This window comes from Myotis daubentonii, chromosome 5, assembly GCF_963259705.1.
Source record: "Myotis daubentonii chromosome 5, mMyoDau2.1, whole genome shotgun sequence".
NCBI classification, from domain to species: Eukaryota; Metazoa; Chordata; class Mammalia; order Chiroptera; family Vespertilionidae; genus Myotis; species Myotis daubentonii.
Window position 1 is genome coordinate 20,185,267 of NC_081844.1, and position 64,659 is coordinate 20,249,925.

General features: G+C 58.1%; 8 protein-coding genes across 22 annotated transcripts in view; 4 read left to right on the plus strand and 4 right to left on the minus strand.

Annotated features, from left to right (window-relative positions):
• The first annotated feature begins 279 nt into the window (after positions 1-279).
• ANO8 (anoctamin 8) lies at positions 280-10,226 on the plus strand. Of its 4 annotated transcripts, none has more exons than XM_059696295.1 (18): positions 280-930; positions 1,700-1,810; positions 1,936-2,068; positions 2,248-2,386; positions 2,472-2,568; positions 3,203-3,319; positions 3,414-3,541; positions 3,663-3,824; positions 4,141-4,293; positions 4,402-4,528; positions 4,635-4,690; positions 4,770-4,844; positions 5,623-6,429; positions 6,649-6,870; positions 6,961-7,092; positions 7,200-7,310; positions 8,051-8,774; positions 9,587-10,226. In XM_059696295.1, the coding sequence occupies exons 1-18, from the start codon at positions 825-827 to the stop codon at positions 9,943-9,945; spliced, it is 3,759 nt and encodes a 1,252-aa protein (XP_059552278.1). In that variant the 5' UTR covers positions 280-824; the 3' UTR covers positions 9,946-10,226. The 4 variants fall into 4 exon arrangements, with proteins under 4 accessions (XP_059552278.1, XP_059552281.1, XP_059552279.1 ...); XM_059696296.1 differs by having other exon boundaries at positions 283-930; positions 6,649-6,840; XM_059696297.1 differs by lacking the exon at positions 280-930 and adding an exon at positions 944-1,601.
• Positions 10,148-19,787, minus strand: DDA1 (DET1 and DDB1 associated 1). 2 transcript variants are annotated; one of them, XR_009452945.1, is made up of 6 exons: positions 19,568-19,787; positions 15,396-15,476; positions 15,125-15,176; positions 14,393-14,454; positions 12,550-12,719; positions 10,148-10,904 (listed from the first exon to the last, which is right to left on the minus strand). XR_009452945.1 is itself a non-coding variant. In XM_059696300.1 (5 exons), the coding sequence occupies exons 1-5, from the start codon at positions 19,568-19,570 to the stop codon at positions 12,609-12,611; spliced, it is 309 nt and encodes a 102-aa protein (XP_059552283.1). In that variant the 5' UTR covers positions 19,571-19,783; the 3' UTR covers positions 12,015-12,608. The 2 variants fall into 2 exon arrangements, 1 of the variants encoding a protein (XP_059552283.1); XM_059696300.1 differs by lacking the exon at positions 10,148-10,904 and having other exon boundaries at positions 12,015-12,719; positions 19,568-19,783.
• A 1,483-nt stretch (positions 19,788-21,270) lies between these two features.
• Positions 21,271-22,113, minus strand: MRPL34 (mitochondrial ribosomal protein L34). Its single transcript, XM_059696305.1, has 2 exons — positions 21,760-22,113; positions 21,271-21,541 (listed from the first exon to the last, which is right to left on the minus strand). Exons 1-2 carry the CDS (start codon positions 21,825-21,827, stop codon positions 21,328-21,330), a joined length of 282 nt encoding a protein of 93 aa, XP_059552288.1. The 5' UTR covers positions 21,828-22,113; the 3' UTR covers positions 21,271-21,327.
• A 1,934-nt stretch (positions 22,114-24,047) lies between these two features.
• Positions 24,048-29,969, plus strand: ABHD8 (abhydrolase domain containing 8). Its single transcript, XM_059696304.1, has 5 exons — positions 24,048-24,270; positions 25,893-26,640; positions 28,293-28,463; positions 28,608-28,824; positions 29,308-29,969. The coding sequence occupies exons 2-5, from the start codon at positions 25,901-25,903 to the stop codon at positions 29,461-29,463; spliced, it is 1,284 nt and encodes a 427-aa protein (XP_059552287.1). The 5' UTR covers positions 24,048-24,270; positions 25,893-25,900; the 3' UTR covers positions 29,464-29,969.
• ANKLE1 (ankyrin repeat and LEM domain containing 1) lies at positions 29,958-36,133 on the minus strand. 2 transcript variants are annotated; one of them, XM_059696302.1, is made up of 9 exons: positions 35,389-36,131; positions 35,161-35,313; positions 34,644-34,749; positions 34,402-34,546; positions 33,420-34,163; positions 33,132-33,309; positions 32,710-32,869; positions 32,474-32,603; positions 29,958-32,217 (listed from the first exon to the last, which is right to left on the minus strand). In XM_059696302.1, the coding sequence occupies exons 1-9, from the start codon at positions 35,448-35,450 to the stop codon at positions 32,045-32,047; spliced, it is 1,851 nt and encodes a 616-aa protein (XP_059552285.1). In that variant the 5' UTR covers positions 35,451-36,131; the 3' UTR covers positions 29,958-32,044. The 2 variants fall into 2 exon arrangements, with proteins under 2 accessions (XP_059552285.1, XP_059552286.1); XM_059696303.1 differs by lacking the exon at positions 32,474-32,603 and having other exon boundaries at positions 32,051-32,217; positions 35,389-36,133.
• A 1,093-nt stretch (positions 36,134-37,226) lies between these two features.
• Positions 37,227-45,055, minus strand: BABAM1 (BRISC and BRCA1 A complex member 1). 7 transcript variants are annotated; one of them, XM_059696310.1, is made up of 10 exons: positions 44,898-45,055; positions 44,396-44,501; positions 43,646-43,955; positions 42,817-42,875; positions 42,030-42,150; positions 41,844-41,922; positions 40,173-40,197; positions 38,633-38,762; positions 38,383-38,469; positions 37,227-37,693 (listed from the first exon to the last, which is right to left on the minus strand). In XM_059696310.1, exons 3-10 carry the CDS (start codon positions 43,940-43,942, stop codon positions 37,490-37,492), a joined length of 1,002 nt encoding a protein of 333 aa, XP_059552293.1. In that variant the 5' UTR covers positions 43,943-43,955; positions 44,396-44,501; positions 44,898-45,055; the 3' UTR covers positions 37,227-37,489. The 7 variants fall into 7 exon arrangements, with proteins under 7 accessions (XP_059552293.1, XP_059552290.1, XP_059552289.1 ...); XM_059696307.1 differs by having other exon boundaries at positions 43,646-43,988; XM_059696306.1 differs by having other exon boundaries at positions 43,646-43,993.
• A 5,254-nt stretch (positions 45,056-50,309) lies between these two features.
• Positions 50,310-57,865, plus strand: USHBP1 (USH1 protein network component harmonin binding protein 1). 4 transcript variants are annotated; one of them, XM_059696313.1, is made up of 12 exons: positions 50,310-50,854; positions 50,935-51,083; positions 51,265-51,740; positions 53,416-53,541; positions 53,711-53,847; positions 54,024-54,164; positions 54,450-54,617; positions 55,167-55,416; positions 55,971-56,189; positions 56,922-57,025; positions 57,250-57,372; positions 57,605-57,865. In XM_059696313.1, exons 1-12 carry the CDS (start codon positions 50,844-50,846, stop codon positions 57,792-57,794), a joined length of 2,094 nt encoding a protein of 697 aa, XP_059552296.1. In that variant the 5' UTR covers positions 50,310-50,843; the 3' UTR covers positions 57,795-57,865. The 4 variants fall into 4 exon arrangements, with proteins under 4 accessions (XP_059552296.1, XP_059552299.1, XP_059552298.1 ...); XM_059696316.1 differs by having other exon boundaries at positions 56,967-57,025; XM_059696315.1 differs by having other exon boundaries at positions 51,314-51,740.
• Positions 57,866-61,258: 3,393 nt separating this feature from the next.
• The window catches only part of NR2F6 (nuclear receptor subfamily 2 group F member 6), a 10,029-nt gene continuing 6,628 nt past the window's right edge, over positions 61,259-64,659 (plus strand). Inside the window, exon 1 of the mRNA XM_059696318.1 lies at positions 61,259-62,258. Within this exon, the coding sequence (XP_059552301.1) occupies positions 61,978-62,258 (281 nt within the window). The 5' untranslated portion in view covers positions 61,259-61,977. The remainder of the gene's footprint in view (positions 62,259-64,659) is intronic.

Below are 64,659 nucleotides of genomic sequence, written 5' to 3' on the forward strand. Positions count from 1 at the left end.
GAAAGGCCTTTTATTTTTTAGGAAAACATATCTAACTAACTGGGAGGACTGTGTTTTTATTTGCTAAGCTGGCAACTCGATCCAGTCCTTCCCGAGACGGTTACATCCTGATGGATGCACGCGTGGACTGAAGGAAGAGGGGGTGAAGGACGTCCTGGGCAGTGTTCTAGGGCAGGGCTGAGGGCTGAGACAGGACCTGCTATAATTATTCACATTCCTGCTGTGCTCGTTGTCAGTTATTGTTACCCGGAATCTCCCCAGACCAGGCCTCCCCCGCTTAATGTATTGTTCTAGTTCAATCACTCCCATCTCAGATTCCAAACGCGCCTCTTCGGATGGGGAAACTCAGGAGGAGAATCCGGAGCGGGCGGAGACGAGAACCAGAATCTGGAGCGGGCGGGGACGAGACCCAGAATCTGGAGCGGGCGGGGACGAGACCCAGAATCTGGAGCGGGCGGGGACGAGACCCAGAATCTGGAGCGGGCGGAGACAAGAAGGGAAATGCACCTTCGGTGCGGTGCGGGCGGGAACGAGCACCAGAGCGTGAGGTGGGCGGGCGAGAACGAAACCTAGAAAACAACTAGGGCGGAATTGAGGATCCGAGAGCGACGTGCGCGGGGCCGAGCAAGAGAGGCCAGGCTCGGCGCGGGCGGGGACGAGAAGCAGCGTTCGGGCACGCGGAGACGCAGCCGGCGCGGGCGGGCGCGGCCTTTGTCTCCTCCTCTGGGGCGCTCCGGGGCTGCACCGGCCCCATGTGCCCGCCGACCCCCGGCGTCCCGGCAGCCTGCGGCCGCTGACTTGCCCTGCCCCGCGCTGCCCTCGCTATGGCCGAAGCTACCCCTGGCACTGGGGGTACGTCCCTGGAGGGCGAGCGCGGCAAGAGGCCCCCGCCAGAGGGCGAGCCTGCAGCTCCGGCGGCCGGAGTTCTGGGTAGGTGTGCGGCGGCTGCATCGGTCAGGGTTGCAGGTGCCTGGTCTGCGCGCGGCGGCTGGACGCGGAGGGGAATTGGGGTCAGCCGTCTCCGGTCTGGAGTTCAGTCGAGGGGCCGGCCCCTCCTGGCACTGCGGCTGCGGCAGGGCGGGCGCGACCAGAACAGTGCAGCGGGCGGGGGTCCCAGCGCAGAGACCCGGACACGCCCCTCCTGGAGCCCAGACTGGAGGCTGCCGCCCGGCACCCCTGGGACTACCGATCGGGGCCAGGCAGGGCTGCGCTTGAGAGTTCCTCTCCGCAAAGGGTATATAGAATCATACCGTTCTGGGTTCGAGCCCCAGCTCCGCTGTGTGACCTTGGGCGCGTGATTTACATGCTTTGGACCTCAGTTTCCCCACCTGTGAAATGGGGGTAAGCATCACGCCCAGCTGTGAAGACTCGCTGACATAATCTGGTGAAGCGCTCAGGGCTGCGAGTAAGCGGCCCCATCAGTTGTGGTTTTGGAGGCGGATCTGGGCCTCAAGAATGAGTAAGATTTGTAAGAGAGGGTCTGGGGGGAAGGGCATTCCTGGAGGAGGGTTCCACTGGTGCAAGGACTTGAAGGCAAGGAAACAAGCCAAGTCCAGAGCTTGCAGGGCCTTGAAAGCCAGGCTGAGTGCCCAGGAGCCCTGGTGAGTGTGTGAGCAGGGGCAAGGGCTGGAGTCCAGGCTCCTGGTCCAGAAGTGGCCTGACCACGGCCTGGACGGCCTGCCCCCCCCCCCCCCCCCAGATAAGCTTTTTGGGAAGCGGCTCTTGCAAGCGGGTCGGTACCTGGTGTCCCACAAGGCGTGGATGAAGACTGTGCCCACGGAGAACTGCGACGTGCTGATGACCTTCCCAGGTACCTGTGCCCACCCGCACCGAGCTCAGACGGGGCTCCCTGAGTCGGGCTCCCCTGCGTGGGAGTCTGTAAGCGACCTCGGACCCATCCTGGCAAGACTCCTCAGTCCTTGCAACCCTTGGCAGATACGACGGATGACCACACGCTGCTCTGGCTGCTGAACCACATCCGCGTGGGCATCCCCGAGCTCATCGTGCAAGTCCGCCACCACCGCCGCACGCGTGCCTATGCCTTCTTCGTCACCGCCACGTATGAGAGGCGAGTCCCTGGCCCTGGCCTCTCGCTGACCCTGACACCCAGCTCCCTGCCCTTCCGAGCACCAACGACAAGGTCCGGCCGTTCTGTGTTTGGCTCGGGCGGCCGCCAGGGGCACCATCCCTCCCTCCAGGACCGGGAGCCAGGGTCTCCCCGTGACGCACTCCCCTGCCTTCCTGCAGCCTCCTCCGAGGGGCCGACGAGCTGGGTCTGCGGAAAGCAGTGAAGGCAGAGTTTGGCGGGGGGACCCGCGGCTTCTCCTGCGAGGAGGACTTTATCTACGAGAATGTGGAGAGTGAGCTACGCTTCTTCACCTCCCAGGTGCGCGGCTCAGCCCCCAGCGCACATCCCGCACATCCCTGGCCTGCAGGCGTTACTCGCTGTACTCACGCCCTGTCCCCTGCAGGAGCGACAGAGCATCATCCGTTTCTGGCTTCAGAACCTGCGAGCCAAGCAGGGTGAGGCTCTGCACAACGTGCGTTTCCTGGAGGACCAGCCAATCAGTGAGTGAGGCGGGGCCCACTCCCACGTGTGGGGAGCGGGGTGGGTCTCTTCGAGGACAGCCTATCGCGGCGGGAGGGCGGGGCCTAGGCACAACAATTGGGCGAGCGGAGAGCTGGGTGGGGCCTGATGAGCTCAGGGAACCAGGCCTCGGCCAAGGGTGCGGCTGATCCTCCAGGTGGCAGTTCCGCAGGAGCCTTTTCTGGGTCTGGGATAAGGCGGCGGCAGGACCATGGACAGCACTCCCTTGCACGTGGTGCTGTGTGGCCGGGGCCTCAGTTTCCACTCCAGGAAACCCGCCGCTGCAAGTTCACCTTCTGATGCCAACGTGGCACCCCATTCCTCAGACATGCAGAGTAATGAACCGAGGTGGCTTTATTGAAAAACATGGTTCCCCACTGGGACCCCCCACCTTTCTAGGTTTCCTGCACCCTTCCCCACCTGTGCCTGCACCTCCCAAATTCTGGAGGAGCACCAGATATTCCGTCCACCCAGAACTCCTCCCCCACCTCTCGGGAAGAGCCTCTGCAGGTTTAAGAGCAGGCAGAAAGCCGTGACTTGGGTTTCAGCCAAAGGGGTGTGGCCAGGCCAGGCACAGGCAGAGGGCCAAGGGTCACCATTCCTGTCTCCCAACAGTCCCCGAGCTGGCGGCCCGAGGGATCATCCAGCAAGTGTTCCCGGTCCATGAGCAACGCATCCTGAACCGCCTCATGAAGTCATGGGTGCAGGCTGTGTGTGAAAACCAGCCCCTAGGTGTGGCCGGGGCCAGGGGGTGTGCAGGAGTCCCAGGAGGAGGGCAGGGCTGACCGGGGACCCCTCCCCCCCCCCCCCCCGCCCACCCCTGCAGATGAGATCTGCGACTATTTTGGAGTGAAGATCGCCATGTACTTTGCCTGGCTGGGCTTCTACACGTCGGCGATGGTCTATCCAGCCGTCTTCGGCTCCGTCCTGTACACGTTCACAGAAGCCGATCAGGTGCTGGGCATGGGCCAGGCGTGGGCTGGGGCACCTGAGACAGCCCCCTTCCTGGGCCAGCCTGGGGAACAGCTGAATCCTCCTTGCCCCTCTTGCCCGTCCCCCTCCCCTCACCCCCCAGACAAGCCAGGATGTATCCTGCGTGGTCTTCGCCCTGTTCAACGTGGTCTGGTCAACACTCTTCTTGGAGGAGTGGAAACGGAGGGGGGCAGAGCTGGCCTACAAGTGGGGGACTCTGGACTCACCAGGGGAAGCCGTGGAGGAGCCACGACCCCAGTTCAGGGTCAGTCAGAAGCTGCTGGGTCCAAGGACCCCAAGAATGGGAGTGGGAGGCAGGAAGCACTGTAGGAGCAAAGACGGGGACTGTGAAATCCAGCCACAGCCTCAGAAAGGGTCTGCCAGAGGGGGCGGGGACCCTCTGCATACTCGGAGGAGAAAGGTGGGAACTTGGATTCAGGAGACAGGGAAGGAGGCACCAGGTGGGGGTACCGGGAAAGCGAGGGCCTGCTGGAGGGAAAATGACTTCAGAGGATGGGTAAGCGGGGGGGCCGGGGGCAGCCCCTCTGCTCCAAGCCGGGCTGGCCCCTGCCCTCCACCAGGGTGTGCGGCGCATCAGCCCGGTGACGCGGGCGGAGGAGTTCTACTACCCGCCCTGGAAGCGGCTGCTCTTCCAGCTGTGTGTGAGCGCGCCCTTGTGCCTCGCCTGCCTGGCCTGCGTGTTCCTGCTGATGCTTGGCTGTTTCCAGTTGCAGGTGATCTCGGGTCCCCAGCCCCAGCCCGGACCTGGTGACCGCCCACCCGGGTCCAGCCTGAGCCTAGCCCAGCTGCCAGGGTGAGCCATGAACGCCCTCCCCCTGCAGGAGCTGGTGCTGAGTGTGAAGGGGCTGCCCCGTCTGGCGCGGTTCCTGCCCAAGGTCATGCTGGCCCTGCTGGTCAGCATAAGTGCGGAGGGCTACAAGAAACTGGCCGTCTGGCTCAATGACATGGGTATGCTCTCTGAGGGGAGGCCCCTGCTGCTCAGCCCCCGGGAGGAAGGTCCCCAATCCCCACAGGCACCCCGGGCCGCCCCTTTACTCGCCCCTTTGACCCCCAGAGAACTACCGGCTGGAGAGCGCCTACGAGAAGCACCTCATTATCAAGGTTGTTCTGGTGAGTGGCAGCCAACGGGCGGGCACAGCAGGACTCCTGGGGACGGGGCAGCGGGGTGACCACTGCCTGCTTCCCACAGTTCCAGTTCATCAATTCCTACCTGAGCCTCTTCTACATTGGCTTCTACCTCAAGGACATGGAGCGCCTGAAAGAGGTGAGCCCCTGGCTGAAGGCAGTGCCCTGCCCGCATGGTGGCCAACGGGGGGCCGGGCCTGGCCCAAGGGGTCCATGGGCTCTCCAGCCCCTCCCCCATCCTCCATCCTTTTCTCCTCTCTGTCCATCTGTCCATCTGTTTGTCCTCTCTGCCTGTCACCCCCCCCCCCATCTGTCTGTCTGCTTGTCCGTCGGTCCCTTCACAGCTCCTGCTCGTCCTGTCCCTGTCCCAGAGCCTCGAGCGGCAGCTTCGGGCGGTGCTGGGCCCGCTCGTGGCCCTGCAGTTCCACCTGTTCCTCCTCTCCCTCCGGGGCCTCCTGCACCTGGCCCAGGCCAAAGTATGGGCAGGTGGCGAGCCTGAGGGCCTCGCTGGGGCAGGCAGCGTGGCTGTGCTGGGGGCCTCACAACAAGCTGAGGGTGCATGCTACGAGGGGATGGGCCCCCTTGGCGTGGTGCAGATGGCAGCCCCGCAGGGCCCTGGGCAGTGGCTGAGCTCCCAGGTGGTGCTGTAAGCAGGGTAGCCCTGAGCCCTCAGCAAGGTGGGCCAGGAGCACGGTGGCTGGTCGGGCTGTGATTGGCGGCAGGTGAACAGTGACAGAGGCTGGGGACTCTGGGTCTAGGCTCTTCCAAAAGGGTGGAGTTAGGAACTGGGTTTGGGGGTGGGAGGTGTCTGGAAATGTGCTCTGGGAGGGTGGGGGCCCCATCCCAGTAGCCTGTCCTGGTGCCCAGGGCCCTGCCTGCTCCCCACGCATGCTCTCTTCGCCCTTTCCTGCCTCCAGATGCTGGCCACTTTGCTGATCACCCGCCAGTTTCTTCAGAATGTGCGCGAGGTCCTGCAGCCACACCTGTACCGGCGGCTGGGCCGAGGCGAGCTCAGCCTACAGGCCGCTTGGGAGCTGGCCCAGGCCCTGCTCGGCCTGCTCAGCCTTCGGCGCCCTGCACCCTACCACCTTGAACCCCAGGCCGAAGAGGGTGGCGGCGGCGGTGGCAGGGGGCGCCGCAGGTGTCTCAGTGGGGGCTGCGGGGCACCAGAGGAGGAGGAGGAGGCCATAGTGGAACGGCGGCCCACGGGGGAAGGTGGGGAGGGAGGGAATGGATTGAGAGGGAGCAAGGAGGAGGAGGAAGAGGAGGAGGAGGAGGAGGAGGAAGATGAGGACGAGGAAGAAGGTGAGGAGGGCGACCTCCTGGACTGCGGGCTCCGTCTAAAGAAGGTCAGCTTTGCTGAGCGGGGGGTCAGGCGACATCGGCCAGGCCCAAGCCCGGAGGCCCTCCTGGAGGAGGGGAGCCCCACCATGGTAGAGAAGGGGCTGGAGCCGGGCGTGTTCACACTAGCCGAGGAGGATGATGAGGTAGAGGGGGCACCTGGCAGCCCTGAGCGGGAGCCCCCAGCTGTCCTGCTCCGCCGGGCTGGGGGTGAGGGCCGTGACCAGGGGCCAGAAGGGGGCCCAGAGCCGGAGACTGGCTCAGGCAACTTGGCCCAGAAGCAGCGGCGGCAGAATCGGTCCTCTTGGATCGACCCGCCCGAGGAGGAACACTCACCCCAGCTCACCCAGGCTGAGCTTGAGAGCTGTATGAAGAAGTACGAGGTAAGGCAGGTGTCTGAGGGTGGCGGCAGGGCCCTCAGCGGGGCGGGCACACAGTCTGATGGTGGTGGTTCGGGGAAATAACGGGGCCCTGGATGTAAGCAGGAGCCTTCCGGAGGGGAGGCTCTGGGGCCATATGGGATCATCTAAGGGAGGGGCCTTGACAGAGTAAGGTAGTCTGAGGGAGGAAGTGTCCTGGTCTGAGTAGGCGCCCGCCCGCAGGACACGTTCCAGGACTACCAGGAGATGTTCGTGCAGTTTGGCTACGTCGTGCTCTTCTCGTCTGCCTTCCCCCTGGCTGCGCTGTGCGCCCTGGTCAACAACCTCATTGAGATCCGCAGTGATGCCCTCAAGCTGTGCACGGGGCTGCAGCGGCCCTTTGGGCAGCGGGTCGAGAGCATCGGCCAGTGGCAGGTGTGGGAGGGCCAAGGGCTCCAAGCTGAGGTGCACAGGGAGATGGGGTGCACCGGGAAGGAGCACAAGGCCCAGAGAGGGGGGCTGACCCCACCTGAGCCCCACCGTGTCCCCCCGCAGAAGGTGATGGAGGCCATGGGTGTCCTGGCGATCATCGTCAACTGCTATCTCATCGGCCAGTGTGGGCAGCTGCAGCGCCTCTTCCCCTGGCTCAGTCCCGAGGCGGCCATCGTGTCCGTGGTGGTGCTTGAGGTAGGGCTGGGGGCCAGGCGAGGAAGCCGGCGGCCGGACAAGGAAGCTGGGCGGATGGCAGGCACCCCTGAGCCTGCCACCTCCAACCTCCTCCTCTGCTGTCTCAGCACTTCGCTCTGCTTCTCAAGTACCTCATCCACGTGGCCATCCCCGACATCCCCGGGTGGGTGGCCGAAGAGATGGCCAAGCTCGAATACCAGCGCCGGGAGGCCTTCAAGGTACTCGGGATGGGCGGGGCTGTTTACCTCCTCCGCTCACTGGGCCATCCCCTTGCCTGGCTGGTGGCCATGGCCTTCGCGGGAAGGCAAGTGTGCAGAGCCTGGGTAAGAATTAGCACTCCAAACGGACCCGATCCCTTCTGGAAGCCCGGAGGCACCCAGCACAGGGCTGGCACTCAGCATGCAGTCACCACCAGCGCGTTCAGGATCAGGGGCACGCCGACGCTGACGCTTCCTGGAAGCCCAGCCTCTGCCGCATTCCCCAGAAATGAGCTCATGGGTGTCGACCCGTGGAGCTGTCCAGGACCAATCCACAGAGCTCTCCATGGTGACAGAAGTGTCCTGTGTCCATGCTGCCCATGTGGCCCCTCAGAACAGGTGGCCAACACATACCTGGACTGACATTGCAAAAGCCACGTGTGGCGAGCGGACTGGCCAGTGAGGACTCTGGTCTGTGCCTGTCACAGCTCTGTCTCCTGCTGGTTTTCTAGAAGGCAGAGGCCCACGGAGGCCCAATATTTGTTGATACTCTCCCAGCTAATAAGACGGTGCCTGGCACATGGGTGGAGACAGTTGGTGGCCCGTAAATGTTCTCTCTCTTCTCAGATTTCAGAAAGCACTGGTGTGGGTCAGGAGATGCAGTGAGCACCCCCTCAGTGTTTAGATCTCTCCCCACTTCTACAGAGAGAGCTCACACACCCTCTCTTCCCAGTCCCCCTGATGGCCCACTCTGCCCACAGAGACATGAGCGCCAGGCCCAGCACCGCTACCAGCAGCAGCAGCGGAAGCGGAGGGAGGAGGAGGAGCGCCAGCGCCACACAGAGCACCACCCCCGGCGGGAGCGTGACACCAGCAGCCGGGAGGAGACCCGGGCGGAGGGCTCCGGGCTGGACCCCGCTGCCCCTGAGAAGGCCTCGGCCAAGGCCAAGGGCAGCGGGGTGGGTGGCCACGGTTCCGAGCGGCCCAAGCGCCCAGGGTCCTTGCTGGCACCCAACAATGTCATGAAGCTGAAGCAGATCATCCCGCTGCAGGGCAAGTTTTTGTCATCAGGGGCCACATCCTCAATAGCGGGCGCTGGGCCCGGCCCCGCCACGCGGCCCACCCCTGCTCAGTCACCCACAGGCAGCGACACCCGCCTGCCGGCTTTCCTCAAGTTCCTCAAGTCACCCGAGACCCGGCGGGACCCCGAGCGCAGCCACTCGCCACCCAAGGCCTTCCACGCCAGCAAGCTCTTCCCCTTCGGCAGTGGCGCCCGGGCTGAGGCTGGGGCCAATGGGGTGGGCGGGCAGGTCCGGTTGGAAGGGACCCCTGGCGGTGGCGGTGGCGGTGGCGGTGGCGGTGGCGGTGGCGGTGGCGGTGGCGGTGGCGGTGGCGGTGGCGGTGGCCGGGCCCAGCGCTGTGGGCCGGCAGACGAGGCTGCAGCTGAGGAGCCAGATGTCCTCCGGCCGGAAGAGGAAGGCTCAGGTCACAAGCTTTAACTCGGGGGTGGGACTCTGGGCTGGGACCTGGGGGTATGGAGGGGAAGCCAGGCCTGGGGAGTGGGGCTGAAGGGGACACAGGCCTCTGATACCGGTTGGGGACCTGGATCTGTGGTGCCTAAAGCCCCTCAGAAAGGACTGCTCAGTCTCCAGGACCCTCCAGTGCCTGGAGCCCTGTGCCTGACCCTCCTCACCCCAGGGAGGGATGCCAAAGCCCCCTGTCCCGGTGCCTTCCCAAGGCACCCGGCCTGCCAAGCTCCAGCAGAGATGAGGGAGGCCCCTTCACCACCTGGCCCAGCCTTTCCTGCCCCCCATAAGTCTCTACACCCAGCTAACTGGGGGGACTGGACCCCCAGGCCTCTATGCAAGTCCCCACCCTGAAGCCCAGTGTTGGAGGAGGCCTTCCTGGATGCAGGGCCTGAGGCTGCCCAACCAGGGAGCTCGGCCAGCTTGGCCACAGGCTGCAGCCACAGGCGGAGCAGGGACCCAGGCCTCACCCCTGGCCTCGCTCACCTCACCTGTCCCAACCCCAGCCAGGAGTCCAGCACCTAGGGAGCCCAAGAGGTGGAAGTTGCAGGACCGGGGACTTAGGTCTGAAGTCAAGGGGCTTCCTCTGACTGACTCTCCCCCAGAGGGGGGAAGGCGCAGTGCTGCAGGCAGGAGATACACCCCAAAGCTGATCAGAAGCAATAAGGCCCTGATGTGCCTAGGAGTGGGGGGGAGTGCAGGCAGGGCCCTGAGCGGGGTCCAGTGACCACGGGGCGGCATTCTCCGGAACGGCCCCTCTCACCTCCGCAGGGACAGCGCTGGCCCCAGTGGGCACCGCAGCCCTTCGCACCCGCAGCGGCCGAAGCCCCGTGCCATCAACGCCATCGCTTCTGCCCAGGCCCCCGACACCGCCCGCCAGCTGTTGGCAGTGGGATGGGCCTTGGGGCTGTGGGGGCGAAGGCACTGCCCCCCGCCAGGCCCCTGCCACCAATGCAGAGTGCCCGCCCTGTGCCCTGGCTGGGGCCCCACCCGCTCCCCAGCCCCTGCCGGGAGACACCAGCTTCTACAGCCTTGCACCCCTGCCTCTGCCACCATCCTCCGAGCCCCCCGAGTCCCCCTCGGCCTCCCCCAGCCCCCAGGCTGTGTGCTGGCCCAGTGGCTGGCACTAGCTCTGCCTGGCACCCTGCCTTCCTATTCTCATGCAATAGCAGTCACCAATGGGCGGCCACAGCCCAGAACATGCTTTGGCTCCCTTGGGCTCCTCCTCCTGGGGGCGAGGGCCTAGCCCCCCCTATCTGCCGTTTTCCTTTTGACTAGGATGGGGGAAATGAACCCCCCCCCCCAACAACAGAAAACACACAGAGCAGGCAATTATTTATTTGTTTTTAATTTATTTTGTCATATTTTTGTAAAACGGCAGAAATGCAATAAAAAGTATATTTCAACAGTGCCTGAGGACAGAGCAATGGAAGTGGGGTTCACAGGGCCCAGTGACTTGAGGCTGACACTGACTCTTGGGCCTGGTGAGCCTGAGGTGGATGCTCCTCCTATCTCGAAACCTTGGTGCCTCCTCCTAAGAACTGGGTCTGGAGGCCACATGAAAAACTCCAAACTGTGCCACCTCTGAGATGGCCCAGATTTGGAGCCGACTCCAGGCCACTGGGAGGAGCTACTGAGCCCCAAGCCTGCTGTGCCTTCAGCCTCCTAAACAAAGGAAGAAATCACAAAGAGCTGGAAGAACTCAGCTGTTTGGGTGCCAGGCCGGGTCCTGAGTTAGCTGCAGCCCTGTGGAGTGACAGGGGTGGTTCTGTCCCCTTTATCTGCTGCACTTCCTGGTACACCCACCTCCCAGGCTGCCATTCGAGGAGCCAGGGGCAGTGGGAAGAACTTGGGGCTGAAAATCGGGGGAACGTTCGGGGGATGGTGCCTTTCGGAGCTCCCTGGACAGACTGGAGTTGGGAGTGGCTAGGATGTCCCACTGCAGAATGGCTGTCAGACCCAAGTCACTGGGACTTTGCTGTGTGATCAGGGATGGATGTGGCCTCTCTTCAAGCCTCCTTACGTCCAAAGGCTTGGAGCCTGAATGGGCCCCACCCAGAGCTGGGGGAGCCAGTGTGAGGAAGGGGCTCTGTGGAGGGTCATGAAAGAGAAACGGGTTCACTGGAGGCAGGAGATCAGCCTGTGCGAAGGCACAGAGGTGTGGGAAGGCAGAGTCTGGTGTCTGAGGGAGCAGAGCAAGGAGGGACCTAAAGGCAGGAGTGGGCAGCTGAGGAGCCTACACCCAAAGATCTGGGTGGAGAATGACCGTGGGACCCCCACTATGGAGAGCATGATGCAAAGGGGAACCAGGCGAGGAGGCGAGGGTGCGGTGCTGCCTGCTCCTGCTCTGCCCCACCCCAGGGCTTTGAAGCTGATGTCCCGACAGCTTCTCAGTCACTAACAGTTAGCAATGCCCCCCGCCCGCCATGGTCAGCCCACCCCTGGGCCCGGGATTCCTAGCGGTCAGAGCGCTTCCAGGGACCCGGCACCTCTGCACAAACCATCACGTTGCATTTCCTGAGCACCTGCCTTACGACCACAGGCACCCAACCTGAGCCCATGGTATGAACACTGCCCAGCACGGGAAGCAAAACCCCTTGGCCCCATGACACAACGGGGTGGCCTACCCTGGAACCTGGTGCTGGGCAGCCCAAGCCCAAGCAATCTACCCTCCATGAGGATAATCTGGGGCACGCACCCCCTCCAGCTCCATGGCCCAGCCTCTCACCACCCTCTAATACCACAGCCCCCACTCAGGGCTGGTGGAGGGAGCAGCAGCCTTCCCCTGGGTCCTGGGCCCAGTGTTCAGGACCTCAAACCTGCCTGGAGCCTGAATGCCCCTATGTTCCTCTGCACTCCGTGTGCCTTCTCTTGGAGCCAGGGGCTCGTGAAACCAGGCCGCCTGGGCTGTCTCCACAGTGCCACCCTGCTTGTCAAATGTCCTGGGTGTGGGATCCACCACAGCTCTGTCCTTGGTGGTGTGGACTGTCTTTCAGGGGCGTCCTGATCCTCGGGGACACTTGGCAGGTCAAGCGGAAGGGTGGGTCCAGGCAGGTCTTGGCTCTGAGCAAGAAGCTGCAGCAAGCCCACAAGAGGGTCCAGCTGGTCCTGGGGCCTCTTGGCTCCTCTTGGTGACGATGGAACAACTCTCAGTGCCTCCATCCTCTGAGGCCGAGGCACGTGGAGCAAAGACTCAAGATCAAGTAGGAAAGATCCTTTTATTGGGGTGGACACTGAGCACGCACCAGTCCATGATAAAATGACTTAAGAGAATGATCCGAAAGGGTTGACTTCTTCCTGTGGCGTGCTCTCAGAGCAGGGTCCCGGCACGGCATAGATCCCGGCGGACCGGGCGTCAAGGCCAAGTCTTTAAGGCCGGACCAGGGGATGGAAGCGGGAAGAAGGGCCCCACCCCTGTCACCCAGCTGCAGCAGGGCTTATCGCTAGACACTCGAAGACACACTCTGGTTCTCCAGAGAAGGACTGGGGAGCAGGAGGAGGGGGTTTGGGGTGGGGTGGGGTGGAGTAATGAATAACAATGTTGTTTTTCAAGAAGCATCTACCAACATCACACTACTGGGTCTGACATCCCCTTTAACCATCGCTCGGTACATTTTACAGCATAAATAAAGACTCAAGGAAAATAAATACATCGGCTCCTATGAGGTTGAAAGTGGTGTGCACGGCGGGGTGTGGGTAGGCGAACCAGTGGGGAGGGTGGGCAGGATGCTTACACACGGCAGGCGGGTGAGGAGCAGACAAGACAGGAGGCACCTATGGGGGAGCATCAGTCTTAAGTGTCCTCGTGCATGTCTGGGCTGTCGGTCCGTGCGACCTTGCGGGGAGGCGCTGAGCTCTCGCCCTCGAGGTCCACTTGCTCCTGGTCTCTCTTCTTGGCAGCGTTCTGGGGGGTGGGGGAGGAGAAGGGCTGTTGAGACTGCACTTAGGTGACTTCTCCAAATCCTGCTGCAGGGGTCACAGACATGGGCTTGGAGCAGGGCAGTCAACCCAGGGCCCTGGCTGGGCAGCCCCTCCCACCACCGGACCTGCCCCACTGAGCCACAGTCCCTGGAGCTCTGGGCCCGTAATGGGCACTGCAAGTAGTCACCATGGTTCACAATGACCACTATGGCCCCAAACGCTCGGAGGAGCGATGCACTCTGCTGAAGCACAAAGGGCCCTTTGAGCCTTCGGAGGAGCCCAGGCCTTGCCACAGAAGAGGAAAGTGGTCCCCGTGTGGGAATCCCTGCTCTCCCCACTTTGGGGAGTTAAAGCCTGTGGGGCTGAGGAAGGGGCCAGTGTGGGCAAGGAGCTTGCGTTTTCTAAGCAGTTACGTCATCATGGGGTCCCCCTTCCGTCTTTCCCAGAGCAGGCTGCTATCAGATGTTCAATGTTAGGCGAGAAGACAAACTGAGCTCGTTATAAAACAACATGTAGAGCCCGGGACGGTGTGGCTCAGTTGGTTGAGCATCATCCCAAGCACCGAGAGACTGCCGGTTCAATTCCTGGTCAGGGCACACGCCCGGGTTGCAGGCTTGATCCCCAATAGGGGGCATGCAGGAGGCAGCCGATAGGTGTTCCTCTCTCTGTCAGGTCAATAAAAACATATTTAAAAACAACAACATGCCCTGACCGGTTTGGCTCAGTGGATAGAGCGGCCTGGGGACTGTAGGGTCCCAGGTTCGATTCCAGTCAAGGGCATGTACCTTGGTTGCAGGCACATTCCCAGTAGGGGGTGTGCAGGAAGCAGCTGAATCGATGTTTCTCTTTCTTTCTTTCTTTTTTTAAAATATATTTTATTGATTTTTTACAGAGAGGAAGGGAGAGGGATAGAGAGTTAGAAACATCGATGAGAGAGAGAAACATCGATCAGCTGCCTCCTGCACATCTCCTACTGGGGATGTGCCCACAACCCAGGTACATGCCCTTGACCGGAATCGAACCTGGGACCTTTCAGTCCGCAGGCCGACGCTCTATCCACTGAGCCAAACCGGTTTCGGCCGATGTTTCTCTTTCATCAATGTTTCTAACTCTCTATCCCTCTCCATCTCCCTTCCTCTCTGTAAAAAATCAATAAAATATAGTTTAAAAACAAAAACAAAAACAACAACAACATGTAGAGATTTTCAACAAAGAAGGAGAAAAACATCTTGCATGTTAAACAGGCAGCCTCTTGGGGGGAGGAGAGATGACTTTCCATGGCAGCCACAACCTCTAGAATGGCCTGGATTTTAGTCACGTGTATTTTTTACCACTAAACAAAGATTCCAAATAATCACACTAGAATCATTCTGCCACCAGGACTCTGCAGGCTGCAGGCTGTGGGAGCTGGGCCTGGGAGATGCCCGAACCTTGGAATGACTGGCCAAGCCCCTATCCATCCCTGAGCATGAGCTCTGTAACCTCTACACAGCCATTCCCTCCTCTGAAACGCTGCTCCCGCTCCTGGATCGCCTATCAAACTCCTATTCAGCCCTCAAGACCCATCTCCCAGACCGATGTCCTTGCCCCACTCAAAGCCCCTGTGCTGGGCACTGTGTCTCCCGAGTCCCAGCACCGGAACCCCACGTGCCTTACCTTTTTGTCCCATTGCTGATGTAGGTAGCGCAAAAGGATGTTTGTTTTTTCTGTCACGATGACTGAGGAGGAAAGACAAAGTTGCAGGGAGAGGTTGCAGAGAGAGACTGCAAACGGCCCAGCCTCCCTCCTGGCCAGCACTGCCCCTCCCAGGACACTGCTCCTCCCTCCTTGGCCTCCGGGGCCACCTCTGCCCTGAGTGGCCTTTCTGGCACTCAAGTCAGTACCCCAACCGAGGAGATTTCAGGAAGCCCAGGGTTTCCCCTCCTAAGCCCAGGGGCCCGAGCCAGCTGCTCTAGGTCCCTCCTTCTCAGAAATGCAGAGTCCATTACTGCATTCGGGTTTCCACCCTGCAGTGGGGAGGAGCTCTGGCTGCAGACTCACGCGTGTGTCTTCCCAGGCCAACCGGGAGCACAGATCTACATAGCTGAGCCCTAGTGACCACAGAAGCCAACCAGCTGGGTCCATGTGGGTTCTTCTTCATGGTTAAAATAAAACACCATGGCCATGGCAACCTCCCACTCGGCAGGCTCCGCACCCTTTCTGCAGGCCCTCCACCTGAACAACCCCTCCCCATGCTGCCCACCCCGGGTGGGGCTGGGTCCCTAACCCATAGTACTTGTTTTGGGGTGTCATGGAGCTGACCAGTGTCCCACAAGACACCTCCTGCACCACCCTCTATCCTCTCCTCTTAGTAGCCTGGATGAGCTAAGTCACACAGAGAACACTTACTCTGTTCAGATGGGTACTCGCGCGTGGGCAGGTAGACTGAGGGGCGTCGATTCTGAGGGAGGGTCCAGAAGAGGTGGGTTAGGAGTGCGGGTTGACTAGGGTCCCCTCACCCCTTGACTCGGATCCACCCTCCAACACAGACCAGAAGATGCACAAAGACCTTAGGTGAGGTCAGGCTTGAAGATCGGCCCTGTTCCTAGCACGACGCTGAGTGGGGTGGTGCACATTACCCCCAGCCCCTCTCCCCACAGCTCCCTGAACCTGCACTCACCGAGGCTTTACACACAGAGTCAGCATGAAATCGACTAAAATTGCTTTTGTTGTAGACTGGCAGTCCTTTCAAAAAATCTGCCTGAAAGACAGAAAAAACAGTGAGTGAGAAACCCTGCAGGGGCCAGCCCCGGAGCACTGCGGTGGTGGACGGGCTTCCAGGCGACTTCCAGGTTCCCCTTCTGATCTGTTGTGCGTTTCCCGGAAGACAGGCTTGAGGTGGCCACCTGATGTGCGCACTGCTGTAACCGGAGAAGAGCAACCACCCCGGGGAAGTGCACATTCTGCCTCAGAGTCCTTACAACAGAGCTGTACCCTGGCAAGGGGTGGGGAAACTGAGGCTCGGCGAGCACGGCCATCTGTGTAAAGTCATGCCCGAAGCAAGCAGCAGGTTGGGGGGTCAGACCAGGCCCATCCAACTGTAGGTCTGTCCTGTATGCTTGTTGAATGCTACACTCCCGGCCTTGTCTCCGTTTACTCACCTTTAATAGACACCCAGAGGGGAATGGCTTGTCCACCCTAAGAAACCCCATGGGCCAGCGTGACAATAAATGGGGTGGGGACCAGAAGCCTGGGTGAAGGGGACAGGAGGGCCAGGACAGAGAACTGAGAACCCAGGATTCTGAACTCAGAAATCCAGCTTCGATATGTCAGCGTCAGGTTTTAGAGTTGGCTGGACTTTCCCTAAAGCTCTGTGCAGCCTGGAGTCAGCTCAGGGGCTGCTCCTGGGGTACCCACACCTAACGGCTTCCCCACGAAGCAGGGAGGCCTCCCAGGGTGAGGGCCAGAGACAGAGAGCAGGCTGTTCCTCTCTGCCACCTGCTGCCGGGGGCAGAGACTCCGCGCCACAGGTCTCAGGCCCACAAGGGGCTGGGGAGCCAGCAACAGAATTCATTCACTGCCAAACTCCTGAAAAATCCTTTGTCCCTGACACTCTGGGGTCAGCTGAGCAAGCAAGGGCAATGGCTCTGGAGCAGGAGCACCCTGACCCTGGGGGCAGGAGGGACGAGACGCAACCACAACATGGACAAATAAAGGCCAGTGAGGCATGTCCACCTCAGGAAACTGAGGCACGAGAGCAGGGGTGTGCGAGGGGAGGAATAAGGCCGAGAGCCGTGGCGGGGAGTGACTGCCCAGGAGGAGAGCAACACTGTCATCGTGCCTGGGATGGGACGGCCTGGCCTGGGCCAGGAGCTTCCCCATCTGGAATCACTCTCACAGGATGAGGAAACTGAGGCAGCAAGGTCACATGGCACTCATCTGAGATCATGTGGCCCCAACGAGAAAATGAGGAAGGCGGTTTGAATCCAGGTTTGCCCAACCTCAGAAGCCAAGCTCCTGTCGTGCGACGTGCCAGTAGCTGTTTTCCTGTCTGAAATCCAAGGCCTCAGAGCCCCAGAGGCTATAATAACCATCCCCTTGGCGGGGGGGGGGGGCTGTCCATCCCCATGCCTGAGCCTAGATGCTGCACCCTTGGGGAAGCCGCTGTTCAGATCTGCCCCCACCATCTGGGGCCGGCAGGAGCAGGGGTCCTCACCTCTGGGGGAGCCCCAACGAGACCTTGCGGGGGACAAGCCTCCCTGGAGGTGGCTCTCTCATCTGGGTGACCTGCACCTCCAAAGCCAGCTCAAAGCCCCTCAACCCTGCCTTCCCTTACCCAGGACCCCTGTCCCACCTCGGCCTGAGACTAGGGGGCCAGCTTCATGCAGCCAGACCAGGCTTTCTTCAGCTCCGACTGTGTGGCAGGCCTGCACCAGGGCACTGAGAGGGCGCGGCAGCCTGCTCTTGGCCTAGGAGGACCCAGTGCAGGGACGCAGGTCTGGGCCAGAGCTGCACCGTGAAGTCAAACGGCCCTGAGGACAGGGGACGGTGTGACGTGTGAGGCCCGAGACGGTGGCGAGCAGGTCTGCTGGTCTTCGAGGGGGGGAGGGGGAGGGAGGGCGGCCGGGCAGCAATGACACAGCACCGAGACCTGACCTGTGAGGAGTGGTCCTGGTCCTGCCTCGGCCTCCCACAGCTCGGGCTGGGCGTGGCCTCACTGGCCTCCTGCCACACACCTTCAGCCCAGCCTGTGCCACCACCCGCACGCTGCTCCTTTCTGCACGTGGGAAACAGCTGCCTAGCTCCACAACCCCCTGCCTTCCCTCCGCACACGCCTCAGGGGCCTCTGCCAGAGCCACGTCCATGCCCCAAGGAGGCCGTCTGTCTACGCGGCCACCCCTTCCCTGGACTGGCATCCCCTAAGGGCAGGGGCAAGGCAGGGGTAACTCCGCCTGCGCCTAAGGGCTGACACGGGGCCAGCAAGAGCGGTGAGAGCCACGGAGCCTCGGCCGTGCATGCGCCCCGCCTGGCCTCCTCCCGGGCTGTGGGGCCTGGCAGCCTCTCCAGTGAACGGGGGTCACAGCAGGGCCCCCTCCCAGGCTTGTTCTGAGTCTCAGTGAGACAGCGAGGGAGAGAGCTGTGCACAGAGCTCCCTAGAAGCACCTGTTAGCATCAATGCACTTGTGCTGAATAAAGGTATGAAGACAGGATTCTGCCTGCACTTCCTGTCAGCTTAGCGGGAAAACAAGGCCTCAGACACAGGGAGCAGTCCTCACCTCAGCAGACACGTCCCCGCCACAGCTGGGCCCGCAGCCTGATCATCTGTGTCGACCCCCCTTTGAGGAGCCCCACAGTAGCCCACCCAAAGCAGCATGAGGAAGAGGGGTGGTGTGCAGGGAGACACTGAGGCCAGTCACGGGCCCTGGAGCAGGCGATGCTCACAGGGGGAGCTCCGAGCAGCAGAGCAGCACGTGCAAAGGCACAAAGAATGCGGAAACAGGGCCAGTGAGGCGGGGCAGGGGCCTGGCTGCGGGTCTCATCTGGTTACAAAAGGAAGACCCTGGAGTGTTTCTCAAGGTAGCAAGTGTTAGAATCTGATTTACATCTTCCAACCCTCCCTCTAGTGCCAGGTAAACTGCGATCTGCCTGGGGGCAGCATGGAGGCCAGGAGACCAGGGGGGAGGCTGGGCAGGCAACCAGGCAGGGGGGGCAGTCCCCAGACCGTGGGGGACCCAGGGGCAGGTTCAGGATGTGCGGGGGGGCTGAGCCGGCAGAGCCCTGTTCGGAAGGGGTGTGGGCAATGACCCAGGCTTGGGTACCCACACTCTAGGACCCCCCCATCTCCTGCCTGACCAGGAGTCTTCTCTCGCGCACCCCACCCCCAACACCGCATCCCAAGAACGGTGATGTGTGGGCTGGGCCCTGGGGCTTTGACTTACCCAGACAAAAGCTTCCATCACCCCGTCAGCCCTGGGGAGGCCAAACAGTGGCGGGGGGGGGGGGGGGGGGGCGACTCAACTCTGAGGCTGGTCACCATCCCACTTTACAGGCTGGGGACCCCAGCCCCAAAGAACCAGCATCCCCAAGTCCAGGACGAGCAGCTGGCCCAAAGGGGCTTTTAAACTCCCAGCGACCGGGCGGCAGCATCCCCGCTTCAAAAGGAGAAGCTGGGGAGGAGAGGCCACCCACCCCGAGTCGCACAGCTCATCTGCTGCCTGCTCATGGTCCTAAGCCCTTTATGATGTCAGTTCCCTAAAGTGTCCCAACCCGGTGAGGTCTGGGCTATTGCTATTCACATTCACCGGGAAAGGGGTCTGGGATGCGAGAGATGAAGCTGCTCCCCCTGAAGGGCAGGTCGGGGGGCCCTGAACGGTGGCGGTGGGGTCAGGGCTCTGGGGGCCAGAACAGCCTGCGATGTCGCACTTCCTTTGGCGACAAAGCCCCGCATGTCACGATGTCCAGCCCCCTCCCCCGCCCGGATGCCCAGACCGGCCCCCCACACCCCAAGGCCCGGCGCGCAGAGGACTAGGCCAGGGCTGGGGACCTCAGGGGACCCCAACCCCACCCCGGGCGATTTCAGAGAAACCGGGACCCGGAAATGAATGAGGTGCCCGGGCCTAGAATCCTAGGTGGGGTCGGGGTCGGGGTCCGAGAAGCCAGGGAGGGGTCAGCAGGAAGCGCTCAGCAGGACCCAGGGGTCGAAGGCCATAGGTCAGAGAGAGGGGCGGGGCGGGGCCGGGCCAGAAGGGCCTGGCAGGGAGGTGGGGGATTCGGGGATTATTGGAGGTGGGTGGGCCCGCGGCGCCATTTTGTCGAGCGAAGGGGTAGCACGGGCCTGGCGGCCGCCCTTACCATCTTCTGCTTCCTCTGTCGCCGCCTCAGCTACTGCCTCAGCCGCCACCGCCGCCACCACAGCCGCCTTCTTAGCCGCCGCCGCACAGTAACTTCCAGCCACGCTACAGCCTGCCCTGATGGCGGCGTCGCCCTCCCGTCATTGGTCCGTCCTCTAGCCCCGCCCCAGGATATACGGTCTCCGCGCGCTCACATTGGCCAGGTACGGAGAAGTCACGGACGCATTGGTCGCCACTCCTCTCTTCGTGGTCAAGTTCGGTTGAAGGAGCAAAACCCCGCCCGGCACTGGGAAGCGATAGGGCAATAAAATCCGGAAGTGGGCGGGGGCCGCGCCCCCGAAGCCTCTTGGGATTTGCAGTCCGCAACTCCAGGAGGTTCAGCCAGCGTTTCCTCTTTGTGGTTTACTACGCTTTTTCATACGGTTCTTATCGGGTTCCCACAGCAGCCCCGGAAGACGGGGGGACCACCATAACACCCCCAGCCTCCCCGGGGTCTCGGCACATCTAAACAGCTCCCGCACTAGTTCTTTGAAAGTCTTTGAACTCACAAATCAGACTCTCTGTTCAAACACTTCCCATGGCTCCCCAGCCCCACAAGGATCCAGTCCCACCTCCTGGGCTCCAAATTTTGAGCCCCGCCAGCCTCCGTTGTCCACTCTTTATCCTGACCCTGTCCACTCCCCTCTCCCTTTGGGTCCTTTCTAGACCCTGCCAGGTATCTGTCCGACTGCATTTTTTCTAATATAGTTTGATTTTTTTACAGAGAAGAAGGGAGAGGGATAGAGAGTCAGAAACATCGATCAGCTGCCTCCTGCACGCCCCCTACTGTGGATGTGCCCGAAACCAAGGTACATGCCCTTGTCCGGAATCGAACCTGGGACCCCTCAGTCCGCAGGCCCATGCTCCATCCACTGAGCCAAACCGGTTAGGACCCGACTGCATTTTTCCCAAAGCCAAGTCAGGCGCCTTCTCTGGGCTCCCATAGCCCTGACTTTGCTGTGTCCAGACTGGCTGGGTACAAATCAAGCCCCAACCACCCACCCCTCAAGTGACAGCCTGGTGAAGACAGGACCCAAAACATAGGAAAGACGGAGTAAGTTACTGAGTGGAAGCTACTAAGTGTTACTCTAAGAACACAGCAAAAAAAATACCTTCTTTTATAGGAGCCAAATGAGCCTCAGAGGGCTAAGGTCTTGCTGAGGATCATGTGGCACATTCCCAAGGGGAAGGTGGAGGATTCAAACCCTTCCCTCTTCCCCACAAGCGCTCTCAGACCTGTGAAAGTCATGACATATGTGAGACAAGTGACAATTTAGACATTTAATGACATTAAGGAATTACTTTTTCTAAGTGTGAGAAATTTTGTGATTATGTTTCAAAGGGTCCTTATCTTGGAGAAATGCATTCTTAAATATTTCCATGAGAAATAACACCATGCCTGAGATTTGCTTTAAACACACACACACACACACACACACACACATACAGGAGGGAGCAGGATGGACTGCAGGTGGTCAGAAATGGGTGGGCACACGACTGGGTTCACGTACTCTTCCGTGGACTGTTGCCATAGGTTGGATTCTGACTTCCTATTCCCCTTTCCGGTCCAACCCCAGACTTCTGCCCTGGGCCAACCCCACAATCGGAGGTGCACTCATGTCTGAGTCATCCAACCTCTGCACAAAAACAGCGGCAGGAGCGGTCTGAAGCGAGGGAGATGCTTTAATGGGGGAGGGGAGTGTCTCAGAGGCAGCGAGGCGCTCAATGGCTCAGCGATTTTCGGCCCTTGAGCATGCGGCGAAGAATGACCTGGACGCCGGCCGGTGTGCTCAAGCGCTTGATCCAGCCGTGCTTGTGCTTGCGTTTGATGTTGCTCGGCTGGTACTCGTTCCCGCGTGCCTTGCCCCGGCTGGGCTGCGTGGCGGGGAGCCCCCAGGCGTCGGGCAGCCGCAGCAAGGTCTGGGGCTGGAGCCACCTGCAAGGGCAGAGAGACAGCGAGAACGGTCAGAGGGGGCGCTGTGTGCCTTTGGCTTGGCGCTCAACCTCTCTAAGCGTGGGCTCCCGACCCGTACAGGGACTGAGCCTAAAAATGCAAAAGGCGCTCAGGAACTGCGCAAGGCACCGGCAAGTCGTGTGCTCGGTAACCAGCCGGCCCCAGCCCCCGATCCCGGCCTAATCCCCCGGAGGACTCACCTGACATCCAGGAGAGCCCTACTGACGGGACACAACGGGCGACTCAGGGATCTGCCCAAGAGCGCCATGTCTACCCTCGGATCACGCGGCCCGTCCGCATCAGCTATTCCGAAATCCACAGGCTCCGCAGCCGCGGAGCGGAGACTTCTGGGAAATGTAGTTTCTCTAACCTCGTTGCCGCGGGGGCCTCCGAAGTTGTAGTTCTACTTCCTGCGTGCCCAAGGCATGAGCGGCCGCACCCGCAGGTGTGTGTAGTAGGTGTGCGAACCAGTAGGAGCTGGCGAGCGGCACTTCCTGGGCTTGCGCGTTATGTCCCGCGATCTGCTGGGAGTTGTAGTTCCTCCCGTCCCCTGGCCGAGGGCGCCCGGGGTGGTGGTGGCACAGCTGGTGACAGCTGCAGGAAGTGGCTAGTTGAACCTCCCACGCCCATCGGGAGCCCGGCAGATGGTACACAGTTGGCTGGCAGCTTTCCTCTGGTCGCAGCCAAGTCTCCGCCCCTTGGCGGTAAGCCCAGGAGGCCTGAGTTCGAGTTGGCTGGAGTCCGAGGGGTGATCCCTGCTCCTCTCCGCGATCCAGTTTCCAGTCAAGTGGCAAGCTTGTCCTTGGCGGTGCCCCCATTGGAGCGCTAGAACTTTTAAAAAAATTGTTTTTAATCCTCACCTGAGGAGATAGATAGATGTATAGATAATGATGAGAGGGAGAGAGAGAGAGAGAGAGAGAGAGAGAGAGAGAGAGAGAGAGAGAGAGATGAGAGAAACATCAATGGGTTGTCTCCTGGAAGTGCCCTGACCAGGGATCGAACCCGAAACCTTTTGGTGCACCGGACAACACTCTAACCAACGGAGCCACCAGACCAGGGTTAGAAAGATTTTTCAAATACTCAGACCTGTGGCTCAGTGGTTGAGCGTGGACCTATGAACCAGGAGGTCAAGGTTTGATTCCTGGTCAGGGCACATGCTGGGGTTGCAGACTCCATCCCCAGTGTGGGGCATGCAGGAGGCAGCCGATCAATGATTCTCTCATCGTTGATGTTTCTATCTCTCCTTCCCTCTCCCTTCCTCTCTGAAATCAATATATATATATATTCCCCACTGTACCAGGGAAAATATTCAGCTCCTCTGGCAGGCATGTGAACACACCCTAACTTTCAGCCATGCCCTCCCCTGCCTGGTACTCCCCTATTCATCTTTATTTAAAAAAACAAACAAACAAACAAAAACCCTTTCTCTGATACTGTCTCCCTAAATGCTGCTCCTCTCTCTGGCCCAAATCTGCCCCCAGGTACCTCTCCCCACTTCCAGAAGCCTGGGTCCCCTCAAGAGCCAGGCTCGGGGCTGAGTCCCTGCGGCACACAAGCATCTCCCAGCTTGGGGAGGGAGTGTGTGTTTGCTGCAAGAATATTATCCCAGAAGCGCTCTAAGTGGGCGGGAGTGGGTGGCTGGACCTAATCCAGCTCGGGCAGCAAATTTTAGGAGTTGGGGACGGACAAGGAATGGTTAACCCCTTGTCCTCTGAAGCCCATCTTACCCCATTGTCATTGAGCAAACCACTACAATACTACACCAGTACAATAATGCCCATAAAGTATCGAGCGCTTGCCGTGCCGTTTTACCTGCACAGAGAACGCACGAGGAGATTAATTGCATAGATAAGTAAGTGGAGTCTCAGGGAAGCAACCAGCCCGGGGTCATATAACTGCAAAGGGCAGAGGGTGGCTTTGGACCCTGGGCTCTCTGACTCCAGCTGGGACCACAGAGTCCCTGGTTAAACTGGCCGATCTGGAGAACTCCGACTCCCCAGTTACCCAGAGCGCCAATACTTCTGTGTAAAGGTTTAAGGAATACATTTCCAGGACTTGGAATCATACAAGCGTGGATCCAAATCGCATCTCTGCCCACCCGCCTCCACTAGTCTTGTGACCTTGTGCCTCAGTTTCCCCACCTGAAATTGTAAAGATCTGGACGTCTCTACAGGGAAAGGTCAGCACAGAGAGAGGACCTGGGGCTTCGTTGGGAGGGGACCGGGCAGTTCGGAGGCAGGGGCTGGCCGAGGGGATCCTATTCGCAGCGAGGGGGCTCCGGGTCCCGCCTCCTTGAGCTCCTCAAGCACCAACTTGCGACCCCTCCTCGGCCCTGGGCCAGGCCCAATTCCTCCTCCCACCTCTGCAAGCCCCGCAAGCGGGCTGGGCAGTGGCAGCCCGCCCCCATGCCGAGATGCCGCTTCTGATTGGTAGTCTAACTAGGGCAGGTCAGTCCGCAGCTGCGATTGGCGGAGGTGCCCGTCGGTCGGCGCGCGGCTCCGCCCCCCGGGGAGAGACTTAAAGGGCCGGTTTGCTCAGCAGCAGCGGCGGTGGGATGCCCCCTCCTTGACCACCATTCCAGACCCGCGCCGTCCCGCGTAGACGCGCCCGGCCCGACCCCGCGCCAACATGTAAACGGCTCCTGCAGGCAGACGCTGGCTTCCCCGCCCGGGACCCCTCCGCCCCGCCCCGGGCCCGGAGCCCTCGATGAGGTGAGCGGGGAGGGGGCCCGGGGAGGGCTACATTGAGGCCTCCGGGGCTTCCACTTCTGAGGGGGTGTCCACAAAGTCCGCGCTCGGGTGCTTAAGAAGTCGTGGAGCCCCCGTGGCCTTGACCCCGCCACAGTGCTGATAGGCACTCGGGAGGTAGGGGCCTGGCATTAGGGAGGGGGGCTGCCGCGGCGCATCGGTATTCCCCTCTGCAATCTGGGGTTGGGACCCGCCAGAGGTGGGGGTGCAGCCAGCTCCCCTTCCATCAGCAAGTATGGGTCACCCAGGGCCTGCCGCGGCGTGCGTGATCCCCGCGGCGCCAAGGATGGGAATGGGGGAGGGGTTGGTCCCATCTCCAGGCCCTAGAGACAATGGGGGTGTGATGTGCCCATATCCCCCTTGAGTTATGTAACTGCCTGTGGTTGCCATGGACACGGGAGAGGTGGCCCAGGGAACAGGATGGAGACCTGGAAGCCCCCAGGCAGAACACTGCCTTCTCCATCTTCATCTCCACCATTAGGGGTTGTGTGTCAGCCCCCCAGAACCCAGTGCTGGAGCCTCAGCTTGTCCTTCTGTGAAACAGATCCAGCGCCCCATGGTCTTGGAGAGAGAGATGGACAAAGGCTCTGGAGCTCCGTCCCAAACCTTGTCCCCCGGGGCCTTACCTTTCAGGAGCCAGGTTTAGAGACTTGGGATTGGGGCATTTTTAGATGCCTTCAGAGACCCACAGAACATGCTAGCTCAGTGACAGAGAGTTAATGAAAGAGTGCGTGTGTGAATGGATTAATGATTGGATAAATGAATGAATGGGCTTAGGAAACCATAACTGCTATGAATCTGAGCTGGGGGAGATCCTCTGGACTGGGCCATAATGCCCCCCCCCCCCCCAGGAAGGTCCACCTGACTACACTACATTCCCTATAAATGCCTCTTGGGCCAGCCATAGCCAGGTCCTTCCTCTCTAGGATAGACCAGAATGGCCAACCACCAGCAGGCACTGACCAGACAGAACATCTTTCTTTTTAAAAAAAATATATTTGTATTGATTTCAGAGAGGAAGGGAGAGGGAGACAGAGATAGAAACATCAATGATGTGAGAGAACCATCAATTGGCTGCCTCCTGCACAACCCCCCACTGGGGATCAAGCCCGCAACCTGGGCCCGTGCCCTTGACCGGAATCGAACCCAGGACAGGACCCTTCAGTCCGCAGGCCGATGCTCTACCCACTGAGCCAAACCTAGCTGCTAGGGCTTTTTTCCCTTCTTTTCTTGTTTCTATTTTTTAAATATTTTTATTGATTTCAGAGAGGAAGGGAGGAGAGAGAGAAACATCAATGATGAGAGAGAATCACTGATTGGCTGCCTCCTGCCCACCCCCCACTGGGGATTGAACCTGCAACCCCGACATGTGCCCTGACCAGGAATGCAGCCCTGACCTCCTGGTTCATAGGTTGATGCTCAACCACTGAGCCATGCTGGCTGGGCCAGTCAGAACATCTTGGCCCTGATCCTCCATAAACTGGAGCCTAGATGGAGCCTCCAAGGGTGCCTTCTGCTCCAGGTGTGGGAAGTGGATGGTGTGGGGGCCGCTTCCAGGGCCCCTGAGCTGTCTTCCCCACTCACAGGACACACCATGCTCACCGGGGTGACCGATGGGATCTTCTGCTGCCTACTGGGTGCACCACCCAATGCAGTGGGGCCACTGGAGAGCGTTGAGTCCAGCGATGGCTACACCTTCGTGGAGGTCAAGCCTGGCCGCGTGCTGCGGGTGAAGCACGCTGGACCTGCTCCAGCTCCAACCCCACCTCCACCGCTACCTGATACAGCCCAGGGGGACCGGTCTGGCTTGGTCCGGTGCCAGCGCCGAATCACCGTGTACCGTAACGGGAGGTTACTGGTGGAGAACCTGGGCCGGGCACCAAGAGCTGACCTCCTGCTTGGGCAGAATGGCTCCGGGGAGCCTCCGGCCTCTCTAGAGGTGGAGCTGGCAGACCCGTTGGGCAGCGATGGCCGTTCGGGCCCAGCCAGTGCTGCGAGTGGCAGTGGCGGGCGACGGCGGCGAGCCCGGCGCCCCAAGAGGACCATCCACATTGACTGTGAGAAGCGGATCACCAGCTGCAAGGGCACACAGGCCGATGTGGTGCTCTTTTTCATCCATGGTGTTGGCGGCTCCCTGGCCATCTGGAAGGAGCAGCTGGACTTCTTTGTGCGCCTGGGCTATGAGGTGGTGGCTCCGGATCTGGCCGGTCATGGGGCCAGCTCCGCGCCCCAGGTGGCTGCAGCCTATACCTTCTACGCGCTGGCAGAGGACATGCGTGCCATCTTCAAGCGCTATGCCAAGAAGCGAAATGTGCTCATTGGGCATTCCTACGGGTGAGCCAACGCTGGGGGGGCGGGGAGTGGGGGTCGGGGTTGGGGGTGGGGGCTGACAGAGACTGGACACCCCCATCACAAAACACTGATTTTCCTCATTGAAAAATCCCATTAACATCTGCAACAAGGCAGGGATCCCTACCACCAGTGCTATTGTTTAACATTGTTTCAAAGCAGTGTTTCTCACTGTGGACATTTTCGGTCCAGTAATTCTTTTCTGTGAGGGGCTTTCATGTGTCCTGTAGGATGGTTAGCCGCATCTCTGACCTCTACCCGCTAGATACCCCTGGCACGTGGTCTAGTGATGATCGTGACAAAAAATGTCTTCAGATGCTGCCAAAGTTCCCCTGGTGGGCAGAATTATCCCTGGCTGAGAACCAATGTCTTCAACTAAGTTCAAAATTGCTTGCCCTGGAGATCCCAAGGGCCCCAAGGAAGGGCTCATTGGAATCCCATAAATTCTCTTTACAAGGCAGTTTGCTGTGTAAGTCACTCTCCCTTGAAGGAGTGATAGATAATACCATCTAGCATTTAGATGAGAGTTCACTCTATGGAAGGCTCTGGGCCTGGGTGCCTGGTCACTGTCAAATGGTACCACTCCCTCCTTTATCCAGAAGGAAAGGCAGAATCCCATCACAGCCAGCCAGGTTGAGAATAATTGTTTTAGTAGTTGTAGCCTATGCAATTAGACAAGAAAAAGAAATGTTACATAAACTTCTGAAAGAAAGGAAGCCAGGCTGGGAGGTAACAGCTCTTATTTGTTTATATGATCACAACCCCCAAAGTGGATGCTCATGCCAATGATTTCTCCAATTAAATGATCACTCGTCCGCGTGCTAGCTCCTGTGATCCCATAGCAATGCTATGAGGTCAGCATAGTTACTTTGTCACAGGTGTGGAGATGGAGGCTCAGGGGTTAAGCATCCTGCCCAAGGGCGTTCAGTGAGTCACTGGCACAGTCAGGTCCGCCCAACTTCTGCCCGTCCCATCATCCCTTTTTATAGTAGAGACGGCAAACTTTTTCTTAAAGGGCCAGATAGTAAATATTTTAGGTTTGTGAATCATTCATCCGTCTCTGCTGTAACTTCACAACTCTAATGCCATAGCAGGAAAGCAGCCATAATTGTACACAAGCGGGGCGGCTGTGTTCCAATAAAATTTTACAAAATATTTTATAAATTTACAAAATTGTGAATTTAGTTTACAAAAACAAAGTGGTCCTCCTTAGAAGGAATGAGGAGCTGACCTAGGAGGCTCCTCAGGCAGACCCTTCCACCTTGCCTAAGGCAGGCAGGTGTGGCACACCAGCGGGAAGGGATGTTTGTTTAATCAGGTTGCTTCCCAACAATTAGCAATAAGTAACTCTTACCCCTTTGGAGGTCATGGTACCTTGGGGATCTATGGAAAGTTCTAAGTTCGAATTCTTAAAAAATAAAAAATAAAAAAAATTCTACCCTCAACACACACACACCTCACAATTTCAGAACATTCAAATGCCCAACCCACCCCTCATCCCCACTCAATGTCCATGGGCCTTAGGGGGGAATCTTGGCCTTCAAGGACCTGCCCCTGGGTAAGGGTATACATGAACCCCCTCACTGCCTGCACCCCGCTGACCACCACCCTTCCACCCCCACCCACCCACTGGGCAGTGTCTCCTTCTGTACGTTCCTGGCGCACGAGTACCCAGACCTGGTGCACAAGGTCATCATGATCAACGGCGGGGGCCCCACGGCCCTGGAGCCCAGCTTCTGCTCCATCTTCAACATGCCCACGTGCGTCCTGCACTGCCTGTCGCCCTGCCTGGCTTGGAGCTTCCTCAAGTGAGTGACCCCCGTCCTGGCAGACCCCGGCCCCTCCCCCTGAGTTGTGTGGGAGGGGAAACCGGAATGGCTGGGGCTGGCGTGGGGGGACACCCTCGGTGGGCCAATGGCACAGGGACTCCAGCAGGGCGTGCCTACCACCAGGGCCGGCTTCGCCCGCCAAGGGGCCAAAGAGAAGCAGCTGCTGAAGGAGGGCAATGCATTCAACGTGTCGTCCTTCGTGCTGCGAGCCATGATGAGTGGCCAGTACTGGCCCGAGGGCGACGAGGTCTATCACGCGGAGCTCACTGTGCCGGTCCTGCTGGTCCATGGCATGCATGACAAGTTTGTCCCGGTGGAAGAAGACCAGCGCATGGCCGAGGTAGGGGCTCAGCGTCGGCCGCTGTACCCCAAGCCCCTTGTGCAGCCCAGGGAGACTCAGCCATGTTTTTCAGCCCCAGGGACACGGGAGCTTAGAGAGAGAAATCCAGAAAGTAGGGCTGCCCTGCCCAGCTATTAGGATTATGCGCTATCCCCCTGCGCATAAAAAGGCGCTCTTCACGGCTGGGGTTTGTATAACTGACCAGTGAGTGGGGTGGGCTACAAGATTCGGGCAGAGCAGGCCAGGAGGTCTTTAGATCAGAGGTTGCCAAAAAGGGGTCTTAGGATCCTTAGCACTTGGAATAGCTCTGGACCAGCAGTTCTTCGCCAGCGAGGATTCTGCTCCCTTCCCCCAGCCCCCTTGGATGAAAGTGCAGCAGCGAGGTAGACTCCAGGAGGGCCTCCCCATGCTGCAAGCCGCAGGTGGTGAGCAGGGAGCCACAGCGCCGCCAGCTGTGTGTGCCTGAGCCTTTGTCTCCCACAGATCCTGCTTCTGGCCTTCCTGAAGCTCATCGACGAAGGCAGCCACATGGTGATGCTGGAGTGTCCAGAGACGGTCAACACGTTGCTCCACGAATTTCTGCTCTGGGAGCCCGAGCCCCCGCCTGGTGCGCTGACTGTGCCTCCTGAGGAGAAGTAGCTGCTGGGCCAGCAGGGCCTTGAGGAAGAGAGCAGGAGCCTGCGCTGCTGGGTCTGCAGCCGGGATATCTGGGCAGGCCGTTAGCTCTGGTGGACGGGGTCAGCCTGGGGAGACGGCCCTGGGCTGGCTGGCTGGGCGTGGCATTCCAGGGAGCCAGGTGGACACTCAGGCTCCGCTTGCATCCTGTGGGGCCCAACCAAGGTGGGGCCCATCCTGCCCGTAGCAGGGACTCTCGCAGAGGATGACCTTGTACAGAAGCCCCCTGCCCATCGAAGCCAAGGCCATAGTCATGGTTGAGGCGACACCCACCCCATTGTCTTACATGTTAGCCATGCTTAATCCAGAGACCCTGAGGGGGGGGGGGGCGCCCCATTACCCAAGACCCTCCACTCCCATTTCCTGGCGTTGGTAGCTTTTGTTGTCTAAGGGGGCAGGGATGGGGGGACTGGCACCACAGAATCTGCACATCTCAACCTGTAACTCAATAAAAAGAAGTGACAATCCAAGCCTCCGGACCTGTGCTGGCTGACCATAGGGCAGGGGGGGTTCCCCTGAGCCTCAGTTTCCCCATCTGCAAATTGGGCTGATGCAGGTGCCTGCCCTTCCAGGATGGCTTCCCCAATTTCCCCTTCCTCCTCAGAACACTGGGGTGCTCGGGCAGTATTCCCAGAGCAGAAGGAAGAAAGTCAGGGGATGAACTCCTTGTCGCTGTAGGGGAGGAAGAGGTCCATATGGAGGCTGAGGTGGGGGTCCCCGGATGTCGCATGGGATTAGAGGAGCCATAATGGAGTGCCAGCTGTATACAAGGCCCCATGCTGAGTTCACTGAATCCCCTTCACCCCAAGTCACACAGCAAGTTAGTGCCTCTTGCTGTCCCATTTTGTCTTTCAACTTGGTTTAGGGTGGCTTTTGTCATGAAGGTATTCATTCTGAAGCCACCAAATCATTTTCTGTCCAGCAGAAGGGTTTCCCTGCCCCGTGGCCATGCTCCTGTTCCTCTGTGTTTTATCCTAGTGTTTGTATATCTAGGTACACTGGTGGTTCGTGAGGATGGCGGCAGGAGACAACTGCCCCCTTGGTCACTGCCGGTTGGGTCCTTTCCCCCCTGGTTTATGCGCCATTGTAGCCCAGTGACTCTCACCAGGGGCACAGCTGTCCCTTGGGAAATTCTGGAGACGGTTGGACCACATCTGGGAGGTGGAGGGCGATAGTGACCCCTGGTGGGTGGAGTCCAGGGATGCCTCCCGGCACCTTGCAATGCAGAGGACAGCCCGCACCCCGGAAGGAACTGGGCTCGAGCATCAGTGGAGCAGGGGCTGGGAAACTCCGTTAGACCACGCCCATCTCTTTGGGGACTTTGGAGGCCTCTGGATTCTTTCCTAGCGACCTGTTTGCGAATTCCTGGGTAGATGACTCAGTTTTAATTGCTGTCACTTTATCAGGAGTCTTGGTGTTTGGGCAGCTGCTCAGCTCAGAGAGAGGTTCCTTCAGTTCCATTAGAATGGGGGAGCCCAGGCCCCCTCTGGAGGCTGGGAGAAGCGGGGTGGGGTAGGGGGGGTCGCATCATGGGCTCTAAAGTGGAGGAACCTAAGTGGGGAAGCTCCGTCCAGGTTAGAGTCGGCCCTACAGAACTTGGTTAGCCGACGCTGCAATGAGGAGACAGTGAAGCCAATGAGGCAGCCGTTCCCCAAGTCCCTAAACGCACTAGACGGTCCGAAGAAACAACTTCTGGAAAACTTAAATGTCCCGCAGCACCGCACCAGCGCCACGGCCTGGCATCTCACTGAAACTCTTCGCAAATGTGACTAATCTGCAATCAGAGCGCCACCAGAACTTGGGGTTGCTGATCCCATTTTATGGTGGCAGAAACGGGCTCAGAGAAGCAATGCCAGGAAGCTGGCATTGCACCGTGACCCTCAGGGATGGTGTCTTATACCCACAACCCACCAGCTCCCTAGCCCTGGCCTATCACCAGACACAGTTGGCACCTTGAGAACTCAGGGCACTGCCCTTACCCAGGAGACGTTCCACCTGGGTCACCTCTGGCTCAGGGCAGGGCTCTGAGTCCCATCCAACCCCACAATCCCCCGAGGCAGGACCTCACTGTCCCTACTGAGGAAACTGAGGCTCAGACAGACAAGTGACTGGTCTGAGGTACCACATCTGGCAGCAGCCGGACCCAGCTCTTGAACTGGGTAGCTTCCCTTCATGTAGCCGAGGAAGCTCCCAGCCCACAGTGTGGGCCCCCTGTGCCTGGAAGATCCAAGTGGACTTTGTCTACACAGACAGGCCCACACTGCCAAAGCCCTGGCTCGTTCCAGAGTACCAAATGTTTCAAAGAACCTTCTGGTCCACTTGTTCTCCTCCCATCATGGGGAGTTCACTACCTCCCCAGCAGTTCCATCTGTAACAGAATCCTCCCTTAGCTTGAGGGGGAGGTCTTCCCTGCTTCTCATCCCCCCCCCCCCCCGCCCCCCTGGCCTTCTGGAACTGGAGGTAGAAGGCTGCTTTCAGCACAGGGCAGCTGGAACATTCAAACACCCTGGCCTCCACCCAGCCCGGCTGGGCAATTTCCCAGGGCTCAGCCACAGGCCTGGATGTCTTGGGGTCGCAACTCTCGCTCGCCCTCAGCCAGGAAGACAAGGAGGGCGCGATGCAACAGATGCACTCCCAAGCGGCGGCGGCGGCTGGGTGACCAGCTCGCCACCACTCCATAGCAGTGTCCTTGTTTCTGGTTGGTCAGTGTCCGGATCCCTGGAGAGATTGGGAGTGAGGTCACAGGGGTCGCCTCAGTGAATTCCAGGTAGAGAAATGTGACAGTGAACCCACTGTGTATTCCCCTTAAGCAGGTATAAACCCATGGAGCAAAATATGTGCATATGCAGGTACACCACTGGTGCTCAATAATTGCTCATTGAACAAATTAACAGCCCTGAGAGGGCAGGGGTGAGGGAATTGGTAGAGCAAGTGCCCTTCCTGTGACCCTTCCCCCCACAAGCCAGGCACCCACCTAGAGCCTCCACAAGACACGCCTCTCGAGTGTAAGCCTCCACAGCGACCACATGCTGGAAGCAATGCAGGGACACGACTCCACGACCACTAGCCCAAATGTCCAAGATCTGGCGCACTTTGGGGCAGGCCTAGGGGGCCGGGGCAAGGTCAGGGGTCTGCCTCCCAATTCCCTCCTTCCTCTACCTGCCCACGGCCCGGCTGTCCCTGCCCTGACCCTGGTACTTGTCCTCATACCTGCTTTCCTGACCTCCCACGGTAGCCAAGGGCCTCCCAGAGGTGAACATTGGGCCGGGCCCGGGTCCCCTTGCCCACATAGAAGATGGCGTGGACGAAAGTCCGAAGGCATTCAACTGGAGTTAGCGCGGAGGCTCGTGCTGGCAGGTTCCGAGTCTCCCTGGATGAAAAGGCTTGGCTCAAAGAGGAAAAGGTGACAAGAGTAGCCCTAGAGAAACTCTCTAAGGTCACAGGGTATATACAACCCACATCCAGGGACCCACAGTTTACAAGGCAGCGCCCAAAGTCGTCAGCGGCTTGAATTAGTTCCAACTGCCTTTTCTAGATGAAGCTTAGGACCAGAGAGAGGGGCCAGTTCCCCTCTGAGGACGTGCAGTATGTAGGAACCAACCCCAGAATGCCCAGCTCCCACTTCGGAGTACCTGGGGTCCAGCAGCAGATACGTGAAACTGGACTTCACCACCCCCTCCCGCCACCTTCTGCTGGGATCCGGCTGCTCAAATTGCTGGACAAGTGCATCCTCATCTGCCCGGGCGTCTGGGATTCGGCCTGTCCTCAGGGCCTCAGTCAGCTCTGGGCTGTGCCCTGAAAAGTCTGGGCCTGGGAGGGGAAACTGAGTCAAGAGAGCTGGAGGAAGAGGTGGTTCCCAGAGATGAAGAGAGAAGTGGCACGGAGAGCCGGGCGTCTCCGGGTGCCCGGAAGGGACTAACCAGGAGCAGCCTGGGCTTCTGCGAGTCGTCGGAGGTAACGTGGACGGGTGAAGGGCGTGACGGGGCCTGGGCTCTCGCCCAGAGCCCGGAGCCTCTGCAGCAGTTCCAGGTCAGACATGACTGGCAGACACCCGCCAGAGGGCACGGGGTCCCTGCCCCCTGTGGGATGCACCTCGTCCTCCGTCAGCCAGAGGGCGCCCCCCTCACTGTCCAGGGATGATAGGTCATCTGTGAGGAAGTGGAAGTCGAAGGGTCCAGGCAGTGGTTGCGGAGGGGGGCTGGGGGCTGGGCTCTTCTCTGGGAGGGACGTGTGGGAGGGGGAGGTCAGAGTCAGGGCCTGTAGGAGGGCTTTTAATTCGGCCTCCTTGTCCGTCATGATGGCTCCATGTTCCAGCTGTGGGATGTCCGGAGACTTTAGCCTCCTCTGGGATGGTCCGAGATGAGGCAGGAGTTGCTGCCTGGGCAATGGCCCAGCCCCGGGGTATGTATGCGGGGCTGGGTCCTGGGATCCAGAAGCCTCCACTGCTGTGACAAAGGAGGCCTCTGAGCTGCAGTCCCAGCACCCAGGGGAGGACTCCAAGCCACCATCCTTGTCAGCTACTTCAGGGCAGGCGAGGAGGCTGGAGGGTCCAGGGCTAGCCTCCAGGTCCCTGTCCCTGCTGTCCCTGCTGCCCAGGCCTGTGGAGTCCAGCATCACACTGGGAGGTCCAGAGGGGCTGGCATCCAGCCCCTTTCCCTTGAGGGCTGAGCCTGCAGCAGAGGATGAGAGTTGGGGTTGGGGGGGGGGGGGAGCCAGAGATGGGAGTTGGATCAGCAACAGGTGGCCGGAGTCAAAGGGAAAAGAGAATGAGTGAAGGCAGCGAGAGCTGACCAGAGACACTGGACGTGAGACAGTCAGGACCAGCGGGAGACGGAAATCAGAGAGAGACACGATCAGCTGGTCCCTAGGCCAAGCCGCTGTCTCCGCACAGGCCTCACTCACCGCTGGGCTCAGGCTCCGGCTCCGGCTCCTGGGTCTCTAACCGGGTCCGGGCAGGGGTCCTAGTCAGCTTTGGGAGCTCCCTGAGGACGCGCACACAGTCCTGGTGCCCCTGCTGTTCTGCCAGGTCCAGTGGCCGGAGTCCATCCTGCGGGCGGCGCGATCACCAGGGGGCACCCAAGCCCTCTTTCCCCGCTTCCTCCCGCTCTCCAGGTCGGCCCCTCCGCTCCGCCAGGGCCCCTTACCTGGTCGAGCAGCCGGGGGTCGGCTCCCTGGCTCAGCAGCAGCTCCAGGCTGCGGCTACAGCCCCAGGCGGCGGCCACGTGCAGCGGTGTCAGCGCCTCGGCCGATCTGGGGCAGGAGCCGAGGAGTGTCCTCGGACTCTGTCCCCCATCTCCACCCTCCGGCCCGAGACACCCTCGGAATCTAGATCCTACGCCCTCAGCCTGGGACTCCAATCTCTGCTCTCTGACCCTAGAGATTCCACCCCTGGACCCGAATCTTCGATCCCCATTTCGGCCCGAGCGCAACCCCATCCCTCACCCTCATTCTGGGGCCCTCGCCCTCGCCCTTGGGCTCTCAGGATCCCTCCCCTAGTTCCACAAGCTCCTCCCTGGGGTGCCGAATCCCCACCCTTGGAACATGGGATGCACTCTCCTGGACTCCAGGGCCACGCCTTCCGGCTGGGGAGACCCCGCCTTCCTACTGGGGAGCCCCTTTCCCTACGTGGAAGGCCCGGCTCAGAGCCCAGACCCGCCTCACCGCACGTTGGGGTTCCCGCCTCGACACAGCAGAGCCTTGAGGCAGCGCAGAGCGCGTGGGTGCCGGGCTCCCGCCGCCAGGTGGACAGCTGCCGCGCCGTCCGCTAGCACCAGGTTGGGGTCCGCACCGCGGCGCAGCAGCTCCTCCACAGCCCTGCGATCAGGGGGTCAGAGTGGACCGCCACCCTCGCCCCCTGGCCCGGTCCGCCCGCCCCGGTCCCGTCCTCACTGCGGCTCCTCCTCCTGCAGCGCTGCCCGCAGCCGCCAAGCCAGCTCCGCCGCGGCGCCCATGCCCGCGCTGTCCCCAGCCCGCGGCCCAGCCTGACAGTTTCAAACTTCCCGCGGTGACCTTGTGCGCACGCGCCGCGCCGCCCCGCCCCGGGCTCTGGTGTCAGCACCCGGGTGCCCCGGAGGGTACCCAGCCAGGCCGCCCGCGCCGCACCTGCCTGGCACACTTTGGGATTCGAGCTTCAGTGCCCACTCAGGCCCGCGACCTCGAGCGGTGCTCGGGTAGAGCCTGGGCGGGTGGAGGCCGCCGCGTGTGCCATTTTCTGGCCTCAAAACGCGGACACATCCTGCTGAAGAGGGCGGAGCTACGACCCGGTGACTTGGAGGTGCCCACGGAGGCCTGCCGTAGAGGCCTCCATTAGCGCGCAAATTTAATTATCAGCTCCCGCCTCTAGCTCTGCGTCATCGCCTGTTTGCAGTCTCGGGGAGCCAGGAGGTCGTGCCTTTGGGGCTCTGGGCCTTAGTGTTCCCATCTGCAAAATGGGAGAATCCCCCGCAGGCTGGTGTGATGTTGCGCCAGTGTTTCAGCACAGGGTCCGGGCACACGGGTGCCCAGTACATGCTATGGGAAGGAAAGCTGTTGCTCAATAAGGCCATTTCAATTTTATATGGAGCTGAGAATCTATCTGGTAAACTTCTCTCACTGTTGCTCATTATCCAGACAGATAGTTGGGTAGTGGCCCTGTTGTGCCTGTCTTGTCTCCCTTCTGGGAACATCCGCTATTTCCTGGGTCCTGTAGTCCTCCCCTTCTCAGGAGAGGCTTGATCCAGGCCTGAACAATCTGAACATCCCAGAGCTCTGGCCCATGACCCAGGCAAGGCCAGCAGTAGGGGGGTGGGCAGTGGTCACAACTGTCAACCAACCATCATGGTGCCAAGTCAATGCCAACAGAAATCCCCAATGTAGGGTGCAGTGAAAGAAGATTCTTTATTCAGAGCAAACACCTCAAAATAGAACACAGCCCTCTGGCAAATTGTTTCAGCTCCAGCCAAGGAATCAGTCTTTGGTGGAAAAGGAACAAGCATTGCCCAGCCATAATGGAACTTAGACAGGGAAGCCCCAGCCCCTGACCCTTAATTGGACTGTTCTCATGCAAATTAGTACCCCAAATCATCAGTTTGATTGGCCCAAAAAGCACTAAGGAGTGGAGCCATTCTGATTCATCAAAGATGCTAACAGAGCTAAGAACCAGGTCACAGTTCAATTCCCCATCAAGGCATATGCCCAGGTTGTGGGCTCGATCCCGTGTGGGGCATGCAGGAGGCAGCCAATTAGTGATTCTCATCATTGATGTTTCTATTTCTCCCTCTCTGAAATCAATAAAAATATATATATATATTTTTTAAGATGCTAACAGAGACTATAGTTCCTCAGCTCCGATTGGACAAAGGGGTTATCTCCATCCTGTTGGTTGAAATATGATTCCAGGAATTCCTTTATATGAGTTGGCTCACCCAGCAGAACACAATGCTGGCAGGCAGGCATTTCAGTGCAGAAGGCAGGTAGTTTTTCTCCCTGAAGCTGGGTTTGCGTGAGAGGCAAAGGTTCCTGGGCTTCTTTTGTTTTTTAACATGAGACCAATTAGCCCCCAGGAGCCCCTTTGGGTAGGTATTTTCCCGCCCCCCGCAATGCCTGAAGAGCTGGATGTAGGCAAGCCTGAAGCTGCACCTCCGCTTATCCGCCAGAACCAAGCGATTCCCCTTGCTGTTCATTGGGTGGGTTTTCTGTCACCTTCAACCAAGAAGATCCTAATTAACACAAGGCGACTGGTGTGGACCTCAGTTAGAGATTTCTCAGGTTTTATTCTGGTGACAAAAATCACACAGGGAAGAACACATTACAATTGGCAAACTGGGGACTGAAATATGGACTGGGAATCATGGGTGTCCACAGTCCTGGGTTGCTTCCTGGAATAACGGGTTTCCTTCCAGGGCTCCGAAGTAACTAAGTGCTTCCTTGAAGTCCCCCAGGGAGCGGAGTTTAAGAACCAGCACTCCAGGCAAAGGGTTTCGTGGTACCAGGCTGGACGCACAGGGAAGGTTCAGACAGTGGCCTCAACCTCAGTGGCTTCCTCCTCCTCCTCCAGCAGGCTGTAGGAGGCATGGCTCTGGCAGGGCCGTTGCAACGGGTGAGCCAGCAGCTTAGCCATACAGTTGTGCAGCTCCAGGGCTGGCCCGGCCAGTGCCACCTCATACTTGTAGCTGGTGCCCTTGGTGTCCAGGCTGCCCATGAAGGCAAACATGTCCTGTGGGGCCAGGGAGGGGCTCTTCAAGCAAGGGCTCCCTGCCAGGCCTTCCTTGCCCCGGCAGGGTTTCCCAGAGGAGGCACCAGGGGTAGGTTCTGAAGGGTGAAGTTTTCCAGGCAGAAAACATTCCTGCCTTCAGCAAACACTCCCTGCTCCCCGCCCCGTGTTAGGGACACCGACAGGTCTCAGCCTGGGAGCCTCCAGACTGGAGTCAGTTGGAGGCTCCAAGGGGGGCTAGTAAACTACCCCCCAGTTCCCTTGCTGATCTTCCTTGAGGGGCAGGGAAGGCTTCCCTCAGTAGACACTTTTGGTTTAAATATTGAGGTATGAGTAGGAGCTGGCCTCAACCCCCCCTGTTCAGCTGGGTAAACTGAGGCTCAGAGAGGTAAGTGGTCCACTTGAAGCCCCACAGCTAGTTCAGGGCTGGGAGGTGAATGACCAGCAGAGTCTGGGTAGGCAGGGAGGGAAGGGTGCTCCAAGAAGAGGGCACAGCCAAGGCAAAAGCAGGGAGAGAGAAGCTGGCCCCCGTCCCAACAGCCCCCCTGAGCTCCCAGCAGACCACGTGGAAACGGTCGTCAAATGACAGAATGACCAGGAGCCAGAAGTTGGGATCCCCGAGACCCAGGGTGGATGGGTTCTAAGACGTCCCATCTACACCCACCTGCCGCCCACACCTGCCACGGCCTCACCTTCCAGCTCATCTCCTCCTCCTTCTCGTCGGTGCCATTGTGGATGTAAACAACATCAAAGAAGAAATATGGGCACTGGAACATTTTCTGCAGGTGAACAACACCAGCCTTTGAGACTCAGTCACCCTGCGCCCCACGACAATTCCCCAGCGTCTGCCTCAGACTCTGGGAACCTGCCAGCAGGTGCCCCAGTCCTGTGTTCAGGAAATCCCTCCTAGTGTCTCACCACCCTCTCCCAGGCCTCAGTCACCTTCATGGGCTCAGTCAGGGAGAACTGGGGCTGGCAGGGTGGACGGCTGTAGACAAGGATGGTACGGACCACATATGGGGGTGGGATCGTCTGCACATTCTCCGTGACTGGCAGCTCCGTCTTCTGTTGACTGCACAGTAAGGGGACAGATGAGAACAACTCTGGGGGTCCCTCCCTTTATCACCTTTGGAGAGCCAGCTCCTTGCAGGGCATGCAGAGCCCCCCCTGTCCCCTCCCCAGTTTACTGCTGTCTTTAAGCCTTTGCACATGCTGTTCTCTCTGCCCAGAGCACCTCCCCAGCCTTACCCTCTGCCTGACCTCTTCTGTTTTGCTAAACCCAAAGCTGAGGCCTGCTCCGCCCACCCTGAGTGTCCCCTATCACATGGAGTTGGCCCTGCCCCACCAGGCCAGGAACTCTTAGGAAGGGACTTAATCTTTTATCTAAATCAAGACACATTTCCCTACTTGGCCACAACTGGATCTCACGGGCAGAGGGCACCAGGCAGAGGGCAAGGTCCTTCCTATGTAAAAAGCAAATCTGATCCTTCACAAGAAAAAAGCCAACTTCCTCATAGAAAAACCGGTAAAGGGGACAAATAGACAAATCACTACAGGAATGCCAAACGGCTTTAAAATGAATGAAAAAAAGGGCTCAAAGAAAAGCACTATCACACAAGCAGAGCTTTCAGCAGCATGATCAGTCCTGGTGCCAGGGGAAATAAACAGTTAATTTCTGAGGCAGTACTTTGGCAATGTCTAGCAAAATAATCCCCCCTTAATCAAGTATGTCCTCTACTGTGAATTTACCTCATGGGTTCACTTGCAAAATTTGCTGAGATGTTTGTACCAAGTTAATTAAAGGCAACACAAGCTCTGTGCCCAGCATCAGGGGCTGGTGAAAATAGAGATCAGAATAGTAGGGCCCACAAACTAAGAATGCGTTTATATTTTTAAATACCTGGAGGGGGGAAAATCAAATTAATATTTCATGACATGTGGAAATGACATGAAATTCAGTGCTTATCAATAAAATATTATTGACACACTAGAGGCCGTGCACCAGTGGGGTCCCTTGGCCTGGCCTGCGGGGATCAGGCCGAAACCAGCTCTCCGACATCCCCCAACAGGTCCCGGATTGCGAGGGCAGGTCTCGGATGACACATCCCAGAACTGGGCTGCTTCCTCTCTGGTTCAGGGTGCATCACCCGAGAACCACAGCTGCCAAGTCACGCAGCTCAGCAGCTCCTGCGTTAAGAGTCTGCCCCCTGGTGGTCAGTGCGCATTATAGCTACTGGCCAGTCCACCAGTTGCTTAGGCTTTTATATAGAGAGATGGCCACGCCCACTGTGTCCAGAGTTGGTGGTTGCCTTTGGATTCCTAAGGCAGAGTCAGTTGTTATGATCTGCAAAGCCAAACACATTTACTATCTGGCTTTTTATAGAAAGAGTATGCAGCCTCCTGGGCTAAAACAATGGTGTGGAGGGCCATGGGCCACTATAGGACTAATACGAGGGTGAGATACGGGGAAGGAAGGACTTACATGAGGCTGAAGAGACCTTCCATATCTGGTGGGGATGCTAAGAACACAGGCGGCAGAGCACGGGTGGGAAGGGTGCATGACTTCCCTCATCCTGATGTCAGGAGACCCCAGGTGCCTCAGAACCTGGGGCCAGGTACCTCTGTGCAGGAAACCTGTGTGTGACCCCAGCCCCGTGGCCTGAGCCTGTTTTCCTCAGCAGAGATCACAGACGAGGGGGCTGACATCAGGTGCCCTGAAGACCACTGGTGATTCAAAACTCCCCTTTCCCTCAGGCCAGGGCCACGCTCCTTACGAAGAGCTATGGGTGTTCCTGTTCCCCTCCTCCCAACTCTCACATGTTTTCTAACTCACAGGGATGATATTTTATCTAAGTTTTGAGCTGCATGTGAGCCTTTCATGTTCAAATTAGCATGAAATGTGATGTAGTGCCCTAGCTGGTTTGGCTTAGTAGACAGAGTGACGGCCTACAGACGGAAGGGTCCCGGGTTCGGTTCCAGTCAAGGGCACATGCCCAGGTTGCAGGCTCAATCCCCAGTAGGGGGCATGCAGGAGGCAGCCAATCAATGATTCTCTCTCATCATTGATGTTTCTATCTCTCTCCCTTTCCCTTCCTCTCTGAAATCAATAAAAACATGTATTTTTTAAAAAATGTGATATAGCCCTAGCCGGTTTGGCTCACTGGATAGAGTGTCAGCCTGGGGACTAAAGAGTTCCAGGTTCGATTCCGGTCAAGGGCATGTACCTTGGTTGCGGGCACATCCCCAGTGGGGGGTGTGCAGGAGGCAGCTGATTGATGCTTCCCTCTCATCGATGTTTCTGACTCTCTATCCCTCTCCCTTCCTCTCTGTGAAAAATCAATAAATATATTTTTTAAAAAAATGTGATATAGTGGTGACTGTGACTTTTCAGTCACATATTGGCATTTTTTGAGCAAATGGCACCAAATGTATAATTGGCCCTGCATGGAGTGCTCCCCCTGTGGGCACAGTTTTGACATCCAGAGTCCGAATCAGCTGGTTTTGCTTCTGTGCTACGACTTTACCTCGACAGGAACCCATGGGGTAAGAGGTAGCCTGCCTCCCATTTTACAGATGAAGAAACTGAGAGCCTGGGGAGCATTTGAGATTTTGCTTCCTGGCAATGTCATCAGTTTGGCTCAAATAAACTCTCTTTTCTTGTTAATCCTCACCCGAGGATATTTTTCCATTGATTTTAGAGAGAGTGGAAGAGAGAGGGAAAGACAGAGAGAAACATCAGTGTGAGAGAAACACATTGATTGGTTGCCTCCTGCACTTGCCCTGACCAGGGCCCCGGCCGGGGAGGAGCCTGCAACCAAGGTACTCGCCCTTGACTGGAATCAAACCCAGGACCCTTTGTTCTACAGGTTGATGCTCTATCCACTGAGCCAAACTGGCTAGGGCTCTCTTTCTTTTTAAAATCCTCACCCAAGAAGTGAGGATATTTTTGATTTTAGAGAGTGGAAGGGAGGGGGGATGAGGAGGGGAGTGGGTGGGGAGAAAAACATTGACGTGCCAGCAGAACTGAGATCTGGACCTGATCCAATGTAAGTTGGGTCCCTCCAAGCTCAGGCTTCCTGGGTTCTGGGTACAAGACAGGCCAGCCTCCCACGCCGCCCCCTGCCCCCTGAGGTGCCTCTGCCTGGAAGGATACTGAAGTTGGAGCAGGAGGCCGTCTCTAGGTCGTAGAGGCAGCTGCAGAGCTCACGGGGGTCGGAGGTCAGTCCAGACAGCTGTGGGGAAACACAGGCCTCAGCAAAGTGCTCTCTGCCCCCAGGGGGTCCCAGAGCACCCAGCCTCATCCCTACCCCCAGGGGACCCCAGGGTGCCCCAGCCTCACCCAGGCGGTGTCATCGTTCACCACCACCAGTGCAAACTCATGGCTTTTGTCAATCTTGTGTTTTGTCCGCACAAACATCTCAATCATCTTCTGGGAGACATTGAGAGCGTTGGTTTTGGAGCTGGAGAGGGACAGAGAATGAGGGGGGTGGTTAAGGAGAGCCAGGCCTGGGGTGAGGCATATCCCCTCACCTGTCCATGCTGGGGAACCTTCCACCAGCCCTACAAGGAGGCCCTGGCCCACGTCACACAGTGTGTGTGTGTGTGGGGGGGGGGGGGGAATGGGGGGGAGGGGGAGGGGCATGCTTGTCTTCAGTATCTCCCAGAGCGTCTCAGACCCTCTCCAGGTTCTGTTGCTCAAGCCCACAGAGCCCTGCCTGCTCCGGGCAAGGGCTTTGGGGTCAGCTAAGCATGAGCCTGAATTCTTGCTCCACCTACTTGCTATGGTCTTAGGGAAGTTACTCTGCTTCTCTGAGTTTCCAAGTCATTGCTATGACATTGATTTTAGAGAGTGGGAGGGAGGGGGGAGGAGGGGAGAGAGAGGAGGGAGAAAAACACTGATGTGCCACAGACACATTGACTGGTTGCTCGATACCTCTCACATGCTTGGAACAGAGCCTGAGGGGCCACCGCTGTACCATTACCAGTTACTGTCGCTATGCTCTGATACCGCCAGGCCCCGAGCCAGACCGCAATGGTGTGAGTCTGAGGGAGAGAGCCCTGTGTTTTTCAGGCTGGGCCCCTCCAAGTTGTAGCTACACATTCAAGCCCTCAAATGTCCCTCTCACCCGTTGAATGACTCCAATTTTGGCAGTGACATTTCCTCCGACAGGTCCAGGCAGATGATCTGCAATGAAGGTGGAGAGTGGTGAAGGCACTGTGACTGGCCGCCCCTGGTGCCTGGATGTGAACACCAGCCCCCACATGCCTGGCCCTCTTTAAGCAGACCCATCTGAAAGGTGGTAAGATGACCCCCAGTTCCCAGTCAAGCTATCCACTGTGGAAGCTGGTGGCTCAGGGGAAAGAGCGCTGGACTAGGAGTCCAGGTTAATAAGTGTGTAAGCAAACAAGAGAATACATGACACAGAAACAAGGAAATAAGGGTATAGTGGGTTGAACTGTGGCCCCCAGAAGATATGTTTGCCTAGAACCTCAGATGTGGCTTTACTTAGAATTAGAGGCCTTGATGATGTAATTAAAATAAAGAAATTGAAAGGAGATCATCTGATCCGGTGACAAGTATTCTTATGACAGACAGGAGAGGAGACACAAACACAGAGAGGGGAGGGCCATGTGAAAACAGACAGAGATGGGAGTGATCAGCCGCAGCCAAGGATGCCTGGAGCTCCCCAAAGCTGAACGAGTAAGAAAAGACCCTCCCCTAGAGCCTCCGGAGAAAATGGGGTCCCTGCCAACATCTTGATTTCAGACTTCCGGTTTCCAGGACTGACAAGAGAATAAATTTGTTTTTTTCAGCCCCCCAGCTCACTGTAATTTGTTGCGGCAGCCCCAGGAAACTAACACAAAAGGGCTGTTTGCAGAGTGAATCCCAGAAGGCGAGAATGTCAGCCCAAGGTTCCCCAAAGCCTCAGAGCTTACGGCCAAATTCCCACTTACCACCTTCTCTGGACAGTTGACCCTTGGTGTCCGCACCTGGACCTCAGGGGCTGGTGGGGGCACCTGCCAGGGCTTGGGGCCAGCTCCCAGAGCATTCGGGGTCCCATCATCCGCACTGGCCGCCTCGCCCTCACCCTCACTTCGGCTTCCCACACTGGTCTGGGCCCCCAGTGCCCGGTCCTCAGCCCCCTCAGGGTTGGAGCGTGTACGGGGCCTTGGCTCCACTGACTGCTCTTCCTCCTCCTCCTCCTCCTCCTCTTCTTCCTCGGTGGGGCTGCTGGGCTCTGCCACTTCCATGGCTCCTGAGTGGCTGGATGAAGCAGGTATGGGGGAAGCCAGAATTCTGCCCTTAGGAATTTCAGAAACATTTGGTTACCCAGAAGGATAGGGCACTTGCTGCTTACCGACGATGAGTCGCTTCTCTCAGGGCCTCAGTTTCCTCATCTGTAGAATGGGTGCCTTTACACTTATCAGCCAAGCATCCGCTCTACCTTAAGTTAGAGCCTCCATGCTCACTTCTGTAGTGAAAACAACTACAAAGCCAGTGAACACAACGGGCTACTGTGAATGGCTCAGGAATGGGGACATGGCCCAATACAGGCCAGCGAGGGGCAGCTCTGAGACTTACAACACTGCCATTAGGGGAGAGGGGCTCCTTGGAGTTGCAGAGCTTGGGAGCTACAAGGAGAGAGTTGCTAGGAGCCTCGTTAGCCTCCAAGAGAGGAAAGAGCCGACGGGAGTGATGCTCACCCAGAGAACAGCGGGCAGAGTTCTGAGCACCTGGAGCCAGTCTATACGCCACTAATTCCCCTTTCTTGCTTCAGATAGATTGAGTTGGGTTTTCTGTAACCTGGAACTGAAAATGTCTTGGTAAATAAAGGAATCGTAACCTCTAGGATTCTCCCCCGTGGACGCTGGGCTGCCGAGGGGGTGTCTGTACATGGGGGTGTCTGCACAAGCGAGGGGCGGGATCTGGGTGCCACAGGCCCCTTTGAGGAAAGACAGGACGCCAGTGGGACAGCCTGCCTGTCTGGGCAATGGGCGCGGGCTGCCGGGGGTGGTCTCTGAGCGCCCCGCAGCCCCGCAACCTCCAAGGAACTAGCTGTAGAAGAGGGGTGGAGGCTAGGCTGCGGGAGAAACCAGAGCTGGGAACGGAAGCTTCCAAGGAGGCAGGGGGCTAGGTCCCGAGGGCTACGGGAGCGACGCCTCGAGGGACGAGCCCCACACGCTTTCAACACCCGCTTCTGCTCACCGTAGCCTCAGCCTCCCTCCGACTGGGCTGCCGACTCGCTAGGAAGCCGCCATCTTCGCAGCCGGACGTGGTCCGACGCGGCCGCGGCGCCTCCTGGGAAATGTAGTCCGGCGGCCCGCGGGGCGCGTGGAACGGTGACCTGGCCCAGGTTGAAGAGTCTCGGAAGCTGATAGGCTGGTGCTTCGCTAGGGGTGAGGTTTGGTAGGTGGCGAAGGGATACGTAGGGCGGGATCTTGAATCTGATTGGGTAAAAGCTAAATGAGGCGGAGTTTTCATTTCGGCGGAATCAGTCTACGCTGTTCCGCGGTTCTAGGCATAGGCTGGGATGAGCCGAGGGCAGTGGGCTTTCGTGGACCAGGCTCAGCGGGATGGAGAGGGCCTAGCTGCAGTGTAAAAGGCTGCGTGGGACAGGATTGGGCGGAATTTATTTATTTGGGGGGGGCGGGATTTAGAAGAGGCGCGGCTGATTTGTGGGTGAGGGGCGGGGTTTTGCGGCCTGATGTGGGCGTGGCGCAGGCCCAAGGCCCCTCCCAATTACTTAATTCTTATTTTATATATATTTGCAAAAATAAAAAATACTGCCCTAACCGGTTTGGCTCAGTGAAAGGAGCGTCAGCCTGTGGACTGAAGGGTCCCAGGTTCGATTCCGGTCAAGGGCATGTACCTTGGTTGCAGGCACATCTCCAGTAGGGGGTGTGTAGGAGACAGCTGATTGATGTTTCTCTCTCATCAATGTTTCTGACTCTCTATCCCTCTCCCTTCCTCTCTGTAAAAAAATAAACAAAATATATTTAAAGAAAAAAAATACTAAAAAGGCTGACTTGTGGTGAACACACAATACAATAATAGAGATGATGTGTTATAGAATTGTACACCTGAAACCTATATAATTTTATTAACCAACGTGATTCCAATAAGTTTAATTTTAAAAAATTAAAAAATAAGCCGGAACTATTTCAAACCACCCTTCCTTTTTCATGCACACTTCTTCCCTTAGCCCCAAAACTATTTAAAAATCTACTCTGCGCCCTGGCTGGTTTGGCTCAGTGGATGGAGTGTCGGCCTGCGGACTCAAGGGTCCCGGGTTCGATTCCGGTCGTGGGCATGTACCTTGACTGCGGGCACATCCCCAGTGGGGAGGGTGCAGGAGGCAGCTGATCGATGTTTCTTGCTCATCGATGTTTCTAACTAACTATCCCTCTCCCTTCCTCTCTGTAAAAAATCAATAAAATATATTTTAAAAAAAAATCTACTCTGACTTTTCGGCAAAGGGTTTGCCACCAGAACACAGGTGTCAGGGAAGCCGCTGCTAAATGTAAGCCAACATGGGAAAGGAAAAGACTCATATCATCATTATCGTTGGACACGCAGATTCTGGCAAGGCTAGCACTACTGGTCATCTGATCTACAAATGTGGTGGGATGGGCAAAAGAAATACCAAACATGTGAGGAAGCTACTGAGATGGGAAAGGGCTCCTTCAAGTATGCCTGGGTCTTGGATAAATAAACTAAAAGCTGAACCTGAGTGTGGTATCACCATTGATACCTCCTTGTGAAAATTGAGACCAGTAAGTATTATGTGACCATCATTGATGCCCCAGGACACGGAGAATTTATAAAAAAACATGATTACATGCCCCAGCCGGTTTGGCTCAATGGATAGAGCATCAGCCTGTGGATTGAAAGGTCCCAGGTTTGATTCTGCTCAAGGGCCCATGCCCTGGTTGTTGCTCGATCCCCAGTAGGGGGCATGCAGGAGGCATCATTGACATTTCTTATCTTTCCCTCTCCCTTCCTCTCTGAAATAAATAAAAATATATATTTAAAAAAACATGGCCGTAACCGGTTTGGCTCAGTGGAGAGCGTCGGCCTGCAGACTGAAGGGTCCCAGGTTCGATTCTGGTCGAGGGCATGTGCCTTGGTTGCGGGCACATCCCCAGTAGGGGGTGTGCAGGAGGCAGCTGATCGATGTTTCTCTCTCATCGATGTTTCTGGCTCTCTATTCCTCTCCCTTCCTCTCTGTAAAAAATCAATAAAATATATTTTAAAAATAAATAAATAAACATGATTACAGGCACATCTCAGGCTGACTATGCTGTTCTGATTATTGCTGCTGGTGTTAGTGAATTTTAAGCTGATAACTCCACAAATGGGCAAACCTGTGAGCATGCCTTTCTGGCTTACACATTGGACGTGAAACAAGTAATTATTGGTGTTAACAAAATGGATTCCACTGAGCCATCCTACAGCCAGAAGAGATACCAAGGAAATAGCAACTGAAGTGAGCACCTACATTAAGAAAATTAGCTACAGCCCTGATACTGTAGCCGTGGTGCCAATTCCTGGTTGGAATGGTGGCAACATGCTGGAGCCAGGTACTGACATGCCTTGGTTCAAGGGCTGGAAAGTCACCGGTAAAGATGGCAACACCAGGGGAATCGTGCTTGAAGCTGCATTGCATCTTGCCACCAACTCATCTAACTGACAAGCCCTTGTGCCTGCCCCTCCAGGATGGCTCCAAAATCCGTAATGTCGGTGCTGTCCCTGTGGGCTGAGCAGAGACTAGCATTCTCCAGCCTGGCCTGGTGGTCACCTTTGCTCCAGTCAGTGTTACAACGGAAGAAAATTAAAGTGTTGAAATGAACCATGAAGTATTGAGTGAAACTCTTCCTGAGGACAACGTGGACTTCATTGTCAAGAATGTATTTGTGCCCTGGCTGGTTTGGCTCAGCGGATAGGGCGTCGGCCTGCAGACTGAAGGGTCCCAGGTTCGATTCCGGTCAAGGGCATGTACCAGGGTTGCAGGCACATCCCCAGTAGGGGGCATGCAGGAGGCAGCTGATCGATGTTTCTCATCGATGTTTCTAACTCGCTATCCCTTTCCCTTCCTCTCTGTAAAAAAAATCAATAATATATATATATATATATATATATATATATATATATATATATATATATATGAATGTATCTGTGCCCTAGTCAGCTTGGCTCAGTGGATAGAGTGTCCGCCTGCAAAAGGGCACATGCCTGGGTTGAGGGCTCGATCCCCAGTAGGGGGCATGCAGGAGGCAGCTGATCAATGATTCTCCCTCATCATTGATATTTCTCTCTCTCTCTCTCTCCCTTTCCCTTCGTCTCTGAAATCAATAAAGAAATATATTTAAAACATAAAAGAGAAACTAACTGTATTAAAGGTTACCAAAATTTAAAAAAAAAAAAGAAAGAGTGAGGATGTCAATTTCCCTGGGTACCCAAGTCAGAGAAGTACAATTTCTCTCTCTCCATAAGCAGGAAGGTCCAACCTCCTAGCATCTGTCAGTGGGACTGGGAGGATGCAGGCTACTCCAGTCTCTGCACATTTAATCCACTGCAGAAGGAAGGACAGGGTGTTTCAGGCTCAGGTTACGGCATGGCCAAAGGCCTGGGGGTGTGAGAGAGCGGAGAACCTTCCGCTGTTCGTGGAGGGGGTCATCATGGCTATAACATGGAGCCTACATGGGTGCAAGCAGCACGTACAATTTTTAAAAAATATTTTATTGATTTTTTACAGAGAGGAAGGGAGAGGAATAGAGAGCCAGAAACATCGATGAGAGAGAAACATCGATCAGCTGCCTCCTGCACACTCCCCACTGGGGATGTGCCCGCAACCAAGGCACATGCCCTCGACCAGAATCGAACCCGGGACCCTTGAGTCCACAGGCCGATACTCTATCCACTGAGCCAAACCGGTCAGGGCGCATGTACAATTTTGAAGGGCTTTGAATGCCAGGTTGAAGAGTTAAGGGCATTTAAGGAGCCGAGGAGGGAGTGTGAGCAAGGGAAGCAAATAATCAGATCTCTGTCTCTGGGGCCTGGGTGGGGAAGGGAGTGGACAGGGGTGGGGGGCTGGGCTGGCCTCAAGGTGGGACAAGAGAGGCGTGGGCTGTAATTATGGGTGAAGACAAGAAAGCCCATTAGAGGTGGGTGCAGGAAAGTGGGCAGGATGTAAAAACCATGTAGCTCTGAGGAATTCAGCATTTTGTAGGAGAAACAGCAGCTGGCAGAGGAAGCAGATGTGGACTGGTGATAGAGCACAAGGAGTGCATGTTGCGCCCGGCCGGTGTGGCTCAGTGGTTGAGCATCGACCTATGAGCTAGGAGGCCATGGTTCCATTCCCAGTCAGGGCACATGCCCGGGTTGCAGGCTCCATCCCCAGTAGGGAGTGCGAAGGAGGCAGCTGATCAGATTCTTTTTCATCATTGACGCTTCTCTCTCTCTCTCCCTCTCCCTTCCTCTCTGAAATAAAAAAAAAAGAGTGCGTGTTGTGATTCATTTCCCTGATGGTGCCTGGCCACATGCAAATTGCTTGTTAAAACTCCATGACACAAGAAAAGAGAGAGCAAGATACTGAAAACTTATTTGAAGAAATAATGACAGAAAACTTCCCCCACCTGGTGAAAGAAATAGACTTACAAGTCCAGGAAGCCCAGAGAACCCCAAACAAAAGGAATCCAAAGAGGACCACACCAAGACACATCATCATTAAAATGCCAAGAACAAAAGACAAAGAGAGAATCTTAAAAGCAGCAAAAGAAAGACAGTCAGTTACCTACAAGGAAGTACCCACACGACTGTCAGCTGATTTCTCAACAGAAACTATGCAGGCCAGAAGGGAGTGGCAAGAAATATTCAAAGTGATGAATAGCAAGAACTACAACCAAGATTACTTTATCCAGCAAAGCTATCATTCAGAATAGAAGGTCAGATAAAGAGCTTCACGGATAAGGAAAAGCTAAAGGAGTTCACCACCAACAAACCAGTACTATATGAAATGCTGAAAGGTATCCTTTAAGAAGAGGAAGAAGAAAAAGGTATTAATTGAGCACTTGTCAAGTGCTGGGCAAATAAAACAGGCAAGACTGATCGGATACCTGCTGTACCCATCCTGCAATCTAGGTGTGCGTTCTGACTGGGAATGGAACCCACAACCCTTCGCTGCACAGGATGATGCTCCAACCAACTCAGCTACCTGGCCAGAGCCAGCTCTAGTCTTTGTAAGTTCTGGCTATTTAGTGTTTTCTTGATTCTGGCAGGATTTTCGTGTGCTTCCAATAAACTTCTTCCTTTTTTCTCCTTAAAAAAAAAACACACAAAAAAACCTCTCCATGGCACTGTAGGTAAATGCTATATTTATTCCCCATTTTACACAGAAGGAAATGGAGGCTCGGAGGCAGAAGAGCCGTGGCCTTGGAGGCTGAGGTGAGGAGGGACAGACGTCTCAGGAGCTGGACACATGTCCCCTGCTGGGACTGGGGGAAGGCATTGTCCTCGAAAAGGAAACTGAACAATAACAAGTCATGTGACCAGGGGAGGGGGCTTCCTGTTTCCCGGCCCCTCCCAGGCCAGCCTGGGCAGCCCTGGCCTGAGCGGGCAGTGGCCAGTGACCCCAAGAGTGTCCAGGGACTCAGGCCTCTGACAAGGTGCTCCCGGAGGGACAGAGAAGTGGAGTGGGCTGAGGGGACCCAACCCCAGGATCGGGTCCTCTGGTTAGGGAGGGCCCTGGGGAGGAGAAAGGACTTTTTTTTTTTTAAGAAAGGACTCTTGAAGTCCTCATCCTAGGCCCAGATAGAGGAGGGAGGGGAGCACCAAGGCAGTGAAAAGTAAAGGAGGCAGAAGAGAAGGGGGCGGTCAGGGCAGCCTTGGTAGGTAGTGAGCTGTCTGTCAACAGAGGCGTTGAAACGTGCCCCATCAACATTGATTACTCAAGACTCCTTCCGGAGGGGAGAAATCAATGCCCATTTCACAGAAAGGGAAATCGAGGCTGTTATCTGCCAGGACAACAAAGGCAAGAGCTGAGATCAGGCTGTGGTTTTAGGGGGGCGGACAAGGGAGGGGTTTCAGAAGACACTGATCTGTGGACAGCAATGAGCGCCCGGGCCACACGTCCCCGAAGCCGGCGAGGGAGACATGCTCCACCTGTAAGTGTCCCTGCTCCCTGCCACAGCCAGCTCAGCGGGCCCTCTTGCTGGGAGCTCAGAGCCCTGATGGTCCTTTGCAGGGTGAGCTGGACCCCGTGGCTGAGAGTTCAGAGGAGGCCGAGGCAGCCAGCGGAAGCTCTGAGCTGGGCCCGGTGCCATCTCAGGAAAGCTGCAAGCCTGGGCTGCTGGGCCCTGAGGCAGAGGGGAGTGGGCAAGGCCCGAGGAGCAGGTAAGGCCCGCTTGGTCCGTGTCTCCCACTCCAGCTCTTTCCTCCCCAGAGCTCTGCTTGTGTCCCCTACCACCACCCCTGCTCACACGCACACCGTGGCTTCCTATCGCCTGCCGCAGCCTGATTTTTAAGGCCCTGCATAATGCACTGCCAGTGTTAACACACACCCCCTGTGTGCCAGACGCCCCAGATATCCCCATTTCCAGAAACTTCCATCGCTCACATCACAGAACTGACGAAGAGGCTGATGGGGACTCTGGCAGGGGGCTGGCCCCAGCCCTCGATGGGCCCCATGAGCCTGCAGAAGAAGCCCACCATGCCCCAGAGGCTAAGGAGGCTGTCCTCTCTGCACCTGGGCCCCCCGACGTGTTTCAGACTCTCCAGCATGCTCTGAGCTCCCTGGAGGCTGCAGCTGCCGCCTGGCGCTGCCAGCCCCTCAGCTGTCCTGGGCCAGTGGAGATGGAGGGCAGAATCCAGGGGGAACCAAGGCCCTGCCTGGAGCTGGAGGGGGCAGGGGGCTGCCAGCGGGAGGTGGCCCACCTGGCAGAAAGGAACGCCTGGCTACGTTTGGCCCTGGGCAGCCGTGAGGACGAGCTAAGCCACATGCAGGCCTCCCTGGAGGCCCTCCAGGGAGAAAAGGAGACACTGCAGAGAGAGGTGAGTGGGCATCCCTGCCTCCCAGGGCTCAATGTCTGAGGAAGGAGGCAGCCTGGCATAGGAGATGCTCAATCATTGGTTCATCGGAAAAACTTATGCAGCATTGACTGCTGAGCCCCCAAAGGCACAGGTCCCTTGCAATCTTTTCTTAAATTTTAGTTAATATATGTATATATATTTTTTATTGATTTCAGAGAGGAAGGGAGAGGGAGAGAGAGATAGAAACATCAATGATGAGAGAGAATCATTGATTGGCTACCTTCCTGCACACCCCCTACTGGGGATCAAGTCCGCAACCCAGGCATGTGCCCTGGACCAGAATCGAACCTGGGACCCTTCAGTCCGCAGGCCGACGCTCCATCCACTGAGCCAAACCAGCCAGGGCATTATTTCTTATCTTTTAAAAAAATGTTTTTATTGATTTGAGAGAGAGAGGAAAGGATAGAGGGAGAGAGAGAGAGAGAGAGAGAGAGAGAGAGAGAGAGAGAGAGATTGATTGGCTGCTTCTAGCACACATTCCGACCGGGGATCAAACCTGCAACCTGGATATGTGCTCTGACTGGAAATCAAACCAGCAACCTTTGGTGCACGGGGCAATGCTTAACCAACTACTAAACTATTTTTAATTTTTAAAAGTTTTTATTGATTTTAGAGAGGGGGGAGAAATATATAGAGAGAAACATCTATTTATTGTTACACTTATTTACACATTCATTGTTTGATTCTTGTATGTGCCCTGACTGGGGATCAAACCTTCAACATTGGTGGATTGGGACACTTTAATCAATTGGGCTACCTGGCCAGGGCTGGCTCTTGTTTTTTTTTTAAAAAAATTATTGATGCCCTAACCCAGGGGTCCTCAAACTACGGCCCACGGGCCACATGCAAATACAAATATTGTATTTGTTCCCGTTTTGTTTTTTTACTTCAAAATAAGATATGTACAGTGTGCATAGGAATTTGTTCATAGTTTTTTTTTTAAACTATAGTCCGGCCCTCCAATGGTCTGAGGGACAATGAACTGACCCCCGTTTAAAAAGTTTGAGGACCCCTGCCCTAACTGGTTTGGCTCAGTGGATAGAGCCGCCTGCGGACTAAAGGGTCCCAGGTTCGATTCCGGTCTAGGGCATGTACCTTGGTTGCGGGCACATCCCCAGTGGGGGGTGTGCAGGAGGCAGCTGATCGATGTTTCTCTCTCATTGATGTATGACTCTCTGTCTCTCTCCCTCTCTGTAAAAAATCAATAAAATATAAAAAAAATTATTGATTTTGAGAGAGAGAGAGAGGAAGGAAGAGGGAGAGAGAGAAACATTGATGTGAGAGCTGAACATCGATTGACTGCCTCCTACATGCCCCCAACCAGGAATCCAGATCAGCATCCCACACCAGCCAGGTCATTTCTTGTCTTTTTTATAATAGACATCCTAACAGGTGTGAGGTCATTCTCATTGTAGTTTTGAGAGCATTTCCCGGATAATTAGTGATGTTGAGCACCTTTCCATGTACCTGTTGGCTATCTGTACATCTAAAGAAAGAGAAGTCTTGGGTGGCTAAGTTGCCCAAGGTTATATAGTGAGGAATTTGGTGCAGTGAGTATCTGGGGCTCTTGCCACTGCCCCAAGAACAGGTGGGCATTTGGGGCCGCCAGGCCTGACATTTCCCATAACCCCGCCAGGTCCAGGAGCTGCAGGACTCCCTGCTGAGGCTGGAGCCCTTGCCGCCTCCCTCTCAAAGCCAAGTGGGTGGCTTGGGCAGCAGTTCCAGCAGCTCTGGGACTGTCAGGGAACCCTGGACCACTCAGGTGAGTGTAGGAAGCTCAAAACCACTTATTTGAGATCCTTAGGGTTTGGGGCAGTGAGACCCAAACCTGGCCATGTGATCCAACAGCTTCTGGGGCTGGAAAAGCTTAAACCCATAGTACTAGGCTCTTGATGCCAATCTGAGTGAATCAAGTCCCCTCTTGCTGGCAGGATCCCTTCTCCCTGTCTCACCCCCTGCTCCGGCGCCTCCAGAGTGATTCCAGTGCCCAGATCCTTGGGCCTCTCCCCAACCGGCCCCTTGCCCCTGAGATGCACATTGTGGAAGTTCAGATGGAGCAGCTCCGGGGGTAAGAGACACAAATGTTGAGCTCTTAAGGGCACCTGCACCTGCTTTGCTAGGATATAAACCCAAGAGTCTGGAGCTGAAATGGGGGTGAGGGTGGGGGAGGAGAATGGAAATCGATAAGGTGCTGACTGCCCTGTGAGGTCTCTCATTTTTTCTCTTCCCTGTCTTTGGAGGCAGAAGCATCGAGAAGCTCAAATGCTTTAACCGTCTGCTGTCTGCTGTGCTCCAGGGATACAAGGGCCGGTGTGAGGGCCTCAGCATGCAGCTGGGCCAGTGGGAGGCTGAGGCCACAGCACTACGTCTGGCCTTGCAATATAGGTCAGTGCATCCTTCCCATCATGTCAATGGCTGGGAAGAGAATGGGTACATTTAGAGGATGGCCCTGATCCACAAAGAGAGGCAGGACCCCTTCAGGAAAGCACTTTCTCTCACCATGAAAATTAATTAAAGACAATTTCAGTCCAAGGATGCTGAAGAGGTTCGCATGCCCTCTGGGGGTGGGGGTCAGGGAGATATGAGAGACCCAGGAGCAGGTGAAAACACCCCTTACACCGGAAAGATGGGGCTGAGTGTCCCAGAGCACTCAGAACTAATGTCCCACAGTGAGCACTGTGAGGAAGTGTACAGAGTCCTGCTCACGCTCCGGGAGGCAGACTCAGGAGCAGAAGTCCCCAGGAGTGATGTGGAGGCAGCTGAGAAGGAGGCTCAGAGGCTGCTAGCTCAAGAGGAGGCTATCATGGATGGAGAGACACTGTGGGATCCCCAGCCAAGGTACTCCTGGGAACCCCCGGAACCGGGTAAGCTAGTAAATGGGGTCCTGATTGGAGAATGGGGCTGGCTCCCAGAGCTGACCCTGGGGAGACCTGACTGGAATTGGCTGGTTGCTCCTCAACAAATTTGTCATGGAAGTTGACAGTCATGGAGGTTGATCTAGGACCCACCAGGATTGGCATGAACATCGATGCCCACTAATTATAACTGGCACGACCGCGTTTAGTCAGGTTGGCCTGCTGCCAAACAGGGCTGGCAAGCTGAGTGGTGATGTCTGTTGTGTTGGTGGGATGGTGTTCACCATGTTGGACTGAGCAGTGGTCCCCTTTGAAGTGATAGTGTTCACCATGTTGTCTCGATGGATAACGGTACCCACTGGGGTTTACATTATAGTGCACGTCATGTTAGTATGACAGTGCCCACCACAGATGGCATAGGATCCATCATGGACAGTGAGACGAAAGAGGATGGAGCCCACCAGGGTTGGCATGAAGTTAGTACAACCGTGCCTGCCGGTGTTGACAGAGGCCCCTCTTCTGTTTTCTGTAGCCCTGAGGGCAGCAGTGTGGATAGGCCCACCCTCCAGGAGGTGTCTCTCCAGCTCCGGGGCTATGTGCAGCGTCTCCAGGAGCGCCGTGCTCTGGTGAAGATTCTCCCAGAGCCTGGCCCCACCTTGGCACCCATGCCCACTCTGCCCCATGCAGAAGCCCTGGTGCAGGCCATTCTGGAGACTCAACCTGGCCCAGCCCTGCCCCGGCTGGAGAAGAGGCGCATCCAGCAGGACCTGCAGGCCACACGGGTACACATAGGCAGGGTCACTGTGTCGGTCTTTCCTGGTGGGACAAAACCCTTTGGTGAGGATGAGGGATGTGATTAGGTGACCAAGTAGCAAGGAAAAGCTCTGCTGGGCTAGAGGCAGGCTTCCTGGAGGGAGGAGAATCGGGGCTGGAGTTTTGAGGGATGAATAGGAGTTTGTCCTTTGGAATTCAGTTCCTCATAAGACTTGGAATACGGCTTTCCAAAATGCCCTTCGTATGGAAAATAAATGGGGGCAGGAGACGCCATCTGAGCTCTCTAGCCTGGTGGGAGAGACCTGAGGTTCTGGACTTGGAGAAACTCCAGACCCTTCCACTGAGCTGTTACTTGACCTTGTCGAAACTACTTGCCCTCTCTGAACTGCCATATCTACAGCTGTAGTTCTGGTGGGAGGATGATATTTCTCACCACACAAGGTCACGGTGAGGGCTTCAGTTCTTGCTTGACCAGCCCTCAGTGGGTGCCTCCCGGGACCTCAGTTTCCCCAGACGTTGACCCTAGCGGCACAGATGCTTCGCCCTCTCCTTGGTTTCTCAGGAGACCCTGGAGGACCTGATGCTGAGGCTACAGCTGGTGCGGCGGGAGAAGCGGGGTCTGGAGCTGCAGGAGGCGGCCCTCCGAGCCCAGGGCCCGGTCCACACGCTCCTGCTGGAGCAGCTGCAGTGGGAACGGGCGCAGCTTCAGACGCGCGGGGCCGCCAGCAGCGGTGGTGGCAGCAGCGGCGGGAGCAGCGGCGATGAGGAGGCCTGGTGCCAGGTGAGCGGCTCCGCTGGACCCAGGAGGGAGAGCAGTACCCTGCTGGCTGGCTGTCTCTGGCCAAGCCTCGGCTTCCATTTCAGCACAGAGAAATGAGTTGAATGGGGAACTGCAGGGTAAAGTTCACACTTTGTACTTCGGGGTCTGTTTTGGGAGGGTATGGAGCCCAATCAGTCCCAGGGGCTTCGTGTCTTCCCTTCAAACCGGCACCTCCTCATTCCCATCTCCCACGCCGACTCACCTCGCCCCTCTACCCAACAGCCCCAGCCCATGCTGCATCTCTTCCTAAATTTTGGTTCTAGCTCCCTCCCGGAATCCTCCCCCTCCCGCCCCTTTTTTGTCAGTCATGTCTGCCCTCTGCTTAAAGCCTTCAGTGGCTTACAGAACCCTCCTCTGAATCATCTCTTCCACCTCTAAGCCTTCGTACCTGCTGTGCCCCTGCCAGGAACAGGGGTCACTGCTTTATCTAGTTAAGTCCTTGACCGCCTGGAGGCCTGAGTTTAAATATCACCTCCCTCAGGAAGCCCTTCTGAACTGCCTTTAGGTGAGGTCTCGTGTTATTTACTTCCCTTGTTAGGGAGTAATTTTACCCTTATTGGGGCATCTCATGAAACGGGGAGCGCTGTGAGGGCAAAGGACTATCGCTACCAGTCTGGACATCAACATCCAGCTCGAACTCGGCACACACTTGGCCTAGGCCAATGTCAGGTCCCTCCCCTCTGCTTCCGTCAGGGCCCTGCGGTCCCTGGAGTCAGCAGGGGCAGTGATGGAGGCCAGGTGGGGCAGGTGCAGGACCCCGAGGACCTAGCTCAGGAACTGTCAGCATCACTCGCCCGGTGTGTGCCTGGGTCCTGGGCTGGGGGATGGTTGGCCTGAGAGGGTGGTGGTGGTTCCTATGAGAGAGCCGTGGCGAGGGGCGGGTTGTGTACAGCAGCGGTATCCTGGGTGTGCACCTGTGTACAGGTGTGCTCCCGTGGAAACAGTGCGGGCAGGTGGGTGGGCAGAAGGAAGACAGGATTGGCTATGGCTGTGAGCCCTTCTCTCCTCACTCCTGCACCAGGGCCCTGGGCCTGTGGGAGCAGCTGCAGTTTCTTCGGGAGGAGCTGGAACAGGTCGCTAAGAAGGGACGAGCCAGGCGTGCTCAGAGTGCCAAGCTGAACACCGACTTATGTAAGGCTCACAGGTGGGTCCCCGCCTGCCCGCGGTGATCTCAGAAGCATTCCTCCCTCTTTAAGGGCTACAGCTTCCCTCCTATAAGCTGGGCTGCACGTTCGGCCCATCCTACCCCTCCCTCGGCCCTGGTTTGTGTCAGCCCCGACTGAGTGACAACGGGATCCCAGTCAGGAAATACATAGCCCCCCGTCTTGGGCGGGGTGGGGGAACGATATCCTGGCTCAGCTCCCTCACCCCTCCAGAGCCCTGGTTCTGGCCTTCCGAGGAGCCCAACGGAAGCAGGAAGAGCAACGGAGAAAGCTGGAACAGCAGGTGACACTACTGGAGGCCAGACAGGCAGAGGAGCTGGCTGTGCTGGAAGCCACCACAAGAGTCCTGGGGAGGCCCAGGCCACCCCGCTCACCTCCCGGGCCGGGGGAGACCTTTCTGTAGGCCCTGTGCCTGGCTGTGTCTAAATGTACCAGACAGCGGTGGCAGGCCCTGTCATAAATCTCCTGGAGTGATGTCATGTGGTCTGACTGTGCATGTTGATGGGTGTTTGGCTTGGTGTGATGAGGCTACGTGGGCGTCTGGGTCCTGATGGGTTGTTAGCCAGCATTTGAAAAAGATTCGGTGTCTTCCGCCTGGCACCATGGGGCATATGAACGGGGTCAGCCAGGGTCATGCTAGAGGCAGCCTGGGCCGGGGGGGTGGGGGTGGGGGGCCAGGGGGTGGGGGGGGGCAGGGTCCCAGGGCTGGCTGGGGAGATTCAGGGGTCAATGAGGTTACATAGCCAGAGCTGAAATTCCAACTCTCGCCTGTCTCCAGGAGCCAGGGAAGGGTCCATGGTGTGTGCGTGGGGGGGGGTGGCAGGGCACACCTGCCCCTGCCCACCCCCTTAGGAGATGCTAGGTTTGGCCTGGCAAATGCTCTCGAGAGGAAGATGCTCAAGTCCCAGGACGACTGGGGCCCCCATGGTTCAGGGTGTGGAATGTTTGCTGGAAGGGCATTGCCCTCGGGGTGCAGGTTGGGGGAGGAGGAGTCAGATGCCGCTTTGGAACTTGCATGCAAAGTATGTGGCGCTAAGGCAAAGGGCTTAGAAACCTGAGCGCAGAAACTCAGGGCCTATACTGCAGGCGCTGAGGGGCTCAGAGTTGCTGCTGATGGTGAACACAAGGCCCTAGAGAACGTGGATGGCTAAATCCCAGCTCTCACCAGGCGGCTAGGGAGCTGTGGGAGGTGTTAGTGTCAGGTTAATAACAGGCATCTGATTAGCATGCATTTGCATAGGCCACACTTCCCCGCGCTTCCAACCGGGTTTGGCCGGGTTGCAAAAGGAGGGCTGGGCTGGATCCAGCCGGCTGGGATTAGTAGCCAGCTGTCCCCTCCTGGGCGCGGTAGTTGAAACCCAAAGTGGAGATTAGCCAGGTTTTCGTTCTCTGCCTGGTGCTGGGGGCGTTCCTCAGGCCTCACCTGGGCTGGTGTGTGTGTGTGGGGGGGCCGCCTCTGGGGAAAGCAAAACAGGCCTGAGGTCAGCCAGTCAGCGACCTGGCCGGCACCCGGTCCTCCTGATCCGCAGGGAGTGCTGGGGCTGCTGACCTTCAGACCCCTGAGCACTGTCTCTGGATGGAGGCAGGCTTGGAAGACAGCAGGGAAACTGAGGCGGGCAATGTCGCCTGTGCGGTGGGCAGAGGAGCCAACCTTATCAACCTTCTTGTCCTTCTCCCCACCTCCCAAGAGTCCAAGAATGACCTTAGCCCCCAGTCCCACCTGGTAGCCCGTGGGGGAGGGGGCAAAAGGAGACAAGGTCACCTGTTGGGGGGTGGGGAAGGAGTTTGCGCTGGAGGAGGGAGCAGGGGCTGGTTCCCAGGCCTCCCAGAGCGGGGTCTGGCTGTTCCCACGGGTGCCCCTGCGGCAGATGGGCCCAGACCTCTTTGTCCCCGGTCCTCAGCCGCCACAAGGTCAAATGTCACCGCGGGGCCACGGGCAGGGGTCAGGGGGGCGGATCTGGACCTCGACTACCCCCACTTGCAGGCGGGGCCCCAGGGGGTGCATGGCCAGTGGAGCTGGGCAGGGGGCAGGGCAGCCACCTGGGGTTGGACCTACTGGAGGGTCTGGGATCTGCAGCAGATCTTCTAACTTTAGTCTCCAATCCAGCCCCAGCCAGTCACTTCTGAGCCCCCCTGCCCCAGACTTGTGTCTCTCAAACCTCCATTCCCTGCCTTCTCCCTTGCCCAGCCCCACTCTGATTCCCTTTCCTGATCCTTCTCTCCCTCCCTTCTAAGTCTCCCTTTCTGAAACCCCTGATCCCCCATCAAGGATCCTGGAAGATCTAGGCCAGGGGACTGGGATCCCTGTCCTCACCCCAAATAACTAGTCAGCACCCCCACATCATTCCCAGGCAGCCCCAGAACCAAAGGGTCCTCTCTAACCACCCAGGTCCCCCTCCCCCAGCAAGGCTTACAGGGCAGAAGTCCACTCTAGTTAGACGCATGGCAAGTCCTTGCTCATGTCTAACCCTAGTCCTTCTTGCTCTCTGTACCTGTTGAAACCTTCCCCACCTTCCATCCAGCTGGACCCACCCTGGGAGGCCCAGTGTCCCAGAGCTGGAGGACTGTGCTGCCTTTCCCCGGGCCTTGGTATCCTTTTAAATGTTGCAAGATTTCTAAGCAACCCCCTCCTTCCCAGGATGCTTCTCCAGATGTTTTCTGGAGGGGGAGGGGGTGGGGGGCTTTCCCAAGAAGGGAGGGCACTGGAGCCTCAGGGACAGAGGGCACTGCTTTCCTGCCTTTATAGCCCGCACAAGCCCAGCCACATGGCCTCGTGCCTGGCTCTGGGCAGGGTAGGGCAGGGCAGGAGAAAGGCTTGGCGACTGGACCTATGGGACTCCAAGGTGAAAGGTGAAAGGAAGGGCTTTTCCAGCCGGTTAAACGTTAACAGTTAAGCCCAGGGCTAGGGGCTCCTGCTTCTCTTGCCAGAAGCAGCCTGGGAGCATTCAAAAGGTGTTTAATAAATGCTGGTTGGCCCTAGTCCAGGGTCTGGGTGGGGTTGTGGGAGGTTTTGCAGGCAGACGGCAGCTGGGAGGAGAGCTCTCCGGGAGCCTGGAAGAGACATCTGCAGTCCAGCCGGCCGCCTGGCCAAGCCCTTTCTATAAAGCACAGGGAAAAAAGGAAATTAAAGGGGAAGGGGCAGGCCCCGGTAGGGGTGGAGGGCGTTCCTGTCGCCTCTAACCTCGCGGGGCGGTGGGCGATCTGCTCCCAAAGGCCAAAAATTCTGGCGAGGGACCCTCTGACCTCGCGTCCCACCGCCACATCCCTTCCCCCTGGATATTCCGAGCACCAGGTGTTCGCCCAAGCAGAGACTGGGTGGGTGGGGGTCGGACGCGGCGACTTACTGGAAGAGGAAGCAAACACAATCCATTTTGCAACTGTGCAATGCCCCAGGGGGTACGGGTGTGAGCGCGCGCGCGTGCGCGTGTATTGCATACGGGCATGCCCCCCGGCTGCAACGGGACCCCCGTTATTGCTTATGCCGGGAATGTGGGGCTTCCGAGCGGCGCCCGGAGGGCAATGGAGCGAGGCAACCTCCAAAACAGGAGGTGGAGGGGAGGGCCGTGAAAAGGTGTCTGGGCGAGGCTGCGGCAAGGCTGAGCGCAGCTGCTGCCCGGGTTCCAGCCGCGGCCGGGCAGGGGTTAAGGCTGGAGCGGGCGAGGACGGGGCGGGGACGTGCAGGGGGAGAGGGAGGGGAAGGGTCAGGCTGAGCGGCCCGGTGCTCCGCCCTCGCCCCTCCCGCCCGCGCCGGGCGCCGCGCACGGCCACCCATGCCCTTATAAGGGCGGCTGTCGCCGGGGCAACGAGCGCCCGCCCCCAGCCCGCGGCGCGCGCCCCTGCCCCCGCCCCCGCCCCGCGCCCGCCCCGCGAATGGAACGTTGTGTGTCAAACCGGCCGCAGCGCGAGGCCGGCGCACGGGGTCGGCGGCGGCGGCGGCGGCGAGAGCGAGGCTTGGGCCCAAGCTCAGGCCCAGGCCTGGCGTGTGCGGCCGCAGCGGGGGCGGCAGCTCGGGAAGCGCCGACCCGCGGCCCCGCAGGCCCCGAGCGGCCGCCGGGGGGCCCCGGCGACCCAGGGGGCGCGGCGCCCGGCCCCGGCGCGCGCCCGCCGCCCATCCCCCTCGCCGCGGGCGGCCGCGCAACTTGCGGCCAAACTTTCCCCCCGGCCTCCTGCGCCCGGATGGCGGCCCGCTAAGTTGGCCGCCGCACCCGGCCGAGAGGCGGCCAGGCCAGAGGGCGCCCCCTGTGCAGCCCGGGCCGAGCCATGGCCCGCGCGCCCCCGCCGGGGCCCCAGGGCGGCGGGGCGCGAGTGCCCGGGGCCCCCGGCCCGCGCCTCTAGCGGGCCCCCCCCTCCCCCGGGCCCGGCCCCGCGCACGCGTGGGAAAGTTGGCCTGGAACCGGCCCGACCAGTTCCGCCCGGGCGGGCGGACCGGCCGCAGGAAGTTGCTGCAAAACTTTTTTGGGGGGTGCAGCCGGTACCCCCCGCGCGCCGGGACCGGATGCGCACCGGGTAGCGTCCCCCCCGGGCCGACAGGGGTGCTCGGCGGGAGGAGCGCGGAGGGGGCGCCCCGGCCCCGCTGCCCTGGGGCTATGGCCATGGTGACCGGCGGCTGGGGCGGCCCCGGCGGCGGCGATACGAACGGTGTGGACAAGGCGGGCGGCTACCCGCGCGCGGCCGAGGAAGACTCGGCCTCACCCCCCGGCGCCGCCAGCGACGCGGAGCCGGGCGACGAGGAGCGCCCGGGGCTGCAGGTGGACTGCGTGGTGTGCGGGGACAAGTCGAGCGGCAAGCACTACGGCGTCTTCACCTGCGAGGGCTGCAAGAGCTTCTTCAAGCGGAGCATCCGCCGCAACCTCAGCTACACCTGCCGGTGAGCCCCCTGTCCTCGCCCCGCCCCGCCGCCTGCACCCGGCCGAACCAGGCCAGGCCTGGGCCCTGACCTGCTCGGTCACCTTGGGCCTGGCGCTGACCTCCCTGGGCCTCCCCTCCCCTTCTGAGAAAAGGGCACAGCCCCCTGTCCCCCTCTCCGTTCCGTTCCTGGGATTGTGTATACAGTCGGCGCAGTATGGATGCAGTTCCTCCCATCAGGTGGTCCCCTGGCGTCTGCCGCCCCAGTTCCTCGCTCCTCCTCCGCCCCTCGCCTTTTTTTTCCGGAGAGGGGTCATCTCCGTGGGAAGAGGGACTGGGGTGCTGTAAGGGTGGGACCTTAACCCCAGGACACCCCTTGGGAATCGTCGTGCAGGGACCCCCGCGGGAATCGAACGTGGAACTTGGACTGTGCTGCTCGAAGCGTCCAGGGGCCATTGTCTGCGGCCGCAGGGATCGATACGGCGCGCCCTTGGGGTCAAATATCACTTCCAAAGTCGCTCTGGCCAAGGGAGGCCCTGACGAAAGCCAGGCCCCGGTGGCACAGGGCGGCCGCCTTCGCATGGAGGACCCTATTGTGGGGGAACTGGGCCGGCCTCTCAGTGGGCACCCGCCCTGGGCTCACCCTGGACCTTGGGTCACCGGAAACCGCCGCTGGAGGAGGGGAGGATGGGGAGGGCGGCTGGATTTGACCGCACCTCTGCTGCTCCGCCCCAGCAGCCTGGGGTGGGATGAGACCTGGGGCTCCTGGAAAATCCCTGACACTTCGGTGGCCCCACTTGGGGCAGGGGGTTGGGGGTGGGGGTGTATGTTTCTGAGAAGGCCTGGGCTGTGCTGGGTTGGAGTCTCCATTGAGGGGCTTCGCCCAGCCGGGGTCCCCTTCCCACCACTCTTGGGTGAACCTTTTTCCCACTCCATTGATCAGTCCCTACTCTGAGCCTACATGAACATGCCTGGGCTCTGCAGAACCAGTAAGGGGAGCCCCACTTCCCATATGCACAAAACTGAGGCTCAGAAAGGTCCTGGGGTCGGTTCTGGATCACCCCAGGAGAGACCCTGCCCCAGTTGGGGCTTAGTAAGGTGAACGATGGGGTGGGGAAGGAAGGGTGGCCAAGTTAGGGTCAGGGCCCTCCCAGGAGAGGCTACTGGGTGGGTCCCTGGGCACCTGGAGTTTGGCCCCAGGTTTGGGGTCAGGGCTTGTCTGGCGTGGCCGTGTGTGTGTGTGTGTGTGTGTGTGTGTGTGTGTGTGTGTGTGTGTGTGTGAGAGAGAGAGAGAGAGAGAGAGAGAGAGAGAGAGAGAGAGAGAGAGAGAGAGAGCGCGCGAGCTGGCTTCCTCCCTCCTCCAGTGCTAACTGGGCCACCAGACTGGCCTCATTCTTACTGCTGGAATAACTGCCTGCTTTCTGGCCAGGTCTTTGGGGAGGGCAAAGGAGGGGCTCAGGCGGTTTTGAGGTCCCAGAGGTTCCCTGAGGGTGGGAGCACCAAGGCTGAGGAGAGGAGGCATTCTTAGGGCCTGACAGGTCCTTTGGAAGCTCAGGGCTGTGTCACCAGGTGAAGTCACTGCCCTTCAGTAAAGTTTCCTCAGGGCCCATCCTGGGTAGTGTGATGCCAGCCCCCTAGGAGAGACTCTAGCTCCATGTCCAGCCCTCTCCCTGTCTGATGGAGGGAGTGAGATGCAGAAGCACCCGGCCTGTGGAGTCGGGGCTGGGCCAAAGGGAGAGATAGGTCTGGGGTCCCAGGAGGGAACAAGGGGCTCTGGCTGAGGGTCAGGGAGGGCTCCCTGGAGGAGGGCAGCGGGATGGGCCTTAAAGCAGGAGGGGTTTGGTCCAGGCAGACTCGCAGTGGCAGGTTGGGGGAGCATTGTTGTAAGATGAGACCACCCAGGCATGGGAGAGAAGTAAGAGCTGAGTGGGCCTGAAATGCAGGACTGAGGGCCACAGGGGGCAGTGGAGGGTGTGAGCAAGGGAGGGCTCTAATCAAATTGAACTGGAAGCCAGAAGTCCAGGGAGGAAGCTCAGTTGGGCCCCGGTTGAGCCAAGCATGTGCTTGTTAGGTGGATCATTGAACTTTCTGTTTCCCCATCTGGAGGACCGGGAAAGCTGTCCTGACTCCAGAGCTGGGGAAGTTGAAGCAGAAGGTTCCAGGCCTCCCCTGAGGTCAGGGCCCTGAGCTGGGCCCCTGCCTGCCTGCCCACCCACCCTAGGCTTGGCTGTTTCCAGCCGGCTGCCCCCAGCCTGCTGCCTAGGACCCTCCCACTGCCTGCCTGCTGGGCTTTGTTCTGGTTCTGCCTGAGCTCCCTCCGCCCCAGCAGGGCCTCCTCCTGGGGGCTGGGGCTGTTTAGGGGCAGAGGCCTGAGCTCAGAGGCTGCCACTTGCAGGATCCAGGCTCTCGGAGGCTCTCCAGAG

Coding starts and splice junctions, on each gene's coding strand:
- ANKLE1 (XM_059696302.1), bottom strand. CDS start 35,450: ATGGGCGCCGCGGCGGAGCTGGCTTGGCGGCTGCGGGCAGCGCTGCAG. Junction 34,750..35,160: donor GGCGGGAACCCCAACGTGCG/GTGAGGCGGGTC, acceptor CTCCTGCCCCAG/ATCGGCCGAGGCGCTGACAC. Junction 34,164..34,401: donor GCCGGAGCCTGAGCCCAGCG/GTGAGTGAGGCC, acceptor CTGCAGGCTCAG/CCCTCAAGGGAAAGGGGCTG.
- DDA1 (XM_059696300.1), bottom strand. Junction 15,177..15,395: donor ACTCTGTGTGTAAAGCCTCG/GTGAGTGCAGGT, acceptor ACCCTCCCTCAG/AATCGACGCCCCTCAGTCTA. Junction 12,720..14,392: donor ATCAGCAATGGGACAAAAAG/GTAAGGCACGTG, acceptor CCCACCCCCCAG/AACGCTGCCAAGAAGAGAGA.
- BABAM1 (XM_059696310.1), bottom strand. CDS start 43,942: ATGGAAGTGGCAGAGCCCAGCAGCCCCACCGAGGAAGAAGAGGAGGAG. Junction 38,470..38,632: donor CCCTGACTGAGCCCATGAAG/GTGACTGAGGCC, acceptor GTTCACCTGCAG/AAAATGTTCCAGTGCCCATA. Junction 37,694..38,382: donor AGGAGGAGATGAGCTGGAAG/GTGAGGCCGTGG, acceptor CTGGCCCCACAG/GACATGTTTGCCTTCATGGG.
- USHBP1 (XM_059696313.1), top strand. Junction 53,542..53,710: donor GGGAACCCTGGACCACTCAG/GTGAGTGTAGGA, acceptor TCTTGCTGGCAG/GATCCCTTCTCCCTGTCTCA. Junction 56,190..56,921: donor ATGAGGAGGCCTGGTGCCAG/GTGAGCGGCTCC, acceptor TGCTTCCGTCAG/GGCCCTGCGGTCCCTGGAGT.
- MRPL34 (XM_059696305.1), bottom strand. CDS start 21,827: ATGGCGCTCTTGGGCAGATCCCTGAGTCGCCCGTTGTGTCCCGTCAGT. Junction 21,542..21,759: donor AGGGCTCTCCTGGATGTCAG/GTGAGTCCTCCG, acceptor CTGCCCTTGCAG/GTGGCTCCAGCCCCAGACCT.
- ABHD8 (XM_059696304.1), top strand. CDS start 25,901: ATGCTCACCGGGGTGACCGATGGGATCTTCTGCTGCCTACTGGGTGCA. Junction 26,641..28,292: donor CTCATTGGGCATTCCTACGG/GTGAGCCAACGC, acceptor CCCACTGGGCAG/TGTCTCCTTCTGTACGTTCC. Junction 28,825..29,307: donor AAGACCAGCGCATGGCCGAG/GTAGGGGCTCAG, acceptor TGTCTCCCACAG/ATCCTGCTTCTGGCCTTCCT.
- ANO8 (XM_059696295.1), top strand. CDS start 825: ATGGCCGAAGCTACCCCTGGCACTGGGGGTACGTCCCTGGAGGGCGAG. Junction 2,069..2,247: donor GTCACCGCCACGTATGAGAG/GCGAGTCCCTGG, acceptor GCCTTCCTGCAG/CCTCCTCCGAGGGGCCGACG. Junction 4,294..4,401: donor TTGGCTGTTTCCAGTTGCAG/GTGATCTCGGGT, acceptor CTCCCCCTGCAG/GAGCTGGTGCTGAGTGTGAA.